The sequence below is a fragment of the Stegostoma tigrinum genome, chromosome 9, assembly GCF_030684315.1.
Source record: "Stegostoma tigrinum isolate sSteTig4 chromosome 9, sSteTig4.hap1, whole genome shotgun sequence".
Taxonomy (NCBI): Eukaryota; Metazoa; Chordata; class Chondrichthyes; order Orectolobiformes; family Stegostomatidae; genus Stegostoma; species Stegostoma tigrinum.
The window spans coordinates 65442401-65514489 of record NC_081362.1 but is presented as its reverse complement, the minus strand read 5'-3'; positions in this window follow the sequence as shown (position 1 = coordinate 65514489).

Genomic DNA, 72089 nt, shown 5'->3' with positions numbered 1-72089 from the left:
AGAGCCTTAAGCTCTGGAGTTTACTGCTTGAAATTGTCAGGATTGAGGTCACAGGGATCAGAGGACAAGAATCCAGGTTAATTAAAAGGTGAGAAGAAATTTATCCCTGAGGGGTGTGAAACACCCAGCAAGCAAACTTCAGATTCAGAGGTCAACACTTCTGGTTTAGAAATGGGACAGCATGGTGAGCTAAGAATCTTTTCAAGTGCTTTCATTATTATAAATTTGTAGAAAAACATAGGTGGATTCAGCTTAGTTCACTGATGATCTGCTGTATAATATGACAGAAGGTAAGTTAAGAACGGTTGATGTGATAATTCTGCATTGTGGATTGAGTCTTTGTGGCCCATCTGCTGACTGCAGGGAGAGCCAGCTGAATGTTAGAGTAACTGGGAGCCAATAATGAAAAAACATCACTGGGACTTAGGAACATGAGTGATTCATTTAGCTCCTCAAGTCAGTTTTGCTGCCATTCAACGAAATCATGACTAAACTCCTACCTCAATCTGCTTATTTATCTTCAGCCTTCATCCCTTAAAATCTTTGATTAACAAAAGTCTGTAAATCTAACATACCTCATGATTTTCTGGAGAGAATTCCAAACTTCTACCACTTTCTTCAAGTTTTAAAAAAATGACTTTTTCTCTGCAGCCCCATGTTCCATTGTTCACAACATAAATTTAAATGCTTAACCCAGTTACTGATATGGCTAATTATGTACTTTATATTTGATTTAGAGCAAAAAGATTCATTCATCAAAATTCTTAAGAAAATTATTGATTTATTACAAAAATAAGTCTTTTTACAAGAACACAAAGCTGGTGAACACAGTTTGAAATATGAATGTAAAAATATCTATCTTTCTAAATAAACATCGTAAGCACGCAGACACAGACACCAATTAGAAAAATAACTTCCACTGCGGAGCTAATAAAATGTGAGGCTGGACGAACACAGCAGGCCAAGCAGCATCTCAGGAGCACAAAAGCTGACGTTTCGGGCCTAGACCCTTCATCAGATTTTAACCTCCTTCCACTGCGGAGATTCGTTTTAAAACGAAAACACTTTGGCAAATAATTGTTCGTCCTGAAGGTAAAGAGCAATGAATTATAACATGCTTGAGATGACTGAATTGATATCCTGGTGTGTGTGTGTGTGTGTGTGTGTGTGTGTATGTGTGTCACTGAGCATTGACCATTTGAAACAACAGTTCTAAAGCTCATTTTGTCAGTGCATGGTATCCTGAGTAACTATGCTACATCCAGACTGTTCATAACTTTGTTAAAAATTGTAGACATAAAATTGGAATCTTTATTCAACTGGATCTCAATCAATAATTAGAGAACCAGGTCAATTTTTCTACCACTACCTGAGCAGAAATTATACTGAAAGGAATTGAGTCATGTCCATAATAGTGAGGAAATACTGGTGTCCTGCTGATACGATTTGCAAGGGTCTTCCAAGGTCTCCCAGCATCCTAGTCATTTCTTCCCCAAAACATTGGCATGAAATTTAAAGGTTCCAGTTTGAGGCCAGGTTCCGGTTTTCCCGCAATTTTGACATGTATGGCATGTTTTATAAAACTACATCACAATCATGTGATATCTTGGCAATAAAATATGTTGACTTCTATATTCCACCATAGGGATTTCATGGACTGTGCTTAATATCTCCTGAAAATACCACTGTAAGGTGAACCACTATCCAGTCTGTGTGTGCTGGTCTCTGAGGAAGTCTCCACTGCCTCATCAAATCCTGTTTCTAATATAAGATAACAAGGTGTCGAGTTGGATGAACACAGCAGGCAAGGCAGCATCAGAGGAGCAGGAAGGCTGGCATTTTGGGTCTGGACGCTTCTTTAGAAATGGGGAAGGGGACTCTGAAATAAATAGAGAAGGAGAGGATGCAATGATGGTAGGTGGATAAAGGAGCAGATAGGTGGAGAGAAGATGGGCAGGTCAAGGAAGCGGGTTTGGAGCCAGTAAAGGTGACTGTAGGTGGGGAGTTGGGATGGAGGTTGGTCAGTTGACAGAGGACAGCCAGGTCAAGGAGGCAGGGATGAAGTTGGTAGGTAGGAGGTGGGGGTGAGCTTTGGCCAGTGAGGTGGGAGGAGTGGATAGGTGGGAGAAAAGATGGACAGATCAAGGAGGCAGGGACGAGCTGGACTGGTTTTGGGATGAGGTCTGGGGTGGGGAGATTTTGAAACTTGTGAAGTCCACATTGATACCATTGAGCTGCAGGTTTCCCAAGCAAAGTATGAGGCGCTGTTCCTGCAACTTTCGGGTGGCTTCGTTGTGGTACCAGAGGCGGCCCAAGATGGACATGTCGTCCAAGGAGTGGGAGAGGGATTTAAAGTGGTTCGCAAATGGGAGGTGCAGTCGTTTGTCACAAACCGAACTTACGTGTTCCACAAAGCAGTCTCCAAGCCTTTGCTTTGTTACCCCGATGCAGCACAGACCACATCAGGAACAGCAAATACAGTACACCACATTAGCAGATGTGCAGGTGAATGTGGTTTAAGGTGGAAAGTTTTCTTGGGACCTGGGATATGGGTCAGGGGTGATGTGTAGGGGCAGTTGTAGCACTTCCTGCAGTTGCAGGGAAAAGTGCCAGGAGTGGTGGGCTGGTGGGGTGTGTAGAGCAGACGGGGGAGTCATGGAGAGAGCTGTCCCTCCTGAAGGCAGATAGGGTGGGGACGGAAAAATGTCCTTGATAGTGGGGTCAGATTGCAGATGACAGACGTGGCGGCGGATGATGCATGGGATCCAGAAGTTGATCATAGGTGAGGACGATGGGGATTCTGACCTTGTTGTTACTGCGGGAAGGGGGTTGTGGGAAATGCGAGAGATGTGGTCGAGGGCTTTGTTGACCATGGTGGAGGTGAAATTGAGGTCTTTGAAAAACAAGGACATCTGAGATGTACGGGAGTGGAATGCTTCATCTCGGGAGCAGAAGCGGCAGAGGCGAAGGATTTGGGAACAGGGGATGGCATTCTTGCAGGAGGGTGGGTGAGATGAGCTGTATTCGTGGTAGCTGTGGGAGTCGGTGGGCTTGAAATGGATATCGGTTTCCAGGGATGGAAACGAGAGGCCCAGAAAGGAGAGAGAGGTATCGGAGATGGTCCAGGTGAACTTAAGGTTGGGGTGGAAGGTGTAAGTGAAGTGGATGAACTGTTCCATGTATCCTATAAAGAGGCAGGCAGGCATAGCTTGGGCCCATGCGATGTAGAGGAGGCCTAATGTGGCCTCCTCTACATCAGGGAAACCAAGCGAGGCTTGGAGACCACAGGCCAAACAGCATCAGAGGAGCAGGAAAGCTGACGTTTCGGGCCTAGATCCTTCTTCACAAATGGGGAGGGGAAGGGCTCTACACCTTGTTACGTCAGCCTTCCTGCTCCTCTGATGCTGCTTGGCCTGCTGTGTTTATCCAGCTCTACACCTCGTTATCTCAGATTCTCCAACATCGGCAGTGCTTACTATCTCTATTTCTAACACAATAGTTTTCTGGAACTCATTCTGCTTCATTTCAGTTTCAGCAGCATGTGGTACTTTATTTAACAAGTGTTGAACTTGGTCAGACTTCATTGGAGAAGATTTGTTGAACATTTCCTTCAAAGTGTCCAAATCACCAATGACAGTTTCATATCTGTGTATGGCACAAATGTGATCTCCAACAATGGAACTCGTCAGCTATTGTTTGGGTTAATACATATGAAGTAAGAAAAAAATCTGGAACATTTTTCCATAACGGCTGTCTTTTTGATATCAATTAGACTTTCTGCGACTAGTTGAGAAGATATTACTTCATTCCCCAGGGGTAGGTCAACTCCATCTACAAGAATACAATGGACAACCCCCACCATTACCATTCCAGAATTTAGCTCTGAATCCAGGTGCATCTGATACAATTTTATGGTCAATACCAATACCACTATCACTGACTATAACTCTGATACTCAAATAAAAACCAAAAGAGCTGCAGATGCTGTGAATCAGATACAAAAAACAGGAGCTGCTGCAAATGCTCAGCAGCACCTGTGAAGAGAAATCACAGTTAACATTTTGGGTCTAGTGATCCTTCCTCAGAACTGATGGTAGCATTCAAATGTTTGCCAGGAAAGGTTGTGACTTTTCCTGTAACAGTCTAAGTGGCTTCTGTAACCCTAAGAGTAACAATAGATCTACCTGCCTCATCTGTGGGATGAGGAATTACATTTCCTTGCAACACAGTCTTTGTATCTCTCAAGTATTTTGTTCTGCATCTGCATCCACAATGATGTTTGTACTTGATCTCACAGTTACAATCAGAACTACAATTTAGCCAGTCATACTCTCAGTTATGGTTTCTCATTCTGCACTGATCTTGTGCAACCTGACACACAAGTCCCAAAGGTTTACTCCATAACTTCCAACAATCCACATGAGTGCATCCCACTTTGTGGCAATGGAAACATATAAAGTTATGGACAGCACTTTCTCAATCAGTGCCTTCTATTCTGGCCTGAGAAGGAGACATTTCCTGCTGTCTCTTTTTGTCCTTGACTTCTTGCCTTCGTCTCACCTACCCCATCTTTAATCCTTCCCAGAAATGAGGCAGTGACAACAGTGTATGGATTTGCAGACAAGCCTGTAGTAATCAATTATCTCAACTGCTGGTCTGGCTGTAAAAACACATTGATTCTCTTTGTAGATTCTTACTAATTGGGAGAATGTTTTTTTTTCCCCTCTAGAAAACTAATATCTCTAAGCATGGCCTCTACCTTTAGTGCCTGCTTCCAATAATCAAAGGTAATTTGATCAACTGTTTCAAATTCTGTGTGCTTCTGCAGCTTTGGAAATTTCTGCCTATAAGCATCAGAGATTAGCCCTTAAGAACTGGAAATTTTTGCCATTTCATAATTTGCATTTGGCTCCTCAGAAAACATGGCATAAAGTTTATGATCTCTGACAGTCAGTTTGCTTTGGATACAGTGTCCAATTTTCTTTTGGCTACCTCATTTGTTTAGCTAACTTTTCAAAACAAATGAAAAATGCCTCTTTCAACAAACTTTGGGAGGTCTTGCAAAAATTGAAACAACTCCCTATATGAAATTGGGCTGGAGTCAGAGCTTTCCTCACAGAATGTGTCTCAGAGTCAGAGCCAACATTTTTTCTTGTTTTAGCTTTTTAATTTGGGCCATCCTTTTTCAGGCCCTTTCTCCTCCTGGCCTCTCTTCACATTCTCTATGTTATTTTAGCTTTAACTTCTTAAATGCTCTTTCTTTTCCCCACTTCTTTCTTTGAAGCATTCTTTCCTCTTTCCTTTTTGCCCTCTAAAATTTTAGTTCTAACCTCCTTTTCTTCTAATACTATTCATCACTTTGGCTCTATTCTTCCAATCTTCAACTTTCTGGCCACTTGTATCTGAATTCCTTATTTCCTATCTTTTAGTCTATATCTAACTGCAAATGCAGAGGAAAATTCTGTCAAAAAATCATAGTCTATTCCAAGTTGCTACAACTTACTTGAATGTTAGATGTAACTATTTGGGCAATGTAAACTTTACTCATAGCATCATGGAGATATGTAAATGATTTGGAGGAAGGTATAGATGGTCTGATTAGCAAGTTTACAGATGACACGAAGATTTGTGGAGTAGCAGATAGTGAAGGGACTGTCAGAGATAACAGCAGAATACAGATGGATTGGAGAGTTGGGCAGATAAATGGCACATGGAGTTCAATCCGGGCAAATGCAAGGTGATGCATTTTGGAATATTTATTTCAAGAGCGAACTATTCAGTAAATGGAAAAGTCCTGGGGAAAATTGATGTACAGAAAGATCAGGGTGTTCAGGTCCATTGTTCCCTGAAGGTGGCAAAACAGGTCAATAGAGTGGTCAAGAAGGCATACGGCATGCTTTCCTTCATTGGGCGGGGTATTGAGTACAAGAGTTGGCAGGTCATGTTGCAGTTGTATAAGACTTTGGTTTGGCCACATTTGGAGTACTGTGTACAGTTCTGGTCACCACATTACCAAAAGGATGCAGATGCTTTAGAGAGGGTGCAGAGGAGGTTCACCAGGATATTGCCTGGCATGGAAGGCGCTAGCTATGAAGTAAGGTGGAGTAGATTAGAATTATTTTCATTAGAAAGACGGAGGTTGAGGGGGGACCTGATTGAGGTCTACAAAATCATGAGGGGTATAGACAAGGTGGATAGCAAGAAGCTTTTCCCCCCCAGAGTGGGGGACTCAATTACTAGGGGTTATGAGTTCAAAGTGAGAGGAGGACAGTTTATGGGAGATATGCATGGAAAGTTCTTTACACAGAGGGTGGTGGGCACCTGGAACGCGTTGCCAGTGGAGGTGGTAGACGCATTCACTACAGTTGTTGTTTAAGATGTATCGGATCAGGTACATGGATGGGCAGGGAGCAAAGAGATACAGACCCTTAGAAAATAGATGTTAGGTTTAGATAGAGGATTTGGATTGGCGCAGGCTTGAAGGGCCGAAGACCCTGTTCCTTTGCTGTAATTTTCTTTGTTCTTTGTAGACAGAGCACAGAAACAGACAATTCAGTCCACTTCAGTCCAACTCGTCCATGCCAATCAGATATCCTACATAAAGCTAGCCACATTTGGCAGCATTTGTCCCATATCCCTCTAAACCCTTCCTAATCATTTATTTATTCAGATGCCTTTTAAATGTTGTAATCATACCTGCCTCCACCACTTCCTCTGACAGATCATTCCATATATACACCACCCTCTGTGTGAAAAATTTGCCACTCAGGTCCCTTTTAAATCTTGCCCCTCTCACCTCAAACCTATGCCCTCTGGTTTTGGACTCACCCAGTCAGGTTAAATTCTTGCCTATTTACCGCATCCATGCCCCTCATGGTTTTAGAAATATCTGTAAGGCCACCCTCAGCCTCCAATGCTCCAGGGAAAACAACACAGCCTTTTCAGCCTCTCCCTATAGCTCAAACCCTCCAACCCTGACAACATTCTTGTAAGTCTTTCCTGAGCCCTTTCTAGTTTCAGAACACTCTTTCTATAAAAGGGTGACCAGAATTGCACACAGTATTCCAAAAGTGGCATAACCAATGTCCTGTACACCCACAACGTGACCTGCCAATTCCTATACTCAATGCACTGACCAATAAAGGCAAGTATACCAAACACCTTCTTCTATATCCTATCTTCCTGTGACTGCACTTTTAAGGACCTACAAACCTGCACTCCAAGGTCTCTTTGTTCAGCAATACTCCCGAGGATCTTACCATTAAGTGTATAAGTCCTCCCCTGACGACTTTCCAAAATGCAGCATCTCACATTTATCTAAGTTAAACTCCATCTCTATTAGGGTGGCACACTGGCACTGTAGTCAGCACTGCTGCCTCACAGCGCCAGGGACCTGGGCTCAATTCCCCCCTCAGGCGACTGTCTGTGTGGAGTTTGCACATTCTCCCTGTCTCTGTGTGGGTTTCCTCCCACAGTCCAAAGATGTGCAGGCTAGGTGGATTGGCCATGCTAAATTGTCCTGTTGTGTTCAGGAATGTGGAACTGAGGTGGGTTTATAGGGGATGGGTCTGTGTGGGAAGCTTTGAGGTTCGGTGTGGACTTGTTAGGTCAAAGGGCCTGTTTCCATGCTGTGGGGATTCTGTGTTACTCATTAGCCCATCTGAACAAAACCTCATTGTATTCTGACGTAACCTTCTTCACTGGCCACTATAAACTTTAATTTTAGTGTCATCTGATAACTTACTAACTATTCCTCCTATGCTCACATCCAAATCATTTATATAAATGACTCAAATACACAAGAAGCTTTCCCTTTATTCTTTTCAATTACCTCACTTCCAATTGCACATTTCCAACTTTGGGTGACCCCACAATCTGCTAATTCTGTGTTACGTATGTATGTTATGTGTTTAGTGCCAGAACCATGGAAATAGTCCTATATAGATAAGAGGCAAAATTGACACGAGGTCAGGTCTCATGACTTACAAAGTTCGGGTAGGGGTGATACAGTCCTGAACAAACAGGTGGATCACCTGAAAACTGTCACCTCACAAACAGGGCAGGAGCCAAACACACCTGGCTCCTAAGAACAGCCAGTAGGCCTGTCAGAAACCATAAGGTCTCCCGCCTCCGTTTAATGTTGAGGAAACCTCAGAGTTAGAAATGGATGCAGCCTCAATATTGCTACCGCCAGAAGAGGAGGAAGCTCTCCTGAGGCAATCCAGATATGAGACAAGCCACGGTCCGTTACACGCTGCCTGTGTCTGAGTCTAAGTCTGAGGAACTGGAACTGGAACTTGGGCAAAAAAGGTGTAAGAGAAGCTACAAGTGAAAGACTAGGCCTACATCCCCAGACTTGGCAGCGGTAGTTCCAGATGGTAGCGATTGGGACCGGGTGGACCTTGTTGACTTAAAGGTTCTTGATTGGCCCAGGTTAGCAACCCAAACAGGAAAGCCCCAGATGTCCAATACGAGGAGATTAGAATCTCTCAGCTGAAGACTGACTCTGAGCTGACTGGCCACAGCCAGTGTACTGTGCAGTAGTAAATAAAGGGTGACTAAGTGACAGGAACTGGCTTCTGTATAGTTATTTCACCAATATAGCGGTTACATACTTCCAACTAGTTATAGAATAAAAATATCTATTCTTTGACAAACGATATTATTAATTATAAAAATAAAAAACTTACTTGATGCAAGTAAAGCTAGCTAATATGCAGTTTAAAATTAAAATGCAACCACTTACCCTCCTAAATAAGCCTTCCCACATATGCACATTCACATAAATTAAAGAAAATGAAAATTCTTTCTCTGCAGAGATTAATTTTGAAGAACAAAATTTTGGTCCATGAGTGTTGCTTCTTGAAGGAAGAGTGGATAAACAAATTAATGTTTGATTGCTTTCAGTTGGTGTCCTGCCACACAGACTGCTGTCACTAAATCCAGGCAGTTGTCAATGAAATCTTTGTAGTCACATTTCATTCAGGAATCTTGATTCAGAACTCATTTTGGGGTTTTTGGGAGAACATCTGGATTAGTGTTTCTGTTGCCACAACAGACCTTCAAAGGGGCTTTTTAACAGAAAGGCAGAACATGAGCTGGGTAGCTGCTCACTCTGCAGACTGCACCCAAACAGAACTGCCAATGATATCAACTCTCCTGAAAAGATGTGCACGTCATGAAGTCATGACTGCCAATGCATCGATCAGTCTCTAACCTTGGCTGTTTACTTAGCTTAAACCATGTGATTTCTAATTAGTGGTTTTGAAAAATGTTTATCTCTATTCATTCAAGGGCCTATTTAAAATAAGAGCAATTGCTCAGCATCACAAATGAAACATTGTCCTCAATCTTTTAAACATGAATCTTTAAAAGAAAAGTAATGAAGCATCTTCAGGACATCATTTTTCCTCAGAAAAGATAAAATGGCTGGAAAAAGCAATAAGCTTGAGGACTGGAATTTTAGAATTCTGCAAAAGATAACCAAAAATTGATCAAGAAGGGATAAATCAAGAATGAGTGTAAAATGGCAGGGAACATAAAAACTGAACACAAAAACCTTAATAAATGAATAGAATATAATGTATTAATATATGAATAGAAAAAGACAAATATAGGCCCCTTACAGTAAGAAGCCAGGGAAATTATAATGGGGAACAAAGAAATGAAATAAGAATTGAATATTTTCTTTGATTCTGTCTTCATAAAGAGGGCACATATTACTGCCATGCAAATGTTAGGGAACCAAAGCTCTAGTGGGAGGGAAGAATTGAAGGAAGTTGTATTAGCTCAAAAATGGTGCTAGAGAAATAAATAAGGTTAAAGGCTAATAAATGACCATGGCGTGATAATTTGCATCCCAGCATACTAAAGTGGCTCTGGAAATATTGTGTGCACTAAGGGTCAAATGCCAATATTCTACAGGTCTGGAACAATCCCTACAGATTGGAGCGTGGCAAATGCAATTTCACTATTTAAAAAGAGTGGGGTGAAAAAAAAAACCTGAGAAGTTCAGACCAGTTGAGCTTAACATCAGTGGTGGGAAAGAGGTGACAGCAAAACACTCGGAAAGCATTAATGAAAATGGACAAAGACAGCACAGATTTATGAAATACAAAGCATGCTTAACAACTCTACTGGAGAATGTAACAAATAGACTAGATAAGGAATAAAAACAGTGAATGTGGTGTATTTGAGTTTTTAAAAGGCTTTTTGTAAGGTCCCACACAAGAGGTTGGTGGGCAACATTAAAGCACATGGGTGGGGGTAATAGATTGACAGGGACTGAGAATTGTTGCCTGACAGGAAACAGAAAATGGGAATAAATGGGACTACTTCTGGGTGGCAGACGGTGACTAATGGGGTACTGCAAGGATCATTGCTTAGACCGAATGTATTCACGATATATAAAAATGACCTGAATGTATGAAGCACATGAAACATTTCCAAGTTTGCTGATGGCAAGGTTTCAGCAAGTTCACATGATGTACCTGATAATGTTTTTTTCCTATCTGGGATCTTCACCAGATAAATCACCTGGCATAACTTGTTCTCAATCTGTTAGTGACCACTAAACATTGCTTTGAAGTGATCTTCTACCACTGGTAACAATACCAAAACTTTACGGCCATGGGCAAATGCATGAATTTTAGATTTCCTATCTGCTTTTGCTTCATTAGATGTTGTGCCACCTTCAGATGTTGCCTAGCTAATTCAGCTTATCTGTTTAATCTTTCTCTCAATTTAAATACATAATCCAACTGTGATATCTCTGACTTTTGGCCTATCAACTTTTCCTTAATTAATTTTAAAGGCACTTTTACTTCACGTCCAAATATCAATGCAAATAGAGTAAATTCATTTGGAACATCTCTAATAACAAATAATATAAGTGGGATGCCTTTATCCCAATCATTTTGGTAACCCGGGCATTAAGCCCTCAGCATGATCTTTAGGGTCTGATGCCACACTTCCAATGTTCCCTTGATATTCATGATTGGGATTCTTGATAGTATGCACTTGATTTAAAGTTTCAGATGCCTAAACTGTTCATGACCTCCTTAAGAAGCTTGGCAGTAAAATTGGACCCCTGGTCTGATTGAATCTCTTTGGGTAGTCCATAACCAGTAAAGTAACCGAGCAACACCTCCACTACCCTTTTTACTTTGATATTCTGCAATGGCATTGCCCCCGGAGTGGTGGATACATCCGTTATGGCTAGCAATACAAGGTTTCAGGGAGGGGACCTATGAAATCAATCATATCTCATGTGAAATGTTCTTCAAAATGCAGAAATTGGCATCAAAGATGCTGGTTTTATTACTGCCTGTGGCTTTCCTACCATCTGACACACATGGCAGGTATGACAAAATTCAACCACATCTTTATGTACTCCAAGACAATAGCAGTGCTTCTGTATCTTGGCCTGAGACTTCCTCACTCCTACATGACATCCTCCAGGCAATTTGTGTGCTAACCACAATCCTTACCGTCTGTATTCAAACAGCAGCACAATCCGGTTAACTCCCACCCATTCGTCCTCTGCACTAACCTGCCAAGGTCTTCCCTTCAGCCTTAGGATTCGATCCTTAAGGTAATACCACTCTGATTCCTTTTCTAAATAGGTTTTATGATATAAATCTTTTATCATCTCATCTTTCTGTTATAACTCCATTAGCCTTCTACAACTGAACACCTCTGCCTGATCCTTTACCTGCTCAGGCTTTTCCTCTACCATTTTATCAAACTGGGTGTCAGCTAACTCCTATGTCTTTCTTTGGTTTTCCCTTCCTGCTTTCACTTATGAAAGTGTGGTCTTGTCACCACGCAGTCCATTAAAAAAAAACTCCAGGACATTTTTCATTTAACTCTTCAGTTCCCTGGTTTTCTTTTGGCTTCTCCGTTACATTCGGCATCACTCCCACCTTTGTTCCAGCCATGTTGTTTCCAAGATCAAACTGTATTCCTGGAATATACACTCTTTCACTCCCACTGTCACTTCCCCAGTCTTGATTGGGCTTTCTAACTTTATCTTACATAGGGGAATGCTAAGTCTCCCTCTGTTTAGCCCACAGATTATCATTCTCTTGGGTAACTCTCAGCAAGGAGAGGCCAAGCCAAGTGCTCAGTCCATCAGGAGTTCTGAATTGCCCTTGATTTTTATTCCATCTCATCGGGACTATGGAGACCAATTATACAGGTTTCTTCCAAACTTTAGCATGAATACATGATTGCATATTGGGATCACTCTGTTCTCTTTAACTCACCTCCACATTGGACTGATTGCTGAACTGATGTGAATTTGTCAGTTCTCATTTTAACTACAGCTGGATTGGATTCACCATCATTATAACATTGATTAAAGCATGGACATCAAATTGAATGGTAGTTTATATATCCAGGTGGCCTTGATCAGTTCCTATTGTCAATAAAAAAGAGTAGGCAACACAGATTGTCTCTTTGTAATAAGGCCACTAACATAAATCTATACAAACCAAATTGTAAATCAGCCGCAATGTCAATTAATCAATAGAAGGTTTTATAATGCAAGAAAATTCTATTGTCCCGCTTGAAAAGTGGAGGAAAGATGGGTGTACAAATTTTGCTTGTCACTTTTCCATCCTCCTGGTCCTGCCCAAAATCCCTTGACACGATTATTGAAACACCCAGGGAAGATGTCCAGGTGTTAGTTGCACAACAGGAGCTCATGATCTGCCTGAAGATGTATAACTCAGAGTGGTACTATTATTTCAATAAAGGGCAGCTTCAAGGTGTGGGCATTGCTGGCAAGCACACTGTTTATGCCCATCATTAGTTACTCTTGAGAAGAAGGTCATTAGCCGCCTTCTTAGTGTGCATGCTAAAAATCACATCCACAATTAAAAATGTAGCTCTAGGAATCTGACTCAATAATTGTGAAAATTAGTGACATATATGTTAGAGTCAAAATGGGGTTTCATAGAATAAAGTTGGAGGCATGAACAAAATGGCAGAATATTTTGTTAGGAGATAGTAAGAGCTACAGATGCTGGAAGTCAGAGCTGATACATTGTGTAGATGGAGGAACACAGCAGGTCAGGCAGCATCAGAGGAGCAGAAAAGTTGACATTTCAGGTTGGGTCCCTTCATCAGGACTGGGCTTTTTCAAAGGGAGAAGGACAACTTAATCAAGGTGGACATTCTTGGAAGAGGCTTTGCTGTATGGTTTTTAGCAACGAGGGGTAGGTGTTGCTTTCACAGAGAAGAGAGGTCAAAGGTAAGTTATTTCTCTGCTATAATTGTTTTGGGGGGGGGGGGTGAGTCTGCTTACATTGGTGTCACTACATCTACTGTAGAATGTGTGTTTGCTTTTAGGGTGATTAGATTACAATGGATTATCAAAGGAGCAAAGCAGTACTCACATGGCAGTCTCGAGATGCTCACTCTGCCCAGATACCTCTTGTATAACATTGCAAAGTGGGCCTAAGAATATCCCAAGCTTGTCAAGTGTATGTTTAATAAGAAACCGTATGAAAGATTTAAGTTACAACATCTGAATCCCAACCTAAATTGTATTGCCTCACTAGAACCACATCTGTCTGACTGAATGTGAAATATCAAACCTCACACATCTTTAAGAAATATGATCATGGCACTGAAAATTGAAGCAACATTTACCATTTTAGGTGTTCCAAAATATATTGAAACTTAAGCTTGTCTCATGCCAACTGCAGCATGATATTGCTGCAGGAAATCCCATACAGTATTTTTAAAAAAAATCTTCATGTGATGGTTTGTTTAGAACTGTGGAAATAGACTGACTTCCATTTTGGCAAAAAGATTCTCTCTAATAGTTTTAATTACAGGCTTGTTATTAAATCTGATTTCTCATTAATGAAGCTATTGAACATGAAATTAATTGTAAAATTGAGATTGATTTTCCCCATATAAAACCAATCAAAGTTTCTAAATTGACCTCATTCAGATAGCTATAAATAACAGGAAGTGCTTGATGGATATAGCAGGCCTCTAAGCATTTGGATTAAAACCACTACCTTTTGTCAGATCTGTTCCAATAATCTTGCATTCAGAAATTGCTGTCAGAAGAAATTTTTCGCCACAGTGGTGTTGATAAGGTTGCAAAAATTCTGTGCAATGCACAGTGGTTTTGATGCCCATGCTTTTAGTGAGCAATAGAAAATCCTTGCCAGTCTTTTATTTTAAACCAAAAATCTCATGTGTATTAATTAAAATTTGAAACACTGCCAGAACAATAACTCGTGAATTTTAATTGCCATTTCAACTGACAATTACCCTTACTCTATTTATTGAAAAACATAACTTGCCGATAAAACAAGCTTTTAGGAATGATGTTAATATGATTTGTTCAGAAGTGAAAAGTATGCATGTTAAGGAATATTTTTAAAAAGTCTCCTTGGAGCAGATTCAGTTCAGATCTTTTTGAAACTTTCTGAAATTGGTTCCTTTGTTCTTTCACAATTGTTTGGCATAAAACTAGATAAGCTGCTGATGTAATAGCTTTAAAATATTTGAGGTTACAAAGTTGAAGGATTCAAAGCTGAAACATGGATTTGAAGATCGGACAACAAGGCGTTTCAAATCCAGAGTATGGATTTGTATTCCGTTTGTAGCATTTATTTGTTCAACTAGCTAACTGTAGCTTTAAAAAAAGTCAGTTTTGTAGGACTCCACAATATTCACAATTCAACCTTGTTCACAGTCATTTGTAAGTTTTTTTCTGTTGTCACTTGTAGTTAAGGTTTCTTGTGTATCATTGCCTGGAATCTTTGATCTAAAGTAGAGGTAAATGATCTTTGCATTTCTGGTTCTGTGAATGTGACATTTTTTAAAAGATCAGAAACTCATTCTTTTAGAACTAGGCCAGAACAGCATTTTTAAGAAATCATCTGATGTGAGTAAATTAACTAGGCAATCTACCTGGAGTGATAATTATTGAAGTGCTTACTAATTTGAAATTTACAAACCTGAGAAAGATAGAACAATATCCAGAAGCAGGTTCAGTTTAGAAGCAAAGATCCATGCTAGCATTTGGGCTGTGTAGCAGCCCAAAAGTTGTCATAGTAACTAAAACAACTCAGAGATTTTTAGAGATCGGTGAGAAATGTCAGTCAGTTAGTCTGTTTCTGCTTGTCTTTGGAAAAGATGGAGAAAGAGATATCTGGTGAATGTGCAAAAAGCGAAAAAAAAAATCAGCAAAAGGATGTACTTGTAATCTCATCAGATGCATAAGAATTGAAGTTTGAGTATTGTGGTTCTGGGGAAGAAATGGTTGAGTGTTTCTTTTTTGTATATATAGTGTGATAAATTTGTGCTTTTTTGTTTAAAGTACATTTGTAGCCTTTTATTAACATAAGTGGTAACTGACAACTAAGGTAACTGAATTGTTAAAATTAATCTTAATGGCCTATCAAGCCTCATTTCACTCTGAACTCTGACATGCTCAGTGTTGAGTTCCCCCGGGATCATAATCAAAGAAAAGGAAAAAGTGAAACATTAGAAAATTGCAGGTTTGATTCAAGAACGTTGGATGAATTTGAAACTACTTACACTATGTATTGCTTCTTTTTGCTGAGGACCAAGACAGGATCCAGGAATTGCTGAACAAAAAGACCTTGTGGTGTAGGTTCATAGTTCCTTAAAGGTGGATTTGCAGGTTCTCATGTGTGAAGAACTCATTTGGTACACTTGCTTTATTGAGTAATGCATTGAGTAGAGGAATTGGAAGGTCATGTTACAAGTATACAGGACATTAGTAACATTTAATTTTGGTCTCCCACCTACGGGAAAGATGTTGTGAAACCTGAAAGCGTTCATATAAGATTTACAAGGATATTGTCAGGATTGGAGGGTTTGAGCTATAGGGAGAGGTTGAATATGCTGGGCTATTTTCCCTGGAGTTTTGGAGGGTGAGTAGTGATGTTATAGTTTTATATGTTGTACTTATATATAGCATAAATAGGGTGAATAATGAAGGTCTTTTCCCCAGGGCAGGGGACCTCAAAGCTAGAGGGCATTGTTTAAGGTGTCAGAGGAGAGGTTTGAAAGGGACCTAAGGGGCAATATTTTCACACAGAGGGTGGTGCAGGTATGGAATCAACTGCAGATGGCGTGGTGGAGGCTGGTACAATTACAACTTAAAAAGCATCTGGATGGGTGTATGATTAGGAAGGGTTTAGACGGATATGGGCCAAATGCTGACAAATGGGACTAGATTAATGTAGGATATCTGGTTGTCTTGGATGAGTTGGACCAAAGGGCCTGTTTCTGTGCTGTACGTCTCTGATTGTCTGACTCAATGACAATGTAATGGTGCACCAATCTAAACTGGAGTCAGTGGTAATGATAATAACTCAATTGAAGTTGAAGGTCATTTTAAATGTACTAAATAACATGGAATACCAAACTACGTACTGGTTCTCATTTTCTACTCCACTCTTCAAAATTTTTATGGTCTTTAGGACTGGAGTGGCATAAGGAGTGACATTTTAATTTTTACAGCATCTCAAAACTGACAGCAATGGATCATCTATCAGTTACACTTGGATGGAAAGGTTCATTAGGGTAGTATATAATGCAGAGGTGATCTGCTACTGCTGATTTTCATGTTGTTGCCAATGCTGAATTTCAACCTCAGCTTTAATGTAAAGAATGACTTATATGTATATAGTAACTGTCATTATTCCAGGATTTCCTTTATTAATTTAAGGCAAGTAAGCACATTTGCAGTATAATGACAATGGTAATTTAGCAAACACATGAATGAATAAGCATAAGGCAAATTTGCACAAACAATGTCACAATGCTTAAAATATTGCATTTGTGATGTTGATTGAGATGTAAATACTGAATATTTCTGGAAAGGGATGCTGTTTGTTAAAGCTTTCTGTCTTTCGCTCATCAGAACATTTGAAAGAATACCAAAAAAAGGCATCTCTCTGGCTCAATGACTCTATGATAACATAATGGTACACGTATAATGGTGTTCTGGTCTTTTGGAGAAGGCTCACGGAGTCTTGACTGTTCAGAGTCAACTAGACTGGTTTATGTTTAAATAATACTTTGTGGTTACCTGGCAATCATAATCTAATCGATTCGCTCTTCATGGCAATCACAGCTGCAATCAGAATCTGAGATAGTAGGAACTGCAGATGCTGGAGAACCTGAGATAACAAGGCATAGAGCTGGAGGAATACAGCAGGCCAAGCAGCATCAGAGGAGCAGGAAAGTTAACATTTCAGGTCTGGACCCTTTTTCAGAGAAACGTCAGCTTTCCTGCTCCTGTGATGTTGCTTAGCCTGCTGTGTTGCTGCAGCTCTACGCCTTGTTATCTCAGCAATCAGAATCTGTTTGCCAACCAATCAGCCCACTCTTTCCATAAAGCATACAAAGAGAATTGTTGTTTCCCTTCCCATTAGTATCCTTGTGAATACCCTGACGAATGGAAGGCATTCAATTTTGGTAAGTCATCCTTTTTTCAGCAATTCTCAATTTTTGTACTACCAAATGTTTATTCGAAAACATTTTGACCAGGACACAAGGGCCAACTTTCCTTTTGGCTCTAGGCCAATATAGTGCTAGGGGATCTTTTGTGTTCATTTCAGGGAGAGGGTATGGTCTCAATCTAACTATCTCATTCAAAAAACATTGTATGTGACAGTGAGGTATCCTTTTATTTCTGAAATGGTTTGCTAGCATTGATTTTTTTTGTGCTTAAGGCCTGGAATGGGACTTAAATACACAAAATGCTGTTGACTCAGAAGTGACAGTGCCACCAACTGAGTCACAATTAACATGCACAATGAATGTAATCTGTAAGAATATGTGTCTAACAAAAGGCTTTAGGTCATGAATAATCCTTAATCTGCTGGTTGTACAATTCTTTGAAAAAAAAGTTTTAATTTTAATATTTTGCAATTTCACTGACTTGAAAAGTAGGTTTCTCCTTTGTGAATTCTAAATAACATTTATCAGAGCAGCACTGAGATGCTTTAGTTTCTGATTGCTTGCAGCATCTGATGTTTAACAATAGCTTTGTTACCAGTGCTTCTTTTCTGAGTTTTGAATCTGCCCTTTCTCCTCTGTCAGTGAGCTGACAGCCCCATACACCTCAATCACCTGCCTCTTTAAAAATACAATTCTGCAGCTACAGTTTGTGGCAGCCCAATTGAGACATTATTCAAAAGGTTGATCCCAATCTTAATGGAAGAAACAACTTCATCGAATAAGAACAATTATCTTTGGCTTTGTCTGTCCTTTTTGTTCTTACCTTGCTAGAAATGCAGGATTTTGTCTATAATTCTCACGAAAAAAGAATGCAGAATTCATGATGGAGCTACCCCATCTCCATGAAGAGCTGCTCATGATTTTCCTCCATACCATGCTCTTGTTGCACTGGCAAATTTACCAGTTATCGATCATCCAACAGATGACCTTGTTTCTGATCTTTGTTCTTAAAAGCCCTGAATTTTGGTACATTCAATCAAGTTTCAGGTCAGTGTAAGTCTAGCGTAGGCAATTACTCAGAATTCAGGCTTAATCTGGATGTCACTAAGAGTGACCACAGACTGTGGTGGATGAAGGCTTTCTTCTGAAATTCAGGTTAGGAGTATTGTTGGAGTGTGCTTTAACTGCAAAGAAAAGTAATCTGCTTCCCGTCAGTTGATGTTGCTCAAAAAGTACTTCATTCGATACTTCATTAATATCAGGCTTTCTCTCAGGCAGAAATATTACATTGGGGATGTAGTTGATTAATGAAGCATCCTTTTTGTATACAGGCCAGTGGATGCAAGGGCATCATTAGCTATGCCTACTTGATAGCTTGAATTTTTACTTGCGAATAGGCTAAGTAAAATCAATGTGTATAAAATGACACACAGGCTGAAAATTCAATGACATGCTGAAGAGCGAAGAACAAATTTCAAGTAATTTATTGAGCCAAGAACTAGCTGCTAATGTCAATCATTGCAAATGCAAAGAAGTGATTAGAAACTGCCATGTCAGAAATACAGTGCAAGTCAGAAATTCAGGGTCATTTTTGACTTGAAGAATTTTTGTTTGCAATGCTGGGAAATCAATGTAGGAGTTTGAAATTAATGGTCAAATGTGTTATTCGTATGCAACAGTTATTAAGGGTGATTGTAATGAAAAAAGAAATATCTGTTTAGAAGTAAAAAGGTATTAATTCCCTCTCACTCCAAATTTTTACCTTTTTGGTTTCTATTTGGGACATTGTCTTCAGTGCTCCAACAGTACGGCACTCAGGACAATAAGACCTGAGAAAACAGAGAAGGGTTGGCAGAAAGTACATTTTAACTAATTAAGATTGACAATGTGTGTCTCCTGTCCTGCAGACACTGCTAATGACAGTAAAATTGTGACTAAGGAGGTTTAGCTTTGGCAGGGACGTCAAGAATTCCAGAATTTTCTGTACAGCGAACAATACCCAAACGGGTGCTTCCAGTGACGATCATGGCTAATGTGGCTCTTGCTTTTATACACAGCTTATGGTTTCGGCTAATACCAGGAAAAATTTTCAAAGATGTGGATATCTAATGCTTTCTGCTCACCAGAATCAGGGAAGGTACAAATAAATTATGTAGGAGGACCAATAACTGCATTATTTTAACACTGACCAACAGACTGTGTGGGGAAGAGAATCGGAACGAGCTGTCAGAGGAAGTGGTAGAGGTGGGTACAATTACAACAAAAGTAGTTTGGACAGGTTGATGGTTAGAAAATGTTTAGAGGGATATGGGCCAAATGCAGACAAACAGGGCCAGTTGAGTTTTGGAAATTGGGTCAGCATGCACAAGTTGGGCCAAAGGCTCTGTTTTCATGCTGAATACTTCTATGACTCTATGACTTTAAATACAATGGCTTTTCACGCAGCAAATTTCCCACCACAGTCTCTGTAACAATGATGATAATATGTATATATCCTGTAGCTAGTTGTGAACATGAAGTGAACTACCTCTTGTTCAATACAAAAGCCCCTTCTGATAGACCAGTAAGTGGTTTTCCTCTATCACACCAGGCCAACCTGGCCCTGTAGATCCCTATACTTATGGGATGGTGGCAACAAACCTACCCACGGTGAGGGGCACACTCAGCTTAACTGCATTCTGTGTGGATGTCTCAGATCTTTGTTTCAGTACACCCTATCAGTTGTAGCTTCATTATAGCAGTCTTGCCTAGCTCAGAGAGAAGCCGACAGATCTTAATGCCATTCTAGAGATTTATCATTCACGCTGATACTTCAGAAATACTTCGGAGGTAATGCTGCACAGTTGGAGGTGGTGTTTTTCAACCAAGAGAAACAGTATCACTCTTTGAGTGCATAAAATCCCTCCCCGTAGGAAACAAACTGAAATCAGTTGGAGAAAACAATATAGATAACTGAAATAGCTGGCATATACTAGGGTTCAAGTCGAAAAACCATTGTCTCTGAGCAAATAACCAGCCACAGAACAAAAATCAGAGCTATCTGCTTTTTGTCTGGATTTCTAAGTTGTTAGATGGTACCTTTCAAGAGTATCATCAGACGATCACACTGTTTTGTGTCATTAATTGGCCATGTAAAGGCCTCAATAGACTGAAGGCAGGTGGCCTCGTGACCCACTTCTTACTCAAAATTCCTGTGGCACACAGGAGCAGGGGGCAGAGGGTGGATGGGAACGAGCTGGGAAGTTGTGAATGTCACGCTTTTTACAAGTCTCATGCTTTCAGATATGCCAGCAGGAGACTGTAAAATCACAATTCAATAGCTTAAAAGTGCTTTTGGGAGTCGTGAGGTCACAGAATATGGCAAATAAATGCAAATTCTATTTGTTATTTGTTTGAAACATGCATTGTTGAACTCTCTGGAGGTGCAGACACCAGCAAAGCAGTGAAAGTTTTTCTAAAAGTAAGAACATCTTTGTTCTTTCATTGCACTCCTTGTTTAATCTTATTATTGAGGAGTCAGCCAAAGAAAAATTATCCCTGGAAGAAGAATAATCAGGACTGAGAAAATTCATTTGGATTTACTCTATTCCTCTAATGAAATATCTGACTCATATTCTTATGCTCCAATAAGGAGTATTAATACATTGCTCGGACAATTATGAATATAGTACATATATTTTTAAACAAAGAATAAACTCTGTGGTGCTCAGGGATAAGATGTGAATGTGGACTACTAAAGCAAATAACAAATCAGCAACTTACATTTACAGAAAGGTGGAGATGACAACTGTAAAGGAAGCTTTGAAGAAATAGAGTGGGGCATCATCTTTGTTTTCCTTTTAGGAAGATGTACGTTTTTATAAGAGGACAGCATAAACAGAAGTATAGAAACAAGAGTAAACCCTCTTAAGTTTTTCTGCTATTTAACCAGATCAGTTGCCAGAGCTGAATCTAAACTCCATCTATCTGTTTTGGCCTGTACCTTCAGCTTAGAACGTTTATTTAAACCATGCTAAGAGAGAGAGAGAGAGGGAGAGAGAGAGAGATTTGATTTCTGCTATCCCTTGTACAAAATCTTACAAAAATTAAAACAAAGTTCTGGAGAAAGTCAACATGCCTGGTAGTATTTGTAGTGAGAGAAGAAAAGTCAACATTTCAAGTCTGATGTGGCTTTTCTTTGGAACTCAATCACCACTCAGTGACAGGCCCATATATATTTAATATGAGAGAGGATCAAACTGTTTGGCACTACTTTGAAAAACATAAGGCAGTGGCGTTTTAAAGCCAGGATACTGCACAGGCAGAGTTGTGTGGTATAATATTGCAAGAATGTTCAAAATGCCAGAAGGTGAGCAAAGTTCAGAAAACACCAACATTGTCTTACTTCATGTAATCCTTATTTTGTCTCTGATGCAGAAGCATAAGTTGTGCCAATTGAGTGATATAATTAATCAGAGTTGCTTCATATGTCTGATGAAATAAATCTGCTTAGAAGGCTAAATCAAACTTTTCCTCAAAAAAAAGAAATTGCAACTGGATTTGGAGAGAATCAGGAAGCCCACATGTTAACACAATTGTCCTGATCAGATTGAAGAGGGTGTTGTTACATCCACGAGTTCTGCTATGATGCAAAGTCAAAAGTCATTACACAAACTAGGAGCTCATGGAATTCAAGTTAATCTATGAGGAAGTTCCTGGAGAAAACAACTCGGCAGTCACTTTTGGGATGTTGATTTGAAAGATATGTATTGGCTTGGGACCAGTATTAGCACTACAGCTCTTCCTTGAAAACTTGGCAAAAAACATTTTACATCCACCTGAGGGCGCAGGCAGGGCCTCAATATAATAATGGCTGTCCATCTAAATTTCCAACATCACTCCAGTACTGCACGGGTCAAGAGCCTAGATATTTGTGCTCACATTGGGAAAGAGTCTTAAACCTAACTGAGTTTCAAGTGTCCTAGCCATTGTATCAAGGGAATGTCATCAGTTCTGAAAGGATTGATGTTGCAGATTTCAGTAAACTCCACCTAATCTGATGAAATAAGTCTTGCGTAACTTAAAGATAAGTCTAGCAAGATTCCAGTGGACATAGATATGCCATTATTGTTTGCTTATTGCCTCAGTTATTGTATCGAATGAGCTGGTGTAAGTACTTATTGCTATTGTACAATAAACTATATCTTTAAGAAAATTGCCTCTTCTCGTTAAGACTCACTAATAGTTCATGCTATATCACCATTAACCTCGTAAGTTCCACATGAAATCATAGAGACACTATAGTGTGGAAACAGGCCACTCAGCCCAACAAGTCCACACAGACCCTCTGAAGGGCATCACACACAGGCCCATCCCCAAACCAATATTTCCCATGCCTAACACATCCATCGCCACTATGGGCAATTTAGCATGGCCAACTCACCTAACTTGCACATCTTTGGGAGGAAATTAGAGCACCAGTGGAAACCATTCAGACACAGGAAGAATGTGCAAAGTCCACACAGACAGTTGCCCAAGGGTGGAATTGAACCCAAGTTCCTGGCACTGTGAGGCAGCAGTGCTAACCACTGAGTCACCGTGCTGCTCCATAGCATAAAAAGAAACATTTCCTTCAGGAGCCAGTGGTCACTGCTGAAGCTGGAGTCCATTATTACACCATGAGATAACATGGTAAACTAAATTTTGGAACTTTCTGTTACACTTCTGTAAGCTTTCCTTGCCTGTTTGATTTTTGATATCATGCCCTACTAGAGGCTGATTAGCTTGTAAGGTTTGTACACCAAAATAGAAAGTAGGATTGGTGACAGCACCCATTAGCCAGCGATGGTTACCTCCACGGCACTTACAACAAGGTGATGCACACTGAGACTGTTCCTTAAATAACACAAGGTAATAATGGAATAATTAATAGAATGTAATAAACAACTCCATTGGACAGAGAAGAAAAAACATCAGTAGACAAGTGGGTTTCCAGCTTTATTTACTTTACCATTAAGAATATTCAGACAGCTGAGTTAAAGGATGGGATTGAATGGGATGAAAATGCCTCGAACAACTTTTACTACTGTTGCATAATTGAGGTAATTATGAACCTTAAGTTGTTTTCTCAAGATATTCATTCAATCAGGTGTTCTGCTTCTGAAATCAAATTTTTGCAACATATTATTTCTTCTGCTATGACTTCTTGATGTAAATATATATTTTTCTTTCAATAGTCATTTTCAGTTCCCAACATCTAAATGTGGTGGTATTCCCTTTCTGCCAAGTAGATTTTAAATTCTGTACAGCAATGCTTTTTCACATCGTTGTGTTACAAATTTTTGAAGGGTTCAGGATATGAAATATGAAAGGTAATATTTTCTTCTAAAAAGCTCAATTCTATGAAATAACAATGCTGCATGTCTGCATTGTTACAGTAGGTTGTCCTGCCATTTTGCAGTCAAAATGGTAACTTCCCATCTTTTGAGTAAATTGGAGGTTTTCTTACCTCTGCAGCCAAAATAAAACTTTTCCACTTTAAGACCAAAACAGACACCATTCCACCTCTGCATTTTAAAATACTATTCATGCCCCTCTTCAAACATTTTCAAAGATTTTTAGCTGTATTTCTAATAAATCCTCCCACCAAAGCTGCAGTTTAAACAATTAATGTCTAATTCTTATTAAAGTTTTAAAAGCACTTCTATCTTCTCTTAGATAACAAGGCGTAGAGATGGATGAACACAGCAGGCCAAACAGCATCAGAGGAGCAGGAAAGCTAACGTTTCGGGTCTAGACCCTTCTTCAGAAATGGGGGAGGGGAAGGGGGTTCTGAAATAAATAGGGAGAGAGGGAGAGGCAGCTAGAAGATGGATAGAGAAGAAGATAGGTAGAGAGGAGACAGATTGGTCAAAGAGGCAGGGGTGGATCCAGTAGAGGTGACCGTAGGTGGGGAGATAGGGAGGATAGGTCAGTCCAGGGAGGACGGGCAGGTCAAGGGGACAGGATGAGGTTAATAGATAGGAGATGGGGGTGCGAGGTCCTTGACCTTGTTTTTCAAGACATCTCAGATGTCTTCACTTTAAGAACTGCAACTCCCCCTTCAATGGTCAAGAACACCCTCGACCATTTCTCCTGCATTTCCCGCAACCCATCCCTCATACTCCCTCCCTGCAATAACAACCGAAACAGAATCCCCCTTGTCCTCACATACCACCCCACCAACCTCCGGAACCAAAGCATCGTCGTCCAACGCTTCCACCATCTGCTGTGTGTTTTCCTCTGAATTATTGCCTCTAACTAAAGATAGGCATATCTCTCAGCAATGTTTTAATTTCTCACGAACTAGATCCTTTCAAATGAAGTGAAGCTTCCACTTACATTCTAGCACAGTAAACCATAGAAATTTTCAGCCTTCGGCTGTGTCTCTCCCTCACAGACCCTGGTTAACTAATTCTCTCTGATATTTCAGGAAAACCTTTAACCTGGTATCACAATGGCTTCCTCTTTAACTTTCCCATCTTAAAGTGCATCATCATCAATATGAGCAATGTACATCTCATGGGTCTTGCATCGAATTACTGATGCCATTTCAATATCCCCAAGACTCCGCTTTTCTTGTTAGAAAATTGATAGTTTGAAACATGCCTTTTGATATTTCAATACTTTCCTGGGAATTGGAGAGCCAGATTTTTTTGAACTGTGTTACAGCTGCATTTGCCATCATATGAAAGTATGGAATACCCTACACTTCATACAATTGTTTGCCAGTAAAATGATGTAGTCATTCTTTTTATTGTTAATATAGTCCCATCACTCGGAACTGTCAGGCAAACTTTAGCACGGTCACACGATTATCTTAATTTCACCCTAAATGTAAGACACAGAACCAGCATAAATGCAAACTTATGTTCGTATGATTTAGAGCAGGAATACGTCTCATGGACACTTGGTCTTGGTCTGCTATTCAGAAGGTAATTGCTAATCTGGTGAAATCATGTTCCTGCCCATTCCCAGTATCCCTTCACCCCACTGTCTTCAAAAATCTTTCCTTAAGCATTTGCCTCTACTTCCTATACCTTTTGAGGAAGCGTTCGAAAGACCTACAACTTTCCATGAACACACATTTCACTTCATCTGTTATAATTGTGTGCCCCTTTATGGAAACAGTGACCACTAGCTATAGATACTCCTACAAGGGGAAACTTCCTTTCCAAATGCAATCTTTCCAGACCCTTCAGCTTCAATTAAGTCACCTTCATCCTTTTTGAAACTCAAATGGATACAAGCCAAAGCTGTCCAACCTCCCTGTTTTTGCATTCAATTTCCCTCAAAATAAATGATAACATTCTATTAGCTTTGCTAATTACTTGTTGTTACTTCATACTAACCTTTTGTGATTCATGCATGAGGCTACACAGGCCTTTCTGCATCTCAAAGGCTCTGAAGTAGCTCACCATCTAGATAATAAGCTTCTTTTTTTTAGTGTTTGTACCAAAATGGACAATTTCCCTTTTCCCCCACATTGGATTTTATTTGCCAGATCTTTGCCCATTCACTTAGCCTATTTGTCACTTTTGAAGCCTCCTTACGCTCATTTTGTAACTTACTTTCTGACCCTATCATTGTGACATCAGCAAATTTAGCAATCATACCTCTGTCTCTTCTTTCAAGTCATTTACATTAATGGTAAAAAGTTGAGGACCCAGCATTGTTCCTTGTTGCACACCACTCATTGTGACTTGCCAATCAGAAAATGACCCATTTATATCTACTGTCTGTTTCCCGTTAACTAGCCAATCTATTCACTCCGACATGTTGCTTCCTATGCCATGAGCTTTCATTTTCTGCAATAACTTTTGAAATTCTAAGCATATCTAATATTCCCCTTTATCTACAATACGTGAAACTTCCTGAAAAAAACTCCAGTAAATTGGTTAAATAGGATTTCCTTTCACAAAATTATATGACACAGCTTGATTAACATTTTCTAAATGCCCTGCTGTAATGCCTTTAGTAAAAGCCTGTAATATCTTCCCAATTTTAGATGTTAAACTGATTGATCTGTAGCTTCCTGCTTTCCATCTCACTGTCTTCTGATATAAGGCAGTTACATGAACTTTTCTGAAGGAGGTTCCAGACCCGAAACGTCAACTTCCTGCTCCTCTGATGTTGCTTGGCCTACTGTGTTCATCCAGCTCTACACCTTGTTGTCTCAGATTCTCTAGCATCGGCAGTTCCTACTATCAGAGTTACATGATCAGTTTTCTGATCAAATGGAACCTTTCCCAAATCTAAGAAATTTTAGAAAATATCCCACTGGCTATTTTTTTTAAGATCTTGACGTGAAGTCCACCAGGATCCGAGGACCAGTCAACATGCAGCTCCAAGAGTTCGCTCAGTTCCTCTTCCCTGACCGTTGCAATTATCTTGAATTCTTCTCTTTCTTCCATTTTCTGATTTACAGTGATTGATAGGAAGTTACTTGTGCCTTTGACTGTGAACACCAATGCAAAATACTTGCTCAGTTCATCTTCCATTTCCTTATTAATGTTATTAGTTCTCTAGAAACACTTTGAGGAAGAATGCTCACTTTGTTTCATTATGTACATAAACTTTTATTATTTGTTTAAAATTTCTAGCTAACTTTCTCTTGTATTCTAATTTTTCCCTCTTCATTCATGTTTTAGTCACTCATTGCTATTTTTTCTATTCTCATCCAATTTTTCTCTCCTGCCACTCATCCTTGCTCAAGTATACCATGATGTTGATGATGGTTATGATGATGATAATAATAATAATAAATTTAAATTTGATATTATGTTTAACTATTTTAGTTAAAATGTAGATGATGGTTATTAAAATATAAAGATTGGCTAAATGTCAATTATAATAATTGCCTCAGAAAAATTGGAGAGTTTTGAGATGTGATGTTTCTCACTAAGCTCACATGGCGATTTCAATGAAAACAGTAATATCTCCTGATTGCAATTGCAAGCAAAACCGTAAATGCGTTTTTTTGGAATCAAGATTTTGCCAGAAGGACTAAAGGAAGGAATCTTCCTAAATTAATTTGCAGTATCACTAGCACATGAAGGGGTAATTATAAATGAGAAATAGAATGCTATATGATATAGTGTTTATTATCCCCAGATGTTAATATTCTAGTCAGGCTGAATGATGGTATTCAGTTTAAACTCCGTTACCGTAAAGAACCTATTAAAATTCTAATACGAATAACATTTTCAAGTCTGACAATCAGCAACACAAAAGGGCATAGGTTCACTATGCTTCGACAATTCTTCAAAATATCTGTGCTCATCTAATTATGCCTCTTCGGCATTAGCCTCTGTTAGAAGTGCCTTCAATTGCTGGACCCTGCGATTCCTTCCCAAAGCCTCTTTTTCTTCCTTTACAATACTCCTGAAAAACTGTCTAGATGATCAAGCTGTCATCATCTTCCCCAGCATCACCTGTGGCCTGATGTCAAATTTTGCTTTATAATGTCCTTGATGTGCCTTTAGATATTTTCTTCTGTTCAAGATGCCATACAAATATAAGTTGTTGTCAGCACTCTGCAGTAAGTTTAAATACATACCAGCCACATTCCTGCGCACAGTTTGGGTTAGGATCACCCCCAAAAGTTTGAACAACAATGTAAAACATAGTATTGTGTAATAGCTCTCACCAACAATGGGACAACATACTATCCAGTCTTGAAACCATATCACTGTTTCTTCATTACCACAGAGTCAAAATTCTGAAAATCATTTTGAAGCAACACTGTTTATACACCTACCCTAGATGAACAGCTGAGGTTTAAAAAGGCAGTTCACCACCAGCTCCTCAAGGACAAATAAGGTGGGTAAATAAAGTTAATCTAAACAACGTGTATCGTCAAGAAGTTTCTGAACCAGACATCATGTTGATTGGGATTTGGAAAGTATCTGTTGGGCTAGATTTTCACTTTATGAAAAGATAGGTAACAATTTGAGGGAGTAAATTCCATACTTGTTATAGAACCTACCCAAATTGTATTCTCTTAAAATGAATGGGAGAAATATCCTTCTGTTCTGTAACAGGTTAATGATCCATATGGCTAAATTACACCCGTGTAGTGAAGATGAAAACGCAGTGAAAATGAAAATGTAGCCCATTTATTTTTTACTTCTCCACTCAACACTCAGGAATAAATTAATTGCAGTGTTTGTACGATATAGAAGTTTATGACTAATTAGTTTCATAATCACTGCCAATGCAGAGGACTAATTTCTCTGTAAGTCAATTATTTCTTTTCAAACTTATAAACTATTTCTCTTCAATCCCTTAAGTTCACCTGTGAGATTGGAACAGGTTTCTTTATAGATATGATTAGTCAGTGGGCAGTTAAAATACTTCAGTGCACTTCATTAGCACAAAAGATCAGTTTTAATGAAGAAGGCCCTTTAGCTGATTATGTTATAACCCTCCAGAATACTAATCCTGTTGGCTTCCCTTCACAGGATTTGAGTGACACTAACTTTGGGAGTTTACCCTTGAATTACTCCTGCTCCTACCTGTTCTTGATTAGAAGTGATTAGAGATAGCCAGAGACAAGGCATGGAATGAGAATTCTGAAATTAAATCAATGCTTGACCCAAGGCCAATATAGACTTTATGTGCAAGGATGATGGATGAATAGGACTTGGTGTCAATAATCGAAACAAGTTTTAGATGACATCAAATTGATTAGTAGAATGTGTCAGGTCCATCAAATGTGCTTTGGAATAATCAGGACAAAAAAGTGAATAGCTTATTACTTTCTTCTGATTACATTTGCATTCACTCTGCAGGGATCTGGGCTCTAGTAGTCACCCTTAACAACATCTTTGGCACTGATTCATTCAGGAATTAACAACCGTGTATTCTATCTGCAATACACTACTATATTAAGCAGGCCATAATATGCTATGCACCTTTTCCCCATTGTCTTCACAAATGACTTTAGGGATTTGGAGCAATGTCTGGCTTACCTCATGTTCTTATCAGGTAGACTCTTCCCAGCCCTTGAACAATGTGAGCCACAGTGAGAAATTAGGGAAAATTAGATGACATGTCCAGCAAGGTTCTTCTTGATATCAAGACCAAAATGTCCCATTTTTCAATGAAGCATTTTTCATCAAGATTCTTGCTGGTGAGTGACAAGAGCTCTATTAGCCTGAATTATCATTCATTAACAGTCTCACTATTACTTAATCTTGCCTCATTAATGTGTAGTCTCCCTGCTGGATAGAAACTAGACACTAGCAAAAGCTGACATGAAGACAGAGTGGTCACCTGGTGACACCAACTTGTTATTTGTTCCTGGGAAACCTTCAACTTGGGCAGTCAGCATCAGAATCCCAGCACATGCTCTGGTGACTGCGTACACTCCCACATCTACAGAGAACTCATTGCATCTTCTAACTATGATCCAAATGTTAGGATGAAATTCTCTTTAAGCAGTGGCGTGTTGCCTATTGAGGGGAACTATTACCTGTTAAAAAGCTTGTCAACTGCACTTCCTGCCTCAGTAATATGCAACATTCTATCACAATCAGCAACCAAGATGCTGAGAATTCTTGACATGGACGTCAGGGGAGGAAAGTGGGGGTGGGGGGAGGTATCTGGTGACTCACCACAGGCTGCAAAGAGCCAACATGTTTGTCACCACACAACAGCACCCCAGGGTATGATCCATGGGCAAAAGCCACCTGCATCCCTCACCTGTGGACATTGACATCTAATAATTGCCAACCCCTCAGGGTCCAAATGGCACCTGTCCAATCAATTTGCAAGGCACTTAAGGTGTGCAGGCCTGCATTGCAGTGTGTACTGATAAATAGGTGAAGAAAAACACAGGGACAGGCACAAGCCTGCCCCTCAGAGCTGTCACATGGTCTCTTGAAGATTGCTCCCTTAGCGCCTTCCTGGGTGGACACAATATCCCTTCCTTGCCTATTGGCACAACCACATGAGCTTGCTGGTCTTTAATGAAGGGGATGTACATATATGGCATTTTGCAAAGTCAATCTCCTGCCTTCATGTTTCAGCAATTTGTGGTAAACACTTGGAATGTGCCACATGGAGGTAGCCATGTCTTAGTTTTATAGGAGCAGACCTCACCGAAGGGCATAGAGGCATCTGACAGTCATGGAATCTCAGCACAGTGCAGCAAGGGCAGTTCTGATCACAGTTCAGGGCATTGGCCACAGTTAGGCATCTAGTGCTGATGTTCTCGGTCAGAAGTTCATGCCTCTGCAACCTGGGGAGTGAGATATGATCACTCTTTTATAGCTCCATAACAGCCAGTCCAGAGGCTAGGGTTAATGCAGCAGGAAAATTTAGAGCCACAAATCAGGAGTTTGGGCATGACTTATCTATAGCTGCCCGGTTACGTCATTTATGGGTATTGCTCATGGTCTGTCCATTAGGTTTGTTCAGAGAAACTACAGGAATTTGGGTCACAGAGAGGGCTGTTGCTGTGGAAAGTGGAATCAGGAACTTATTCATGGGGATTGGATATTCCAAGCTGAGGAAAGGGAGGATAACAGTTTAGAATTGGGAGTGGAGTGTGTGAGCAACATAAGGCGAGGTGAAGGCTTGGTGGTATTATTGCTATACTATCAATCCAGAGTTCCACTTATTGGTAATATCAAAGCAGGGAAGTTGCAACAGTACAAGGCATTGGTGAGACCACATCTGGAATACTGTGTATAGTTTTGGTCACCCTATTTGAGGGAAGGTGTGATTGCTTTGGAAGCAGTTCATAGAAAATTCACTAGATTAATTTCAGGGAAGAAAAGCTTATCTACTGAGGAGAAATTGAGCAGTTTAAGCCCATACTTGAGGGATTTTAGAAGGATTAAAGGAGATCTAATTGAGGTACCATAGAGCAGATGTTTCCTTTGTAGGGCAATCTAGAATAAGAGGTCATAGTTTTAAGATAAGGGGAGGCAGGTTAAAACAGATGAGAAACAATGACTTCTCTCAAAGTGTCGTGAATCTGTGGAACTCACAACCTCAGACTGCAGTGGTTGCTCTGGGGACTGGGTTCGAATCCTGCTATGTGATTTTGAATTCAATAAAAATCTGGAACTGAGTCTCATGACAATCATGAAACGTTGCCCAGTGTCAACTGATGGAAAAACTAACTGGTTCACTAATGTCCTTTAGGGAAGGGAACAGCTATCTTTACCTAGCCTGGCCCAAACATGACGCCAAACCGACAGCAATGTGGTTGAATCTTAGCTGCCCTTGGGCAATAAATTCTGGCCTTTCATTCATAAAACAATATAAAACATTGGTTGCATTAGGATCTGGGTAAGACATTCAAATATATATTATGACCACTGGAGGTGCAAAACTAAAGAAAGGCAATATATTTCTTCAACCCATTTCTAACTAAAAACCTGTCTAACTCTTCCTTAATTTTGTGTCCTGGCATCCACTTCAGTCTGGGGCAGTGAATTCCACATATTCACAGCACTTTGAGTAAAGTAATTTCTCCTCATCTCTTAAATCTACCACCCCTTATCCTCAAAAGATTCTCTCTCATTCTAGATAGCCCTACAAAGGGAAACATCCTTTCCATGTGTACCTGTCCTGTTTCTACTTTACTTATTTACTTGCCCTGTTTCAGGAACCAGTATAGGCCAATTATTAATTGACAGCCCAATTTAGTACCCAAGCCACAGTAGCCCCACCCACAACTGAGGCCTGAAAAACCCTTAAATGTTTACCCTCAAGTTAACCCTGTTTACACATTTGATGTCACGAAGGAACAACGAGCAATTAGTACTGGATTTTAAGACAAGAGATTGGAAATGAACTCCCACCTTCACAAAACTCCCAGGTTCTACTCTTAGCATTTGCACTACTATCACAGGGTAACTTTTGTCCATATTGCCATTCTTCATAAGGATATTTGGCAGTTTTCAATATCCAGGGAAATGTGAGTTTTGCTATTGCCAGACAAATCAGGCCATGTGTATTTCTAATTTCAGCTCATGAGGGGAGATTGGTATTTAGTCTCCGTTTCATTTTGACAATGAAAAGGGGCTTTTATTTTGATCGAACCAGTTTTGATCTTGAGAGATGTTTGTCTGACTGAACTATTTGGAATAACATTTAAAACCTACTCAATGCGAGCATTCAGAATAATTCCTTGCAAAAATCAGTGAAGAATTATGAGCATTTCACGAGCGGGTCATCAGAAACAAACACATGCTACTGGGTATTACTTGATTAAAAGCTTTAGTAGATGTGACAACTGTGAAGTTCAATTAAATATTGCATTTAATGGCATTAATCTTGAATAAAGCCAAAGGGAAAGAGATGGAACCCTATAAAGGATTAAACGTGGGTGAAAAATCAATGCAATACTAAAACATTCCACGACTTTAAGTGAAGTAAAATAAAACTAGATAGTAAAGTAACATTGTAAGGAATTTCAAAAGAATGAAATCATGAAGGTAATCAATTTTGAGTCAGGAAATGTGAATTTTTTTGCAGCTTTGCAAAGCTGAATTCATATCAGGAATTTGGGTGAGAAGCATAAACCATAACTCTTAAGCCTTTGTTCTTAAATTTGTGAAAATTATGATGTGGGCAAATGTTTTCAGTGTGGACTATGTACTGCCATGAAATTGTAACTGTGCTCTTTATGTTTACACTTTCATTATGTAGAGCTCTCAGATGAGATCTTTTCCCCCTCTCATGTTTTGAGTAAAATAAACTCCTACTATATGTTGGGATACGTATATGGAAATTACATATCTCAATTTATGATTCTCTCTCCATTCAAATCATCAAATGAAAACCATGGACTACAACAAGTAATTTTGTGCAATTGGATCTCTGCCCATGGTAGTTCAATGGAGTGATGGGATGTAACTACATTTGGGATTGTTCATTTGAAAATTGATCTTGATGGGCTTATTGAAGATAGGAGGAGGGAAGACAACACTTTGTTTTCACACTCAGCAGTACTGTCCAAATTTAGAATTTGCCGTTAAGCTATACCTCTTCCCTCTGTCTGGATGCTGGTTGGAAGTGTTTCAGAACAGACACACAGAGGCAAAAAGGTCAATTGGCTGAGGAGAGGGCCCAGAGAAAAATAGAGGGCTGGTGAATTGTATACTTTCTCCATCTATTGTCTTCCAGTTCAGCAAATGCAAGAAAGGCCACCATTCCAGAGTGAGGTGCCTGAATTACAGACCTGATTCCAATGGCACAAGCCATCCTCAAACAAGATGGAGGACTGTTACCATCATCCTGAAGAGATTGAGTGAAACAGCCTAAAACAAAACATTGAAATCTGTGTAATTATCTTTATTTAAAACGAATTCCTCCTGCAATGGATTTGATCCTGTTCCTTGTCCTTACAATCTACAAGTTAATCTACTCACCTTGGAGACTGAATAAACTTTTGACTTTGTTGATTTAATTGAACACAAAATCTAGTTATCGGCACAGCTCCATAAAAGTAACTCTCCAACATCTTCAATACTTGTTCTGGAAATCCTCACAGACGTCCACAAAGTAAGATTACTTTTGGAAATCAAGGATAACTGATGATGTTCTATATGCTAATAATTTCTAAATCTCAACTTCCATTTGTTCAATGTCTCCCTGCTCTTTCATTTCCTACATTATCAACATGTTAGATTAATTTAGGTTGATCTTACAGCCAATTAGAATCTGATAAAATTCCCTAATTTCACATTGGCTTTAAATTGTAAATTGGTTCTTAATTATGTAGGAACTTAGCTTCAACATTAGTTTAAAAAATTGTTTCACTAAGGCTTACTTAAAATTTACTTCTGTTCACATTGAGTTTGATAGGTCCTTCCTTTTCTTCATTAATACTTGCACATGAGCCTATGTTTTTTCTTTGGTTAAGTAGAAACTGACAAAGGTCATGCTGCATGGACTTTTTCCTAGATATTTAGAAAGATAACGACAAGACAAACATACTATCAATAAATTAGATCACATTGTGAAGACCGAATGCACAATGAAGCAATTTGTCCCTGATTGTTTATTGGATACTTTCTTCCTGGTCATACCAAAAACTGATGTAGATCAGTTAATGGTTTTTTTTTGGAATGCTGCAAACCCATGCACAATCCAGTTCACGTGCTCCATACATACACTTAAGGCTAAGGTTGAAACGTGGCTTTAGAAGGCTTTTGCTAGCCATCAAATTATTGTCTTCAGATTGGATCTCATTCACAAATCATTCAAAGTCTCTGGAACTGATCCATTCCAATTATATGCATCTCTATGGAGCTGTTTAACTTTCAGGCTGACAGCTCAAATTGGATATTTGAAAATGCCCACTTATAACTTTCTGACCACTTGTAGACAGAGTTTAAGGAACACTGGATTTGTGCCATGAGTTGCTTTCTGACCCTGAAAAATACACATTTGTGTGGTTAAATTTTAACTCTGTCTTCCTGGTGGAAAGTGGGTACATGGGAAAAATTAAATCAGCTATGCCTTTTTATCCTCCCCCATTCTCTTCAGTTCCTTGTAATTCAAATATCTTGAAGAGGGGCTCTCATGTTACAGTGATAGCATCCCTAACTTTGAGCCAGTGAAATAACTGCATAGAAGCTGGTATCCCATCACCAAGTCACCCTTTAGTTACATGGGCAAAGTACACTGGCTGTAGCCAAGTCAGTCCACAAACTGAGGAGAGGCTGAATCTCCTGTTTATATTGATCAGCCAGGACTTTGATTGGCCCAGTTTAACAACCCCAGTAGAGGAACTTATAGTCGATGGATCCACCTGGTTTCAATTACTATAACCAGGAAGCCAGGATGTAAGACCTACCTGCTCCAGAGGTATATCATAACATCTCTGAGCAAGTTGATTCAGAAAACGTTTGGGTGTGGGATCCATTTGTAAAAGTTCAAAAGCCTTGATAGGGATTGTCCACCCACCTGCAGGCTGGTGAGGCCTTTCTGTACATGTTATGATGAAAGGTATGAGATTAATATCTAATATAGATTGGATTTCAAACTTCTGGTTATATTGGTTTTGGTTACTTTTGGCAAAGGGTTCTTTTAAAAAGTTCAGAGTATCCTTTTGAAACTGTGGCCATGTTTTAATTCACTATGTTCCAGAAAGCAGATGATTGCAATCCGTGTCTGCTCCATTACTCCAACCTGTGTGGTCAGCACCAATAGCCGAGTGTTTCAGGAATGAGGACCTTGAATTCACTTCCAGGTGCCTGTTCTGCACAAGGAAACCAGGCAATACCAGTGGCCACCAAATAAGGAGGAACCACATAGCACTGCCAAAAGCACACTGTCTCAATGGTCTGAAAGTCATTTTCTGCATTGTACAATTCTATGAAAACCTTCTGATGACACCTGGGTGGCATGGGTGAGACTTTGTGACTACATTATCACATTTCTAAACATATGTACACTGCCATCACTGTCCGTGCGAGTGACTGTCCGTCTTTCCAGTTTCAATGACAACATTGAAAGTACAGAACCTCACCATTCTTAGAAATCCATGGAGGTGCAAAGCATGAAGTAAATAGTTCCTAAACCATGTGCAGCTCCCCGGCTTATTTCCCATGATCCCAGAACTGGCTGCACATAGGCTGACTGTGACCCACTCCGTGGTCCATAGATGTACAGACCCTTCACTGTGGTGACTAACCAGGATCAAGCTCCTGAACTGATTTGGAAGCTTCCCTTGACTCACTGTGCCAGAAAGCCCTGACTGCTGGCTGTCTACCTTGACTTTATTGAGGAATACTCCCCAGAAACTTTTTCACCTGGCCCTTTGTTTGAAACAAATGGATTATATGTAAGTGTGAGATTGCTGGAATACAATGAAGTGCAACACCCAGAGACAAAAATGTTGAAGCGTTGATCAATTTTACATTTACTGCTAACATATTTGTACCAGGACCAGCAAGGGCCAAGGTTTTTCTTAGTAAGTTGCAGAAGTATACGACAACCTAGTATATTAAAGGAATCAAGGTGTCGAGCTGGATGAACGCAGCAGGCCAAGTGGCATCAGAGGAGCAGGAAAGCTGACATTTCGAGTCTGGACCCTTCTTCAGAAAACATCAGCCTTCCTGCTCCTCTGATGCTGCTTGGCCTGCTGTGTTCATCCAGCTCTACACCTTGTTATCTCAGATTCTCCAGCATTTGTACTATCTCTAGTATATCAAGAACCATTGCAGGAGATGTGTACATGCTTATTTAGAGCTATTAGGAAGACAACTGAAGATAATACACTTCCTTTCAGCAGAACAAGAAAACATATCTGTTGCACCAAATGATTTTTTCAGAATCTCAAGTTTTACTTTTCAAAATAAGGCATTGGAGTTTATGTTGGTCCATAACATGTGTTGTGGTTTCACACAGATTTACCTGGTATAGATTGGATGTGTAAGTCATTCTTGATACAATGGACCATTCACAGTGGTTACCCCCAACTACCACAAATTCAGTTTCAAATTTCCTTTTTGTCCAGGAGGTTAAAACATGTTGGCACCTAGTTTGGAAATCTTGCAGTTATTTTTTGTTCGGGTGTCCTTAAACAAAGAGATGTCTGAATTCCCAGATGTAAATGAATATGAATATTTGTTTGAGACTTGGTACTTTCTGTAACTCAAATCAGGACAAGTGGCATTCCGTGTTTAGCATTACCTAACTCTTATAGTCCCTTAAAGTTACTTGGAAGGGCCCTCCTTGTCAATCTGACCTCTCACCTGAGGCATGGTGACCCTCAGGTTAAACCACTAAAAGAGAGCAGCCTTAAGATCCTCTGAGACTATGACAACTTTTATATTTATGCCTTCATAAGGTTACTTCTCTGATACCTAGAGCTGCATGTTCATAGGAAATGAGGACAAAGCTAAATAAAGGATATGAGGAAGAGGGACTAGATGCCTACAATGGTAGATTTAGATAAAGAAAAGGTGGGAGAACAAAGCTCAGGTGGGTCACAAATACCTGCACAATCTAGTTGGGTCAAATGACATGATTCTGTGCCATTTAGCCTCTTATAATCCTACATTAGTCAGGGGAAATGACATCTACTTTTCTAGAATTTAGGTTCACATGTTGTTAGACAGCTGGTTTCTAATGGGGAAGGGGAAGATGTGATTAATCCTTGGAAATCTTTAAAAATGCAGGATAAAAACAGCTAAGGTATAGCCGATAGTCCTTTACTATGCAGCATTTGGAAGCTATTTAGCTTCAAATAATCTCGCAATGACCCCAGTTGCTCTTTAACTGCCTTCTTCTCCTCGCTGTAGACTGTGGAATTACCTTTGCATAACCTGCATTTACCAGTTGGTATTTCCATATAGGTGACAAACTGTTTAAGTGAGCAAATTTTTTCCCCCGATTCATTTTGTAGACAGGGAAAAGAAATCCAGTGTCCCATGGGCTCCGTTTACCATTTAAGGTTGAAGAATATTCCTGTGTTTACAGCAAACATCAACAATTGCATATATCTCTTGGCAAACTATAAAAGTAAATGGGTTCCTCTCTCTATGGCCCTTTCACAGATTCTATTTAATTTAGGCAATTATACATTGTTGTTTATTTATTTGTTGGTTTAGTTTCAGGTTTGATTTAATTAAGCTTTATTTCATTATGCATACACACCGCATCCTGTCATTTGTGAATGGTAATTGCTGTACATTGTTGCAATTTTAGCAAAGGAAAATAACCAGAATATTTTCACTTAACTGTTAAATCAATGTGAATCTGTAAACTTGGCCAGCAGTCAAATAGTAATGGTTCCCTTGGCTCATATCACAGACAACAGGAGGAGGCCAGGCTCTTTGGGTATGCAAACTACATGAAAATGAACATTCAGTATGGGAAGCTGAGTTAGTTAGAAAGGTGCCTTCAAATAACCCTTTAGATGTTATTTTCAATAGTTCCCTGGCATGCAATTAACATTACAAGCTCCCTAATGTTAATCTGCAAAAGTATAGTCCTCCTAGACCTAATGTTGATAATTATTTTAGTAACAATCAGTGAATAAAATGTACCATGCAATGTGTTACTTGTCCACACTGGCAGGAATGTCTTGCTTTTGATCCCTGGTTAATGTGGTGTTGGGTTATCCAGTCTGATGATGATAATACCAAATTACTTAATCATCTTGGAAATGCGACTTATTATCCAGCGGCCCCTACTTCAATGTGCACTCATGTGGCTTTCAGCCAAAGGCACAGCTGGGCTCATTATGATTTCCCAAGTACGCTGAGCACTCAACCCATCTAATCCTATATATTTGTATGTTTACTCATCAACAAAACTATTTCTTATTATAGTGGTCTACTTTTCATCTCCAGTCTTGTAATTTTCATTTAAAAGTTTGAAATATTCAACAAAACGTCCAAATTGCAAATGATTTTTCAGCCAGGAAATTTACAATTAATGACAAGCTTGGCCCGTCCAGGGAATTGACAAAAAACTGGTCAAATTAAAGATACTTGAAAATAGTTATTCTTGAGTCTGAAAACCAGGTGCTGTATTAAATAGCAGATTAAAGATTAAGAAATTATTGCCTGATCACTTTTACTGGTTTTGATTGCAAGATGGGATCACAATGATCCTGAGAATTGTAATTTCAGTATTACCAAATTATTTCAAAAGAGAAGATCATTGGCTTCAGAATAGATACAACCTGACCTTGAAGAGAAATGTCATATGGTCACTGATTAGCTTTCTTTGCTAATTCAGAAAACAATTGACTTGTTATTTTTCAGATCATCACTTAGAGTACTGTAGCCAGACCGTTCGTTACTGTGAAAAATGCACAGAAGCATTTTATAATTACTTTTGCAGGTTTTTTTTCCTCAATAGTTCAGTTTTCATTCCAATTGTAGAATATGAATCACTCAACTCTTATTGTGCTTTTTTATGCCCATATCCCATAAACTTGGGTTCAAGACACCATGGCTGAGGAGAAGGCAATGTCAATATCGGTCTTACAATTTGTGTTTCATAATGAATAGCATCTTACCTATTAAAGCTAAGTACAATAATGCATTATATGCAAAGATAAACCAGGCTCTAATCTTACTGCTACAAGTTTGAAAGACCATTCCATAAGCTCTACCACCAAATGTTAGTTGGTCTACTCCTCTTCTCTGCACATGTTCTAATGGTTACATGGCTAGACTTCGGCTCTCCCTGTATTTCCTGATTCCTCTCCTCTTAGCACCACTTACGTTGTATTATTTAAGCCCAGTGAGAAACTGCTTGGTGGCATCATAACAAGGTTTCTCCAGGATTTCTAAAGCCCTTACACAATATCCCTCTCCAAGTCCAGCCCTCCACCATTATAAGCATTGATTAACATTTATACATGTTCTCAAAGAGTTACCTTTTTTTTCCTCTTTAAAACATTTACCATTTTTGTTTTCTTTCCAACTCCAACTCCTCCTCAAGTCATCTGTGTTGGTAGGTCTGTCACAAAATTATATTTATGAAGTAAAAGCCAGTGAGTTTTTTTAATGTTTACTGGGTTCTGTTAAATCGGAGATCTGACAATGTTTAACCACACCCTCAAGACCAGTTGTATGAACCAAGGCAATTGATAAAAGGTGGTGATACTTTGTGGCACACCATTGGTGGTGCTTAATTTTGTTCAGGTTGAATGAATGATTTCTGAAAAAAAAGATGGTGCATGTGTAGGCTGGAACAATGAGATAAGGTGCTGGTGGTCATGACAGAAACACCTGAATTGTATCTAAAAGAGGGGATTGGTGTTATAATCAATTTGCGCAGTTCATACTCTATATAGGTAGTTAATGAAGCAATCCACAGAAACTCTAGGGGCTTGGTATATGCTCTTGAAGTATGAAATCAGTAGTGTCCAATTTGTTCTGAAAGTGAAAGAATAATCAAAAGATGTTAGGAAGTTGTCAAATATAGTTTGTTTCTCATCGATCTAATACTCAAATAACCCATGAACCAATGTTCCTCCTATATAATTGTGATGTAATTAGACAGATCTAATTTGATTAACTATCCATTCCTGAAGTTGTGTAAAATATTAGGAATTGTGATTTCCAAATTTGCTAATTTATTTAATTACAAAATAGATTTGATAGTTTGAGTATTTTCTGGCGGTAAGTTTGTTGCATTAGCTAATTACAGATAGGCATTTGAAATTTTCGATTATTTTCTTGATCTAGATGGCCCTTGTCAGGATCTTGATCTCCTTGTATCCCACTCAATTAGTTGCCTTGTTGCATTCTTCGTTGGTTAAAGTTGCTGAATTCTTGTCGTTGTAAAGATTGCTATCGTATAACTAAAACTGAACGCTATTAAAGTCTTTGCTATTCTAAACGCTGTTTTCAATGCTAAACTTGGCGTTCCTTTGCCAATATAGTGTCTACATAAAGATAAATGAAGATAATCCTTTTCAAAGATGACTTAGGGTTTCTAAATGATCTGCGGTTAGAGTTCTTCTCAAAATGTCATCATTGATAAGATGCAATGATTTATTAACCTTGTCAAAGATGGCTGTTATGATATCATTCATATTGATCTCTGAGGTATTCTCATACCAATTTTGACACTGCTTAATCAGATTATGCTGGTTTTCTTTATTTCTGATATTTTAAAAGCTATTAAAATTGATTTAAACTCCTTAATTGTTCAAAAAATCTTGCATTTCTCACTCAATCTGTCAAAATAGCAAAGATTTAACTAATCTTACAGTTAGATATCAGAAACGTTTGATTCCAGTAAAAGACTTTTCTTTTTGATCTTTTCAATTGATTTACTTTAAGTCTGTTATGGAAGATTTTTCTTAACATGCTGGTTGTTAACTTGGTCATCAAGTAAACACAGTTTAGTAATCATTAAATATTGTTTGAAGTCTTCACTCTGTTTCCCAGCCTAATTTCTCATTTGAAAACATTTTTTTCTTTAAATTGCCAATGGATCGTATCTATTTTGGGCATCAGTAATCAACCTCCTCGTGGATGCTGAATCTAGATTTATGTCCTTGGCTGCTTTTGGGCTTTTACTGATCTCACTGCTTTTACTAGCTACAAAGGCTTTTATTCATATTTACAATTATTCAGATGTATAGTTATTACAGGAGTTTTCTGTTTAGAGATATTATTTCCCTTCACTGCAGCTCTGTGGTTTTCCAGGCTGCTATCTAGCCTTAAAGCTGTCCCAATGATTTTTTTGGAAAGAAAATATGAGCTCTCGTCTTCTCCAGGCAAACTCGGGTGTACTTTATCTGTTGCTCCTTTCCTTTCTTTAAGTAGTGATGTAACACTTGCTTTCTTCCAATCTGCAGGAATTATTGCAGAATCTATGGAATTTGGAAGATGACTAGCAATGTGATGGCTGTCAGTATAGTCGCCTCCTTCAATACTTTACAATGTATACCAGCAGGTCTCAGGAACGTATCAATTTTCAACCCTATTAAATTCTCCAATACAACCGTCTTTCTAATATTAACTTCCCTCAATTCCTCATTAACTCTAGTGAGTCTAACTGTGAGAAGTTTATTATCTCTTCCTCAATGAAAACAGATACAAAACAATCATTTAGCTTCTCCGCCATTTCTCTATTCCCCATTATAAATTCTTCTGACCCTAATTTTTAATGGATCCACATTCATCTTAGCTGACTGTGTTCTTTTCATGGCCCTTTCCAGATGGAAACTTCTACAATACATTTTTAGTGTTTTTTTCGCCAGATTGCATATGTATTGTATTCTTCCTTTCCATTTTAGATTCTTGAATCTTTGTTTTTTTCTAAAATCATCCCAATCCTTTGATTTATTCCTATTTGTGGCCACTTTTTTGGCCTTTTCTTTTAACCTATATATTTGTTAATTTCCTTTGTCAGGCAATGGTTAGCAGACATTTTTTGAATAACTGCTCCCTGAAGGAGTGCACAGTTGCTATAAGCCATGTTATTGTTCTTTAAAGACTGTCTATTCCAATGTTCAGTCATCCATTTTAATGTATTTTCCCAACCCAGCTCAGCCAATTTATACTTAAACTTTCATAATTCCTCCTTTTCAAACTACTTTACTTTCAAGCATAATGAAAAATTCTATTATGTTATGGCCACTCATCCCTAAAGTTTATTTTACCCCAAGATTATTAATTATGAGATAACAAGGTGAGAACTAGATGAACACAGCAGGCCAAGCAGCATCAGAGGAGCAGGAAAGTTGACGTTTTGGGCCTAGTTCCGACTATCTCTGGAGATTATTAATTAGCCCTTTATCATTACATAATACGACATCCTACACTATATTCAGCTCTTCAAAATGCTGCTCTAGAAAACCACCCCCAAAGCAATCCAGAAACGAGTTCTCCATGGCTTAATGCTCAATTGGTGTACCTAGCCTATATTTAATCTACTGAGTTGCACAAGCTTCCCTCAGCTCCTAGTACCGGCAATGGTTTCTTCCTCATCTTCCCTTATACCATAACATACACTACAATTATTATTTAGTAACCTATATATAACTCCAACCAATATCTTCTACCCTTTTCTTTATCTTAGATTAGCTCAGAGGTTCCACACAATATTTTTCCTATCTGAGATCTTCCCTTTCTGATGTATCATTTGCATCTTTCTTTTAAAATCAGTTTAACTCCACTTTCTTTTCCTTCTTATCTGTCCTTCCCAAGTGTTACATATCCTTGAATATACCGTTCTCAATCTTGGATTTTTCTGTAATGGCAATCATACCATAACCCATTTCCACCTGTTCGTGATTTTACATCATCAATCAAGTGGTGAACTGTGTGCATTCAAATACTGAGTTCTTGGCTTTGAAATTTTGGTAACACTGCATATTCAAATCATACTCTATTCTCACCTTAGGATTGCCTGTTTTCTATTCTCCCTCATAGCTTTTCTATTTCCTGTTAGCAGCTTAATTCCCTTCCAATTTAGGTTACTGCTCAGGGCCCCATCCTGTTGGCATGTTTGTTTAAACAAACCCAAACAGAAAGAGCAAGTCTCCTTGCGAAGGGATCAGTCCCAGTGTTGTTAAGAAGTTACCTGTCTGGCTTGTATTGGTTTCACCTGGCCCTGAACTGGTCTGACTGCCTCAGAAATATGGTGCCCTTCGTCATATACCATTTCTACATCCATATGTTCAATCGATTGAATACTCCTGTTCTGATGGCCACTCACATGTGACACTGGGAGTCATCGTGACATTATTACTCTTGAAGTGTTGCTGTTTAACTTCCATCCTAACTCCCTGGATTCTGCTTTCAGAACCTCAACCATCTTCCAAATTAAGTTGTTGACACTGATGTGGACTATAATTTTTCATTGAACCCTTCCTCCCACAACAGCATCAGGGAGGCACCACCCTATCCTGGAGTCATGTTTCATGCCACAGAAATGCCTGCCAGATTTCCTGACTGTAGAATGCCCGAAGACTATTGCTTTTCCATTCTTCTTCCTTTACCTCTGCCCACCACGAAATTGCCCCCCCGTGCAAACTGCCCTAAACCCCCAACATACAGATGAGGTGCTCTTGATGCCATGGACTTCTCAAGAGGCACAGAATCCACTCCCCAAAGAAACATTGCCTTTCACTGGTTTCCAAAATGGAATTCTCGTTGGCAGGTTTAATAGTGTCAAGATTCCTGCACTACCTGTCTAGTTTTCATAGGCTGCCTGATAGCTAAACATTCCATTTGTGGCTGTTAGCTTCTAATCTGCAGTGTGACCATCTTTCTGCCTGTGCTACCACATAGTGCTCTGCTTTGTGGATGGACAACAGTGACTCCACCTGCTGCTCAACTTCTGAAGTTTGGAGTTCAAGCTTCCAGGTGGCACTTCCTGCAGCTGGGTTTGTCTGGGACTCATAGCATATCCATTTGGTACATCCACCTTGAAATGTATTTATTGCCTTTTAGTATTAATATAAACTGTCCATCCTCATAACTTAACATTACTTTGCTTATAATAACATTATTTTCCTTTTTTGGCTTATTTTGTTGTACTTTGATTTGATTTTACTTTTTTTTTTCTAGTGGTCCTTCCCAAAATCCTTGTATCTCTCTTCTTTATAAATGATAAATTTTCCTAGTTTCGAACTCACTCCAAAACAACAACTTCTTATCAATTAGACATTTTCTTTGATGTTACACTCACTGTCTCAGCACTCTGTTCAGACTCCCCACACACTGCACTCTTTTTTAAAGTTGTTGCTCCTTCCTCCTGTGCCAAATGAATCTACTCCGCACTCTTTGCAAACTTTATTCTTCCTTTCGCAGTGCTGTGTTCAGAATATAACCCCTTACTGTGCTCTGCCCTCATTTTAAATTTATTGACCTCTCTCTCAGCCCTGTGTTGCAAATGAAGCCACTTCCCACTCTGTGGCCTTATCTTCAGTCATTTGTTCACTTGTAACTGACAAGCGTGCTGACATTGAGAATTTTCTCATAATATCATAAAACATAGGAGTCAACATGGCCCATCAACATAACATGGATAACCTGTTGACCATCTTATATTTTCATTTACAGTTAGTCAAAAATATTTTGAGAGATTGCTAAACTGAAGGAAAAAGCAAACCTGAGAAAAAGGGGCTTCACGCCAAATTTATGAAAATTGAGCAATCTATGTATCTATGGCATAAATATCCCCACTACTAAAATGGATCAAAAAACTCCATTTTACCAAGGACACATTCCTACAATGCCCTGTTGTTAATGTCATCTCTGAACAAAGATTCAAGAGGAGTCAGACTTTGGCCTAGGTCTAAATACCAGGCTCTGCTTTCAAATAATTAAAAATGATGTTATACTGAGCCCCCATGCAGGTGGCCTATTCAGTCTGTTCTGAAGAAGAGTCATGCTGTGCTCGAAACTTTTACTTTGTTTGTCTCTCCACGGATGCTGCCACAGCTGCTGGGTTTCTTCAGAATTCTGTGTCTGGTTCAGATTTCCAACAACTGTAGTATTTTGCTTTTAGTCTGTTCAGTCTGCTTGCCGGCCAAAAAATGGCCATCTGATAATGGAGGAAACACAAACATTGATGGGTGTGAAATTCTACATTTCCTGTGAACATTCTTGAACAATTCTAGACAGCTGATGTGACTAGCTGTTTTCATTGAATTCAGAGCTGCATAAATGTTGGGGACTAATGTGGACATTAACTGGCACCTAAACCCTCAAAGCAACATTTGGACAAAAGCATTCAGAATACCAGTTAGAAATTTGTAACATGAAAAAAATTGTATTTACAAAAGGATGTTTTATAATATCTCGAACTGTTTTACAATCAATTATGTATTTTATAAGCCTGACCACTGTTTAATAAAGACAAGATAGTTATTACTTACATACTGCAAGATTCTACAGCATGAAGAAATGATTAGGTAACTGGTTTTAAAGGCCTGAAACTGCAGTGAACTGAACTGTTCTTGTTCAATGTAGTGGTTACCTTTACCTGAGTGTTGCTTTAAATCTTATCTGAAAGGAAACAGCTCTGACAACTGGAATGCCTTGGTACTTAATGAAGGAGATCTGGCATAATTGAATTCATCATATTTGAACACCACTATGCGCTGAATATGTCAATTTATCTGGATTAAATGAGACAACATTCCCACCTCATTGGAGGTTGTCTCTTGCTAGTTAGCTATAATATTCATGCCTTATTCTTTACTTTAGGCTATTTCTCAGAATTCCACCTATGCCTCCATTAGTTATCAACCTGTTGACTCCTTCAGTGAATGTTACTATGCCTGGTGCTTCCTTAGGCATTCAGTTCCTGTTTTCCAAAACCGGTGATTTGGTTGCATTTCAGTACAGCAGACAGTAGCAACACACCAAGGAGCCAAATTTGGAAAGCAAACTTTTCTCAATTGATCTTCAGTCAATATCCATAAAGGTTCCACTTACCACAGCACTATATGAAAGAACCTTGCAGATTTGTACCATTTAAATCATTAATTCACTGTTGAGAACATGAGGGATGACTATTGCATGGATGATGTGATTGTTTTAAATTCATCATTGATAATGAAATCATTTTCAGAAAGCAGATGCTTGAAATACTATGATTTTATTAATGGGCTATAAATTAAGATGAAATTGGAACTTCCATCCTAATGTTGCAATAAAGAAATAACCTGCATTTACAAAGACAAAATTCAGTCTGAACTGGGGTCTCAGTTAGCTCATTTGGCTGGTTTGTGATGCAAAGTGATTCGAACAGCGTGGGTTCGATAGCTGTCCTGGCTGAAAAATCATACCTTTGCTACCTTGTCCTTGAGCCGAGACATTGGGGATCCTCAGATTAAACCACCACTAGTTGTTTCTCTGTAATGAGGCAGCAAATAACCTGTGGTCCTCTGGGACTCTGGTGACCTTATTTAATAAATCCAATATGTAAAGTAATGGCCTTGTAGAGAAGGAATCCCTAGAGTAAAGTAGGCATAATATATTTTAATTTTGCATTCAGTTTGAGGGAGAGAAGGCTAGCACTTTAAATTTAAAGTAAGGGGTACTACAGTATAAACATTTCAGAATAGGTAGTGTTGATACATTCTAATGCAAAAGAAAAATGTCAAGGGCAGGACCACCATCAGTGTTAGTTTAAAAAAAATAAACATCATAAAGCATAAAGAAAAATAAGTGTGTCATCGTGTAAATATGGCTGGCAGGTCAAAAGATCAGACAGAACATTACAAGATGACTGAAAATGGGGGTAAAATTAGAGTGGGAAGGAAAACAGCTAGGCAGAGTAAGAGTAGTAAGTTAGTAAGAGTTTCCTTGTATATTTTAAGAGTTAAAATAACCATTGGTTGTATACAAAATGAGTCTTGAAATTAATAGTCAAAAATAAAGAGATGTCAGATCATTTGAACAGGAATTTTGCATTCAGCTTCCTTATACAGGATGCAAGTGGTATTTCAGAAATAGAAGGGAATCAAGAAGTAGAAAAGAATGAGAAACTCAAGAAAATTAACATTGCTGCCATCAGAGACTTGGTGATAAGCAACTTTTGGGAGCTACGAGCTGACCAGATGGAGTATATTGTGGTGAAGTACTAAGTTATTTACTTGGATACAATGAATAGAAACCTAAAATAATTTTTATACGGGTTATAACTTGTAAATGTTTTATGTTTTTAAAAACTTCTGCATACTTGTTAGAAGGAACACAAATGTTAGCATGCAGATACAGTAATTATAAAGGCAAATGATATGTTGGTCTTTATTACACAGATTGGAATGGAGGAATAAAATGTCTGATTATTATAAGGCTTTTGTAAAATCACACTTGGAATACTATGTGCAGTTTTCATCTCCATATTTAAGCATTTACATTTAAGGATATGCTTGTCTTAGTGGCAATAAGTGAAGTTTCACTAGATTGGTCCCTGCTATGAGGCGATTCTCCTATCTTCTTCATGTTATAGTCCATCCGCCACCTTGTTTCCCACTCATCAATGTCTTTGCACTCTCTCAACTGGTTACATTCCTGCTGAGTGATGTATCTTTAGCAAACTGAGATGCATTACTCACTCTCCTGTGGTTTAACTCAGAGTTATGTCATCTGTGGCTCCAGAGCCATTCACTGCTCTTTAAGATCTCATTTGTGCCACATAAAATGTTGGAGTTCAACAACGTTAACTCAAAATACCCAAAACTGGCTATGTCTGTTTATATCACATGTATACACTTATGAAATTTGCGCACACACATTGAAGGAGGTTAGGCTTTAAACCTGGAATTTAAATTTAATCACACAACCATCCCCCTTCCCATCCTCTCACTCTCCCTCCTTCTTCCCACATTATCACTTCCCCCTTTCATCACTCATCATTCCACCACCTTCACTCCACCCAACCCCCCACTGCACTCTGTTTCAATAATGGACTTGTTTGCCACGTGTAGGCAGTTCCTTCGCACATGACAATATCAGAATTCAATGTGATGATGTTACATCTTTGGAATTGCCTGTGTGCACCTTTGTAAGCGATGTCAGGTATCTGCAGACACCGGCTAAAAAGAAAAGCTGAGTAAATTGAGTCTAATATGCTCTAAAGTGTAGAAGAATGAAAGGTGATCTCATTGAAACATTCAAGATTAGGAATGGGTTTGATGGAGATATACTGTAAGATTTCTCCCCAGGCTGGGGAATCAAGCAAAATGGGGTACAGGTCAAGGGGCCCAATGAATTTTGACTATAGACAAATTTCTTCACTGAGAGAATATGAATCTTTGTAGTCTTTCCTGTAAATGGTTGTGGATGCACAATTATTGAATGTATTTAATGCTGTGGTAGGCAGATTTTTGGTGGCATATGGGATTAAAGGAAAGAGAGACTGGGCCACAAAGTGAAGCTGGATCCCAATATCAACCATGAACAATCTGAGTATGTAGCAAATTTGTTGGGTCACTTGGTCTTCACCTTCACTTATTTTGAACATAAGATGGTGTTAGACAGAAGAAGTACAGGTCAACTTTCTTCAAACTGCATTACAAGAAGAGATTATGTGGTCATTAGCAAATTGTTGTGGAAACTTACTGTGTTCAAATTGGCTGCCAGAATTCCTACATCATACTAGTGATTGCAATTTAAAAATACTGTTTTGGCTTTTAGTGGCAGAGGAGCAGTAATTAGGGAGCCTCTCTCTCTGGAAGAGTCTCTTAACCCAATATAGTTTATTGCATGCTAGCAACAAGTTACATTAACTAGTTTGACCATGTTACTAAAGACTATTGGGAGGCATCTGCCCCTTCCAAGATCTTGAGCTATCCTTACAACTTACCTTTCAAGATTTATGGCATCATCAGATTGGGTACACCTCAATACAATCTCTAGCAACAGCACTTTCAGAACCATTACCTTATACAACAAGAACTTATAACTCATCCTTAACATGGTAAGGTATTGCAAAGTGGTTTCTTGGGAACATGGGAGCCCTAACAAAACTAGAATCACAGTGAATTAAGGGAAAACTGTCTGCTAGGTTAGAGTCATATCTGGCAAATAGAAAGAAGAGGCTCTGGTTGTTACTGGTCGGTCATCTCGGCTCCAGAACATCTCTACAGGAATTCCTCAGGGTAGTGACCTAAGCCCAACCATCTTCAGCTGTTTCATCAATGACCTTCCCTTCATCATAAGGTCAGAATGGGGGTATTCACTGATGATTGTGCAATGTGCAGCACCAAAAGTAACTCCTAAGATACTGAAGCAGTCCATGCCTAAATGCAACAAGGCCTGGACAATATTCAGGCTTGGGCTGAAAAGGGCCCAGTAACAATCTGGATAGCATGAATGCCAAGCAATAACCAATTCCAATAAGAGACAATATAATCCTTACCTGTTTATACTCATTGGAAGCCAGTCACTCATGCTCACACAACTGATGTTCTGGGTCCACACATCCCATAGGAATGATGTTGGTGTCGGTGTCTCTCGCTCTCTCTCATGTTCGCTCGCGCTCTCTCTCTCTCTGCATGTAGCAACCAGCCCCTTCTCTTGTGGTGCATCGTCCTTTGTATCAACCAATCCCATTGGCCAGAGATGGCATCGATCAGAATGAGATGGACTAATAGCAAGGCAGGTTTGTTGAAATTACCATCATTGAATTCCCCACTATCAGTATCCTCAGGGTTACCATTGACTGGAAACTCAACTGGACTCACCTTATAAACACAATAACTATAACAGCAGGTCAGAGACTCGGAATACCGCAGTGAATAACTTACCTCCTGACTCCCCAGTGCCTGTCCATCATTACAAGCACAAATCAGGAGTGTGATGGAATACTTCCCACTTGCTTGGATGGGTGTGGCTCCAACAACACCCAAGAAACTTGACACCATCCAGGACAAAACAACCTGCTTAATTAACACCACATTCACAAGCATCCGCTCTCTCTACCACTGACACTCAATGGCAGCTGTGTGTAATATTTTCAAGATGCACTGCAGGAATTCACCAAAGTCTTTAGACAGCACCTACTGAACTCACAGCCACTTCCATCTAGAAGGATAAGGCTAGCAGATACATGGTAACACTACCACCTACAAGCTTCTCTCAAAGCCACTCACAACCCTGGCTTAGAAATATTTTGCCATTCCTTTGGTGTTGCTGGGTCACATTCCTAAAATTCCCTCCCTAGCAGTATCTTGGGTCTACCTACAGCACAAACACTACTGTGGTTCAAGAAGGCAGTTCACCATCACCTTCTCAAGGGAAACCAGGGCAGGGCAATAAAAACTGGCCCAGCCAGCAATGCCCACATCCCATGAATGAATAAATGAAATGTATTGAACAAAACTTCACATGAATCACAAAAAGAAACAACAGGGCAAAAACTTTGATTTTAAAAGACAGGTTGCCTGTTAGAAAAGACATATTACATGTCAGAAAAGAAAGGCTGAGAAACACTGAGTTAGAGGGTAATAATTGCAGAAATTAGAGTGTGGATGGCCAAAGGCATGGCTGTCAAAAATTGAAGATAAAGGAGAGGCCTGAATGGAAGTTCAGTAAAGCCTCAGAGGATTGGAGGCTAAAGTTGATTATAGAGGTAAGGCCATGAGCAGCTTAGGACACAGGGATTGGAACTTTAACTTTGAGAAATTGCTGGGCCAAACATCAATATGTTTCAGAGAGGCCAGAAAGAATGAAGCACAGGTCAGTTAGGATATTGGCATCGAGAGATTTTGTCCATGATGCCTTTCTGCATGGCTTTGTATGTCACCTGCATGTAATTGTTTTCTCCCCCCTGCACAAGTCTACGTCTGAAACTGCATTGCATGTTCTCTATTAGGATAACATTGCATGCAAAAGGCAACCTTCACTTGAGCTAAGTGTTACACTAGTTAACAACTACTCAGAGGTAAATTACAGCTGTATTGGAAAAGCTACCGACTTACTTTGAGTTTAATAAGTTATCAACATGGTCTGATCTGACACAGCACCAATTTCACCACATGTGATGCATTTACTTTCAGTTTTAACAATCTTTAAACTTGCTAAATTCCTCAAAACCCCAAAGAGCAGCTTCCGTATGATAGCCTATCAAAGAGTACTATCAATATTCCATTCCAAAGGGATTTTTTATTTGATCATGTAATTACATCCTGGAAGTGTTTGAGAGGGCTCTGGAAGCTGACATCTCTATTTTCTCTAAGAAATGGCAAATGTCTCTTTCTGCCAGAATAAATAATGTGTCACTGAAACTACAGCGAAATCTGAAACACAAGAATGTGACTCTATGTGTAGCAAGAGAGAAACTCAGACAGTCATGATGTGACTGCAGTAGTGATCCTATAACATTGCTCAACAGATAATAAGATACTGAACGACAAGAGACAAACTGTGTTAATGCAGGAATGGAGTGCCCAGCTGTGATAGAATACAGCTCGGTGAAGTATATCACATTTATTCTTAGCAATAAGTGAGAATGAGTTCTACAACGATAATGGGTACTTGTATAGCACCTGTAATGTAGCAGAGCAGCCTAGGGTGTTTCACAGGAGTGATTATCAGGCAAAATTTGTCACCGTATCACATTATAATGGGATACTGGGTTAGTACAGCTTGGTTGAAAATGTAAATTTTAAAGATTGCCTTAAAGGAGAACAGATTGTAAGGCAGAGATATTTGGTAAATAAATTACATGAGCTAAGGGGCTGGGCAACTGAATACAAATAGTGAATAAATCATTGGTGGGTCTAAGGAAGTTGAGCATGCACAAGACACTAGAATTGGAAAGGTGCAGAAACTTTGTAAACATTGATGCCTCAAAAGTTCAGCTGTCATAAATCTAATATGAACTTACACTGTCATATTTTCTGCCAACATTCTAACCTAATTTCAGCTTGTATCTCTGAGGAACGGAAAGAGTACCGCAAATATGATTTTAAGCTACAATTTTATCAAATATCAAAGTGGTAGACTCTATGCATGAAACTGGCAGGAAGCAGGTGGAATGCTTGCTCCTTCCTGCCGGTGGGGAGAGCTGAGTCGCATTACCATGCTGATGCAAACTTCTCACTCCATTCGACATCTGGCTGTAGTTTCCCATTTCTGGGATGGCACAGATTTTGGCAGAGTAGAGGATAAACAGGCTGGTAAATCTAGAGGGAGATGAAGTAATCCTGCACAGTTAAACCCACAGAAATAATAGAGATTATCATCACAAGCCTTTGCTACTTCAACATCCAGTACTTGCTCTACCCAGCTGTCCGTCAAAATTGCTTCAGGAGAATATGTAAGCCATAAAACCCTGATTTTCATACAATAATGAGATTCCTAATATATGTAGGTGCTTAGTCTGCCCAGTTTTATCCCTGGGAAATATAACAGTGAATGGAATCTAAACAGAAATGGGGACAGTAGTGCAACACATCTACATTTGAGCCAATGATTGTTCTCTTCTGTGTTTGGCGAACAAAATAAATTACATCACATCTTGGGAAAATAAATTTCATTATGATGCCATAATCCCAATTTCAAATAAGTATGTGAAGTGCATGAAGTGAAGTATGCATAATATTTCTGGAGGGGATGATCTCTACACTGAATTATCATTGGCTATCTGCTGTTTGACCAAAGTATTATGTATTTTCTGAAAGTTTATTACTCAGCTGCATTTCAAAACATACTCATCACTATACTTCAACATGCAGCATGACTGCAGTGTATAATGGCTTTATGTTAATGCCCAGCCCCCATTACAAATATTTAAATTACAAATTATAAAAGAGTGCATTGTATAATTACTGGCGTGTTTGCTGTTCCTCAATAGTTTATACGACATAGTGAGGCCTCAAATTCCTCTCACTAAAGACCCTGTACCCTGCTCCCAGTCAGATGTATGAATGTTCTCAGTGGCAATATATGGTGAATAATTTGTATTGCTGGGCCCACAGTGGCACATCACATTGAGATTGGACCTGGTTCCCTTAAAGATTAGGAAACTAAATTTATTTGATTACTAGCATAGAGAAGGTGAAACTCGGCATTCCCACAACGCTGACTTACATTTATGGTCTCTTTAGCTGCGGGTGTGCCAAGAGTCAGTAACCCCCACTTCCATGAATGTCAGCATAGGGACAATGGGATATGTGTCAAACTGTCCCCCTTTGGAATCTGAATTTAACCTATTTGGCCCTTCCACCTGACTGTCCCTGACCATTGTTGCTGAGAATCAACACCATCTCACCAGCGAGAGTGAGTGTCTGAGTGGCAGGAGATCACTCCAGGTCCAAAGGTACAGTACACAGAAGCAAATGGTGAGGGGCTTCCGAAGATATCATGGTCAGGGGAGGCCTCCCTGGAGACTGGGACAGAGAAAGACCAAAACATTCCACGCAAATGGTTCTTAATGGAGCCATAAAAATTCTTCACTTCATGGCCTCCTGGGTCTGTCCCTTCCTGTTACCAGCTATCACTGGAGGGTCTGGCACTTGTCATGACCATGGATTATAACCCCGAACCACCTATGAAGATGTCAAATTTTATTTACAACAGGTGTTTTTCTTAAAAGAAGATATAGAGCCGAAAGATGACAATAGTATAAACTCAGTGGCTGTCTGGGTAATGATTGTCATGCTTGATGAGGTTTCAAAGATAGTACAAATGGCTGGACTTAAAAGGAACAAAATGCACGGTAAACCGAACTCTAAAATTCTAGGTTATCCCTGTGAACATGATGAGAGAAAATACGGCAGCCTGGGCAGGACACGTGGCTTCTGTCTTCCCTATTCCAGACTACAGAAGAACAAGTTTTAAAAGTCAGTTTATTCCTGTTCTATGTGTAGTAGTGAAAGAAGGTATGCTAGCAAGCTGAGGTACTTGTGAATACCTGTTGTTTTTGAGCACTAGTGTGTTGTGAAAGTCACAGTTGACCAATCATACCCTGTCTTGCAGGTAAGTCACAATCTGTAGCTAACTTGGCTATCTTGAAGCCAGATAGCCGGCAAGCCAGTCAAAAGGACCAGGATAACAGAATTTAATTCAACCTGCAAAGCTAAGAATCTCAAACTCAACTGTTCAACTATCAACGTTCAAATAACTACTCTTCATGAATGAACCAGAGACTGATCCATACACTTGGACTTGTTGGGCTGAATGGCCTGTTTCCACACTGTAGGGATTCTACAATTCTACAATTCAAACATATCTGTATATGAATTGCATTATTCACTTTTGCATTTAGTAATTCATAAACTCTCTTTTGTTAACCTGAGGAAGTCTGGTTAAATTAGATCCTTTGAAAACACAAATTTATCTGGCCTGGGAGAAGGACATTCACAAGTTTCTTGCAACGAACCATAGAATGAAGAAGGGGACCAACTCATTACGTCCTCACTTAAGAGTTGATATTTGGGTTATCCCATCTGGAGTAAGCTTGAACAATTTCTTATTCACACTCACTGGAATTGCGCTGACTCTGTGACGCAAAATTCAGAAAAGAATAATCTGCCTGTCCCACATGGACTCCAAATCACCAGCACATGATAGTACAAACTTTGAAGTTATCAACTATGATAGGTAGCATCAGCAATGTCGAGAGAGTATTTCCTTTGTCAGATCTTTTTTTCATTTGTTGTATGTGGCTTGGATGTCATTACTAGTACAAAATACTTGTAACAGAAGAGAGCTAGTGCATGCTGAAAGGGATGGTGATCAAGTTTTGTTGACAGCTTTTGATTTGTTTCTCTCAGGCTGAAAGGACTACATTATTTGTCTGGATGCTATTAAATTCACTGTTTTTCAGCCTGCAGTGATTCAATTGCTGCTTGTCTTTCCAATGGAAATTTGATCATGGTGTAGAAGGTAATACAATCATCAAAAATGAAAGATTTGAGCACCACGGCTTTGATAAATACAAAGAAGAGAGTTCATTCAGCTCACCACGTTTTCAGGGGAATCATTGTATTGGCACCTTCTCGCAAAGGAACATTTGCTTTCTTTCAGACATGGATTCAAGGTGGTGATCAGCAACCAGAAACATATTTGTACCTCTTTCCAAATGTTGACTGGCCGTCTTAAAATATTGCAGATATTTTTAATCAACCTGCTCAGACCTGTTATAATACACCTCTGGAACAAGTGGGGCTTGATCCCATCCTTCTGAATCAAAGGTAATGACACTACTGCTCACCACAATTGCCACAAGAAGTATGTTTGCCTGTAAAACACCACCATGTGAAGATTGGGATGAGACATTAGCAGTCTCAAATTCTGTCTGACGCAATATTCAGGCAAATTGGTAAATAGGTAATTCCAGTGGGAGATTGCTTAAATATGGAAATCCAGGTCTCAAGTTCGAATTTGCGAATACAAATCCAAGATGGCGACAGAGTAGGATGCTTCAGGTAGACCTTGTGAACTCCATGCATTCCCTTTATTATTTTCTCTTTGTTTTTCTTTCCTTTTTTCTCTTTGTTTTTTCTCCTCCTGACCATGGACTCAGCGCAGACCCAGTGGGAAAGCTTCCTGACCTGGTGGGGTGATTTCCCAGTCTGGAGTGGCTTAGCATGGCGGCCTTCTGTCTTGAAGCGGTGACCTCGCAGCTCTAGTCCATTCCTCAACCACCAACACTTTCGCTCCTTCCCACAACACCTTCCCATGTAACCACAGAAATTGCAACCTGCCCTTCCATCTTCTCCCTGCTCACGATCCAAGCTCCTAAACAGTCTTTCCAGGTGAAGCAGCATTTCACCTGTACCACCTCCAATTTCATCTATTATGTTCGCTGTGCCCAATGAGGCCAACATTGGAGAGACCAAACGCAGGCTGGGTGACTGCTTTTCAGAACACCTCCGTCTGTGTGGAAGCATGACCCCAACCTTCCTGTAGCTAATCAATTTAACACAGCATCCTACTCACATGCCCACTTGTCTGTCCTTGGCATGCTGCAATGCTTCAGAGAATCACAGCAAAAACTAGAGGAGCGACATCTCTTCTTCAAACTAAGCAGTTCAAAACCTTCTGGGCTCATTACTTTTGGGAGCTCATTCCTTCCCTTTCTTTTAGCTTTGCTTGTTATATTCTCTGTCACTGTGTCTCTCTCCCCTCTCCCCAGCTTGCGGGCCTGTCTGTTCTTTCAAGTCTGGCATTTAGACACATCATTGTTCTGCCTTTCTCACATTCCAAGCACTTAATCTGAACTATCAACATCCTTTCTCCCCAGCACACCATCCCCGCTTCCCCACCTCCACAGCTATTGTGTAACTGCTGCCACCTCCATACTTGAATTCAGCTCTGATGAAGAGTTCTCTAGACTCAAAATGTTAGCTTGTTCTCTCTCCGTGGATACTGCCTGACCTGCTGGATCTCGGCATTCTTTTTCTAGTTTGAATTCCAGTATCTGCAGTAACGTGCTCCAACTTCTCAATTTAGCGTGGTGTCCTCCCGCCCTGGCATGGTGCCCTCCCGCCTATGGGGAGCCCTGCTGGTCTGGTATGGTGTCCTCCCGGCCTGGCGCAGTGATCTCTCAGCTCGACATGGTGGTCTTTCAGCATTACATGGTGGTTTCTTGGTCCGACATAGCCTCAGCTGTACTTCCATTCTGGAGATGATTCCTTGTAGTGCAGTCCCACTGTGGCTAAGTCCTTAAGAAAGGCTGTAATGTTTGAACTTTCTGCTTAATTTCTTTATTTTGTAGTTAAAACAAAGGAGGTCTCACTGTACCATAATCGCTGCAATTTTAACTTTTAACTTTGTTCTTTCTTTTCACTTTGTTCTTACGATCCTGTATCTAGATGATGCCTTGTGTGGTGACATTGTACACTTTTCACTGTGTACTCCTGTGCTTTTGTACTTGAGTCCACATGACAATAAAATCAAAAGCAAAATTCATGTTCATTCCACCCATTTGTATCAGGCATTTAGCAATGCAACCTGTGGTTCTTATACCTCAAGGCCAATCCCAAAACTGTCCAAAGTATTTTAAACGTGAAAATTTCCATCTGACACCAAAAAATTCCTCCAACCTGTGCTGATCCATGCAAGACCTCTCCCCTCAGGAACACCTTCATCGAAGCCCAAGGACTGCCTGTCAGCTCAGTACAGACATCCCAACTGTGTAGCTATCCCTCCAGCTGATGTCCCAACACCTCCACCACTTGCAGCAAGTCTGGCAGCATCTAAATAAAGTTGGAAGCCAAAGCTGAATCTCTACTTACATAAATAGGATGTAATTTACCAGGAAAGCAATAAAATTCTAATGTAAAATTGGCCAGAAGTTTATTTTGCAACAACCAGAGGTGATATATGGAAGCCTGCTGCAATGTCACAGTTGGATGATTAGGTGCTTGAAAACTGTAGTACTGCAAGACAGTTCAGACCACTTGATGATGATGATGATAATCCACACAAGGAAAGTAGTCACACTTTAATTATCCAAGCTATCTCCTGACAGAAGGTGAAGCCGTCTCCTGTGTGCTTTTACTTTTTGCTTCAATATAATTGTGGCAACAAATTAAAGGCAACACAGAAGCGGCAAAATCAGTTTAGTATTGCCATACTGAATCTGGTTGAAGTAAGAAAAGCTAATTAATAATTTAACAAATTTAATTATTCTGTAGACTGCAATTATTTTTAAAAGGATCCATCTGCAGTATGTATATGAGCATCCAAGCAGAATAGGATCTCCATAAAGCTTTTTGAGAACCATAAAATGAGTATTATTGTAAAAGAGATCTTTTAGAGAAGGCATTTCTTTTGGCTTCATATATAACAGATAATATTAGACAGTACTCACCAAACAATCATCAATTAAGATAAATACAAGCTACATCTCTTGCAAAAGAAAAAGTCGTATTCCCCCATACAGATGAAGTATTCATGTTGCTAAATTAGCTAGTGAAACATATATTACGTGAGAATGGAAGAGGTTTCCAATCTTAATGCCAAGATAATTAATTTTGGCTTTTAAATTGCTTTTATTGCCTTTGCATGTAATTTACTCATCGACAAGAATACAAATATATACTTGGTTGAATGAGAAACACAGAAAGTAAAATGTATTGAATTCTAGACAATTCAGAAGAACCAACGATCTTATCATTATAACTGGTTGAACTGGGGTGTCCAGACACAACACTTTGAGGAGAATTGGCCAGCTTTTAACATGTCATTTTTCTTAAATTGTCTAATCCCGATGAATTATGCCCAGGTGATCCTTTAATACTAGATGCAGGAATGTGAACTGCTGCCTCAGAAATTCTAGAGACATCGACCAATATGTCAGAAAATCTTATTGGCGCAGAAATTGCTGGATGGATGCATCTTGTGGTGAGTACTGCAAACTTCATCTTTTCCATCACCTTTAAATCAGTGACAACTTTAATGTAATAAAACATTCCAAGGTGTTTCACAGGAACATTATAAAAACAAGTAAGGGACTGAGTCAAATAAGGACATAATAAATAACCAATGGCTTGATTGAAGAGGTAAGTTTTGGAGAAGTTTTGTAAAAGTGGAAAGCCAAAAATACAGAGACAATAGAGAATAACATCATGAGTAGGTCATTTGGCCCATCATTCCCTCTCCATCATTCAATGAGATTACAGCTGACCTTTTTTGTTCTTCTTTCATGGGGAGTGGACATTGCTGGCAAGGGTAGCATTTGTTGCCCAGTGATAATTGCCTTTGAACTGAGTGGTTTGCTAGATCATTAAAGAGTGAAGTTAAGAGTCAATCACTGTACTGTAGGTCTGAAATCACATGTAGTCCAGACCAAGTATGGATGGCAGATTCTCTTCCTTAAAGGACATTTGTGAACCAGGTCAGCATTTAAAAGAATCAATGGCAGTCTTCATGATCACCGTTGTTAAAGCTAGCTTTTATTTTCCAGGTATTGTTAACTGAATTTAAATTCCACTAACTGATATGGTGGGATTTGAAACTCTTTACTGAGAGAATTAGTCTGGTTCCCTATGTTCAACAATACAGCCTCCAGTGCACGTCAGAAGACAATTCCAAAGACTAATGATGTTTTTTTGAGAAGAAATGCCCCTTCATTTTTATAATAAGAATAAAAAGGAAAGAAATTACAGAATCTTGTGGCACGGAGGTCCTGGTACTTGAATCACAAAAGGTTAGGTTGTAGTTTCAGCAAATGATTAGGTAGGCAAATGGGATATTGGCATTTATTGAGATATAAAGTTAAAAATATTTTATTTCAGCTGTACTAGGTCTTATGAAGCCATATCTGGAATACTGGTATAGTTTTAATCTCATTTAACAATGGGTATAGTTATTTTAGAATCAGTACTGAGAACGTTCATTCAATTGATTCTTGGGATGAAGGATTGACCTTTTTGTAAACATTGAGTGGATTGGTCTGATGTGCGTTGGAATTTAGCATAATGAGAGGTGATCACATCAATATTCATTAGATCCTGAGGGGACTTAACAGAATAGATAACTTCCTTGTGGGAGTGTAGAACTGGGGGTAGGGGGGGAAGCACAGTTTAAAAATTAGGGCTCTTACATTTATGACTGAGATGAGGAGAGATCTTTCCTCTCAGATGGTCATTAGTCTTGATAAGTCAATTTCCTAGTGAGGCAATTAGCTATTAACAAAAGCGTAAAAATGAGCTACTTTGACTTAACAGAAAAGGATTTTGGGTAAATTACAAATGAACAGCGAGGAATACTTTAAATAAAATGCTTCAAGAAAAGTTTGCAAAAGGTTGTCTTTTTTAAGCAGAAAAACTCTTGGTCTTAAAATCAAAGAAATTTCAGAACGATCTCAGAAACAACTCAGCCTTTGCTGGCGTTAGCTCAATATTATGGCACTTTATCCTAATTCTATTTCACTGTATTTTCTCCTGTGCTCTTTAATGTTTTTCTTTCTCAAGTGTTCATGTAATTTTCTTATAAATGTCATGATTGACTGTACTGCAATAGCTACTTGTGAAAATGTGTTTCATATTCTAATATATTTGCGTTATGGTTCAGCAAAATCAAATTGTGGTTTTTAAACTTATAACTTCATGGAGACTGTGTTTGGTGCACTGGGATAGAACATACTCATTTTCATTCTACAATTTGGGTGCAAATCAGATAGACTGACATGATGAAAATCTCTCTATCTCAAGAGAAGGATCCAACTTAAAAGTGAATTTGAAATAGTGTTAAGTATTCTTTGTGGGCATCAGAATTGCAACAATAAACTCAGTCTACAGAAACTTAGACAAACTGCATTGCAAAAGTGCTGGAGAAACATAGACCAGTTACAGCAAGTACTTTTTTTCTGAGTTTGGCATTAAAAACAGACTTAGAACAGAAAAGAGGTGAGATTTGGCAAAAAAATAGGAAGTAGCTGGAGCAACTCAACAAGTCTGGCAGAATCTGTGGGAAAGCACTTTGAATGTTTCAAGTCTGATTTAACTCTTCTTCAAAAGAAGGACATACATTTGGCTGTGTTGTATTCGACCTGAAAATGATTGATGCCACCAGTGTGTACAATGTTAAAAAAAACACTGTCGTCTCTCACCTTTTAAGTACATCACTCAGTTCAAAATCATTTTAAGATGTATAACAGCATAAAGTCAAAATTCCAAATTTCCTAGAAAATAGGAAAAGCCAGTTGTTTTTACTTTTGGTGAGATTACAAAAGTTGTGAACCGCATCATAAAAATTGTTGAACGTATTTATCAGAATGAGATTTGACTAGAAGCAGTAAAGAGACCTTGCATGTCTATTGTTTAATTCTTTGGATGTGGACATTGCTGGCTAGGCCAGTATTTATTGCCCATTCCTAAAAACCCAAAAGACAGTTAAGAGTCAGCTAAATTGATGCAGGTCTGGAGTCACATGAAGGCTAGATCAGGATATCAGATTAACTTCCCTAAAGGACCTTTGTGAAGCAGATGGGTTTTTAATAACAACTACAGAGTTCACTATTAAACTGCCATCGTATTCCAGATATTTGTTATCTAAATTTCATCAACTGTTATGATGGGATTTGAACCCATGCATTCAGAGCCCATTAAGCAGAAGTCACACAATACCAGGTTATAGTCCAAAAGGTTTATTCAAAATCACGCTTTCAAAGCGCTGCTCATTCATTAAGTGAAGTGAAGAGAAGCACACAGGCACAGAATATCATCATAGAATCCCTACAGTGTGGAAACAGGCCCTTCTGCCCAACAAGTCCACATTGACCCTCAGAGCTTCCCACCCAGACCCATTTCATTATAACCCACCTAATCTGCCCATGCTTGAGCATTAGTAATTTAGCATGGTCAATTCACCTAGCCTGCCATCTTTGGACTGTGGGAGGAAACCAGATCACATGGTGGAAACCACACAGACGTGGGAGAATGTGCAAACTCTACACTGGGAGTCACTTGAGGATGAAATAGAACTTGGGTCCCTGGCACTGTGAGACAGCGGTGCTAACCACTGAGCCACTGTGTAGGAGGAGAGATAATGGCAAGAAATTTTGGGTAATTAGGGATGTCAACAGATAAATACAAAAAAAGTGAGTGGGTGTCGACAAGCTGAATAACAAGTCTTTGTAGGTGATCAAAAGTGTCATCAAGAGAGTCAGACAGTGTGAGTAAAATGTTATCAAAAGTGTCAGATGCAGAGGTAAAGTGTCATCAAACGTTTTAGACAGTGTGGCTAACATATCATCAAAAGTGCCAGACAGTGTGAGTAAAGTGTCAAGCATTAGTCTGCTTCTATACTGCTAGTTCAGTGGCACCACCAAAGACAGCTCCACCTGTAACTGTGCTGAGGCAAACTAAGCCAGCATGAGAATATTAGGTCCTGACTGACTGGGGTGGGACGATGTCAACAGATGATGTTTGAAAGCACTTTGAGTGGAGTTTCACATCACTTCTCTCCATTTTGCATTGATCTATTCTCACTGGGCTGAGATGTGAAGAAATTTCCTCATCCAGACAATAGTGAGCCTGTGGAATTTTTTGCCACTTTTAATAACAACTGTTTGGCAAGTGAGGCCAAACCATTGAATGTTTTCAAGAAGGCGTTAAATGTAATTCTTTGGACTTGTGGGATTCTGGTTTGCAATCAGTTATTTTCTGATTTTAAAGTGATTTGAATAGCCACCAGATCCCTGGTTCTAGACACTGGACATATTTCAGAATGTGAAATGAAGAAGGCAATAAGCAGGTGTTTCAGGGCAAAAGAATCTCTGAGTTTATTTGCAATACATAGGGTAGAGATAATACAAGAAATATGCGGCAATGCATTAAACAAGAAAATTGACACAGTCAACTACAGAGGACAGTAATACTATTAAATACGTTATTAGCTAGATTAAACACTACAAGAACCTGAACATAACAGTTTTAATTATGGAAACTTTAATCAGACTTCCCACTCATGGGGTCCCAATGCACTGTCACACCTGCCTTCCCTCCCTGCTAGCTCTGTTGGAGCTTTGGGCTCTCGGGAGTTTCAGCTCACCACTGAGGAAAACACAGTTTTAGAATGTACCCAGTTGCTGTTTGTGCGGAAGCTTGGAGTTGAAAAGAAAAGGCTGTCTTCAGTGAGCTCAGGGCTAGCAGTTATATAGCCTGCGTGCTCCGTCAAATCTGTTGTCCATTGTGTTTCTGGTGTTTCCTCTGAGGTCAATTGGTTTCCTGATTTGTTAAGATTCTATGGAATGGATTTTGATTGAAGTTGAATGTCCAGTATCTCTGTAAGCCCTATATAGTCTGTGCTGGGTAGCTTGAAGTATAAAATTTAGTTCTAATTGACTATCTCTTAGAGTGGGGAGATATATTGGAATTCTAAGCTGTACAATGGCTCCAGGCAGCCGCCTCCATGTTTATTCAATTTCCCCGGAACTCAGCCCACCTGTGAGCTTTACTTTTAAAAGTTTTAAAAAGTCCAGGATCTTGTACAGTATTTTAGATCATGGGGATTTTTGCTCAATCCTACAGACTATAGTGTCAAATAGCATCGGTGGAAACAGGATCAAAAATCAATGTATGGAGCTCCTGGATTGTATTTGTCCAGATCGCAGATTGACTTCGACAAGTAGACAGTCGATATGGCCGACCAGTCCCCTGACCACTTGTGTTAGCAGCTACCCAAATGATATGTGATTCCCCTTGATTGTTTGCGATGGCCCTCCAGAACTAAGTGTCATACTCCCTGGCTTTATTTGGACAGATTCTTTGACCACACTCAGCCCGAGAGGACAAATGACTGTGGCAAAGTTCCTGAATTGTATGCAGACTGTATCCATACTACAGAGATCCCGTGACCAACAGCGCACCACCGATCTTCCCAATCTGCAAAATTAACAGAACTAATCTGCATGCACTTTCCAACTTGGCATTTGGGTTGAATAAACGTGTAGTGTGTTTGCGACCAGGGAGCTGGCACATGCTGTAGTTGTTAAATTGACATTTCAGTGTGCCATACAGCAGCCTGTCTGCCCGTCCCCAAGGCCTAGCTTTAATGGTAAGCAGCCTGTTCGAGTGTCTGTGCAAAAGAGCCCATCCATACAGCAGTACTGTGAGATTTTAGGGTCTGGCTGAGGTGCCAGTGCTCTAACAGACACAGTATGGCAAGGCATGTATTCTGTACTGGGCATTACTAGGTTCCAAAACAGAGTTAAAGAAAAAAATGCACTTGTCAATGTCTACAACGCAATAGGGAGGTTTCATTCCATAAATGCACACTCTGTGAAAATGCAAGATGCATGTGGAAAAGCTTACAAACCTGACTGATTCACCAGCAGTCAAGTGACTCACTTCTTAAAGCAACACTGTCCCAGCATAATACATACCAACTATAACACTCAAGAGAATGCTTGCTGCGAGTCTGAGGGTAAGCAGTAGGCGAGAGCAAATGAGTAGCCCTGAGATGGAGCCTGGTTCAATCCGTGAGCTTGGTGCTTGTCCATGCATACAAAGTGTCCTTGCAATGCTAGTTGCTAGTGTACTGAACTGAAGATACCACAAAGACATTCTGATTTCCGTGTTGAGAATTTCTGACATCTAGTTTGTTTGACATGTTGCATATTACATGTTGATAAAGGAGGGTTGCAGTGTTAATCAAGTGCTCACTCCCAACTTTGAGATAGATCTCGCTCGACTTCTTATGCAATTCTACCACAGGTCTTGCCATAGGCCAGGTTGTTCTGGCCCTTATAAGATTTAACTCTCTGTTTTCTGTCTGCAAACCAATGCTCAACCAAGGCCAATGTACTGTCTCCAATCTATGTGCCTCAATAAACACAATAACTTTTTAGGAGGGACTTTATTAAAAGCTTTACAAAAATCCAAAGACACCACATCCAATGGTTCTCCCTTATCTCTTCTTCTAATTACTTCCTCAAAAGCTCCAGCAATAGTAGAATTAGATTTGTTTTATTGTCACATGTACTCACTTGAGTACAGTGAAAAGTTTACAAGTCATCACCTACAGTGCCATGTTAGTACAAAGGCACCTAGATGCAGATTCTTAAGTACAGTAATAGGTGTATTTATTGTTAGGGGAACAGATATATGTTCCTGTATCTGCATGTGTGACACCACGATAGTATGTTTCATCCCCTGGTGCTTGTGTCAAGGATATCACTGAGTACCTGTAGAACATTCTGATGAGGATAGAATAGCAACTTTAGATTGTGGTCTATGTCAGAATCAACAACATTGGTGTTCTTCCTAAACAGTGAATATGCTTGGATATTCAGTTCCCAGTCATGCTTACCTTGTAGCCATGTCTCCATAATCACAATCATACTGTACCCACTTGCAAACATACACACTGATAAATGCCCATTTCATCAGAGGAATGAGATCCTAAAGCAGAATATAGGGGGCTTCAAAACAAATTAAAATTTAAAACAGCTCACCAAACAGAGTACTCTCAGGATTACTCCCTGCATACCCTCACATACTAGTTAGATCTAGAATAGGAGAAGAGACCAAATGAGTACATGATTGGAGAAAGAATGTCAGAGGGAGGGTTTTAAATTCTTGAAATATTTGGACTGATATTGCAGTAAATGGAACCTTCACTAAAACTGTGAGAGGGGCCTTGAACTAAATTAACAGGGAAATGCATGTCTGAGTGGGGAGATACAAGAAATGCAAACAAATTTAGAAACAAAAGGTAGAGAAGTAGAAATCAAAACCCAAAGGCAGAAGTAACAGATTGATGCAAATAGGGTCAGAGTGAAAAGAAAATGTGTAAAATGTCAAAAAGATAAACTTAAAGGTACCGTCGTTCTTGCTTTGAGTATTTCTAATAAGATAGTCAAACTAACAGTACAAATATTGTGGGATTGCAATTATGGAGACATGACAATAGAATGAACATCCAAGGGTATCCAATATTTAAGAAGAATAATCAAATTGAAAGGGGGAGATGGGATAAGTAGTAAAGGATGGAATTGGTTGCATAACGGGGAAGGATATCAACTTGGAAATCTAGATGTAGAATCAGTCTGGATGAAACAAAGAAGCAACAGGGGTTTGGAAATACTTGTGGGTGTTGTCTGTAAGCTTCCATTTTGTAATAGTGAGGTAGAAGATAGCATTAAAAAAATGATACAGGGACACTGTGGAAATCCATTGGGAAGTGATGCAACATTGATATTAAAGAATACGAAGACCTTTCTACCAATCATTCAAAATAGTAATGATTTATCCATCAAGCTGTACTATAATTTGTTAATGTCATACAATGCCCAAAAAAGGATAGAAATGAAGTAAATTCTGCTGCTGATATCCCATTACCTCATGGACGCCCTGACTTTTGTGCTCAAAGATCAGCAGGTCAAGAATCAGCCTATTCAGACACTTGTAAACTCTTGGCAGAAATTTGTGACCATGAGCAGATATCATTCTCGTGTAATGTTAGATTTAAACACATGGACTGCATGAAGATTATGAAGAGGGATTCCTTATTCCACTGGCAAAAAAGTCTTCACAACCATAAGAGAAATTTAAGTTGAGAAAATAGAGTATTACTCTGGATTGAGCCAATAGTTCACATCTTGATGAAGAAATCCATTGTATTTTTGTTTCTCTCTTTCTCTCAATAAAGCCTTTGCCTGAGAAAGGCACCTCTTCTTCCAAAGAGGGCCCATAAGTACCATCTGTCTCCACTGCATGGTGCCCTCTCTCAACATTGCCATCTGCTGATGGTGCCAATGGTACATAAGAATCGAGGGGCAGTCCAGAACATCCTGCAGCAAAGGTCACCACCAGATGCCCAAATGACATTACAAAAAGATACCAGTAAGCATCAAAAGTGGATGGATAAACAGGGAGTTGATGGTGGTTGGGTACTGCTGACTGGGTGTGAGGTGTTATGTGTGAAGACGGAACACTTTGCAAATCAGATGAAAACTGTGCAATGACATTAGGTTGAAAGCACAGGATGAATCAGCAAATGGGCTCACTTTTTCAAATTGGCAAGGACGCTAAATCACTGCCTACATAACGCCTTGTCATGTATCCACATTTCTACTGCTCTCCTCATCAGATTTCTCCAACAGTACCTAACAGATTTCTTCATGGATTTCAGAGATTTAAAGTGGTCTGCAAAAGAAGCAAGGAAAACATTTTTCTCTCAATGTGCAGTTGTGGTACAGAACACCTGGAACTGTGCTGGAGGTGGCTTCCACTGAGACATTCAAGAGGGCAGGAGATAATTATTTAGATTAAAAAAAATGCAAGAGTCTATGAAAAAGCAGGAGATTGACACTTAATGAGCTGGTGCAGACATGAATGGGCTCATATTCTATGCTGTGACACTTCTGTGATTCTGAGATTCTTAACTTTGCCGATTTAAAAAATGCACCTTTTCCCTCGATGAATGAACCCAAAAGTGGTTTAATTTTCATACTTCCACAGGATGTTGGTGTCCCTGATAAGGCCCAATATTTATTGCCCATCCTGAACTGCCACTGAATTGAAAGGCTCATTATGTGTTTAGAGGGAAAAATCATCCATATTACTGAGAGTTTGGACTTTATGTGTAGACCAAGTTAATAATGGGAGTTTTCTTTCCCTAAAGGAGATTAGTGAACCATATAGATTTTTAAGAACAATCAATGATAGTTTGATGGTAACCATTACCCTTTGGCACTGAAAGATCAGTGATAATTTCCATGATGGTGAGTGAGGATGATAAGTGGCTTGGAGGGGAACTTGCAGGTGGTGGTGTTCATATGTATCTGTTGTGTTTGTCCTTCTAAATCAAAATGATCTGGGTTTAGAAGCTGTTGTGCAAGGAGCCTTGCTTTTAAAACATATAGTGCATCTAGGAGATGGTACAAACTGCAGCTGCTCTACATTGGTGGTGGAGGGAGTTAATCTTTATGGTTGTGGTACCAATTAAAGCTGGTTTCTTTCAATGGATAGAGTTAAACTCCTTGAGTGTCATTGGAGCTACACTCATCCAGACAAGTGGGGAATATTCCATTACACTCCTGACACGTGCCTTGTGGATGGTGGATAGGCTTTGGAGAGACAGGAGTGTGTTATTTGCAGCAAGATTCTTAGCCTCTGACTTGATGTTGTAACCACAATGTTTCTATGGGTAGTCTAGTTCTGTTCCTAGTAATTAGTAATCCATGGAATGTTGATACTGGGGGAATTCAGTGATGGCAATACCATTAAATGTCAAAGGGCAATGGATAGATTATTTTTTAATGGAGCTGATCATCACCTGTCACTTGTGTGTCACATAAACTATTTACAACCTGTCAGCCAACATCTGGATATTGCCCAGTATCTGTTGCATAGGAACATCAGCTGCTTCAGTATCTAAGGAATTGCAAATAGTTTTGAACATTGTGCAATCCTCGGTGAACACCCCCACTTCTAACCTTATGAGGGAGAGAAAGTCACTGATGAAGTAGCTGAAGGTGGTTAATGCCCCTACTTGGTTCCACCCTTCTCTGCAGGAAAGCTGCTTTTAGATTAATATCAATGTATATTGCTCTGCAAAGGTCTCTGATTTTCTATACTTTTATCCCCTGTTCATATTTAGCGTCTCAGCTTTCTATTTCTGAATTCTCGTCTTTTTTCAGTTTAGATTCCCTACAATGTGGAAACAGGCCCTTCGGCCCAACAAGTCCACACTGCCCCTTGAAGCATCCCACCCAGACCCATCTGTCTATAATCCACACATCCCTGAACACTATGCGCAATTTAGCATGGTTGATCCACCTAGCCTGCACATCTTTGGACTGTGGGAGGAAACCGGAACACCCAGAGGAAACCCATGCAGACACTGGGAGAATGTGCAAACTCTGCACAGGCAGTCGCCCAAGGCTGGAATCGAACCCGGGTCCCTGGCGCTGTGAGGCTGCAGTGCTAACCACTGAGCCACTGTGCTGCTGTTTGCCATTTGCTGTACCTTTTCCCAATGCAAGCAGACTTATAATGATTTTGAACTATTTTTACTGCTTCACATACTGTATTATGGCACTGATCTCACTCACGCTTTCTGCTACTGCATTGCTGTAACATGGTTAAAACTCAGTTTACACATGTAAATGAGGCTGCATCACTTATTACAATAATCTGCCATTGGATGTTTTGCTCTTCCTTGTCTGCTTTACTGTTTTGTCACACCACTGTTCGGAAAATATATTTCTATAAAATCATCCGTAATTTGCCTTTCATGGAGTCAGACTTTCATCAGCTCATGTTAATAAATGTTCGTCTATTGAGACTTACGGCACAAATGTCATCAAGCTTTATCAGCGTTGACATAGTCCCTCATTAATTTGTGCTTTTAGTCCACTATTGGTAGGTATTTATCACTAAGCCGAATAACTCTGAAGGAATGGTTCATTGTACATAGTGATAACATCACCAAAATAAATTTTAACAATAGGGGTACTATTTATTTCTTTCAATAACTTTGTGCAATAATTTCTGATGCTCAGAAAATATGTCCTCTAGGAAAGATAATTAAGTCCTGGTTACATATTTAGGATGCAGCAAGCAAATTAAAACATTGTCATGCTTTTGTGAAAGTTAATTGACAGCCCCTTCTTGTTCTGATGAAAATAATTTTGGGGTATTATTTCTGTATTTAGGACTGATATTGCAGCGAAAAAATACCCCTGTTAATTGTGTCCTTACCTGTGATGATAAAAAAGGTGTCCCAGAAACCTGTGATCTCAATGAACCTGCCAACAGTCAATGCGTCATATTGGACATGATTTACAAAACACAATCTTCATTCAAGCTATTCTTACTGACAATTATTCAACCATAGAATAAAGCAAAAATGTTTTGTCCCTTGTTAAGGTAGTTGTAAGTGAACACATCTTGAGCGAAACACAGCCGGAGTGAATTTCTGGAAATTTGGAGCATAGTGGGAATTCAGTGCAGAGGGAAGAGATTTTTTTGCTTTTATTTTTGTTGTTTATAGGTTTTTAAGGGCTGTATTCTACATAATCGAGGACCAGGGAAGAAAGGCCCTGGGGTAATTGAATTTATTTGATATTAAGCAAGTTCCAAAAAGTTTAAAGGGGGTAAGTCATGGCAGGACAGCTCAAAACTATGTTGTGCTTTTCCTGTGGGAAGCCAGACACTGTTCCAGTACCTGGGGCCAGCAACTGTGCAGGAAGTGTCTCCAGCTGCTGCTCCTGGATGCCCGGTTTCGGTGCTAAAGGGGCAGCTGAGGTCATTGTGGAGCATCGGGGTGGCACAGTAGCTCAGTGATTAGCACTGCTGCTTCACAGTGCCAGGAACCCCGGTTCAATTCTATCTTCAGGTGACTGTATGGAGTTTGCACATTCTCCCTGTGTTGGCGTGGGTTTCTTCCCGGTGCTCCACTTTCCTTCCACAGTCCAAAGGTGTGCAGACTAGGTGATTGGCCATGCTAAATTGCCCAATGCGTTCAGGGATATGTAACTTAGATGGGTCATAGGGGAGTGGGTCTGGGTGGGATGGTCCAATAGTTGGCTCGGACTTGTTGGGCCAAAGGGCTCGTTTCCACATTGTAGGAATTCTATGATTCCATGATCTTGGAAAGTATCATGGATAGCATGATTAAGGAGGTGGTCACTGTACAAACTAAGACTCCACAGGCAAGAAGGGAATATGTGACATGCAGGCAGACAAGAGGACTAGGCAGGCAGTACAGGAGTCTCCTGTGGTTGTTCCCCTGTAAAACAGATAAACCACTTTGGATGCTGTTGAGGAAAACAGGCTCTGAAGAAAAAGCAGTAACAGACAAATGCATTGCACTACAGTTGGATCTGTCTCATAGGGAAGGAATAAAAAAATTACGGGAATGTAATAATTACAATGGATTTGATTGTAAGGGGATTAATGAGCATTTCTATGGCTGCAGATGAGACTCCAGGGTGGTATGTTGCCTCCCTGGTGTTAGGGTCAAGAATGCCACAGAGCCAGCAGCCTTGATACACTTCGATATAAGTGACAGAGGAGCTCACTCTATTCTGTTTTTATGTTAAAACAACATAGAGAATTAGTAAATAAGTTGAAAAGTAGGACCTCAAAGGTTGCGATCTCAGTATTACAACCAGTGCCACATGCTAGTCAGAGTAGAAATCAGAGGATATACCAACTGGATATGTTGATAAATATATGGTGCAAGGGAGAGGGCTTCAGATTCCTGGAGTATTGGGACTGGATCTAGGGGAGGTGAGACCAGTACAAAGTAGATGGATTGCACCTGAGCAGGACTGAGACTGATGACCAAGGGGTAGTAATGCTTGGGGAGGCTTTACACTAAAATAGTAGGGGTAAGGGAACCTACGCAAAGAGTCAGAGGAAGCAAAATCAAGGACAAGAACAGAAGACAGAAAGAGCAATAAGAAAAGTGGTAGGTAGAGAAATCAAGATTTAGGCTCAACAGGAACACCATAATAAAAGGGAAGGGGACAAATAACATTTAAAAAAATTATAAGTATGTCCTTACTGAGCAATTGCAATACAGTAATTACGTAAACAAATGAAGACAGAAATGACTAACTAGGATGACAAAGACATGACTGCAGGGTGACCAGGGATACAAACTAAATACTTGTATCTAGGGAAGGACAGACTAAAAAGGATGCAAGTACAAAATCAGGGATGTATTGCTGCAATTATATGGAGACTTGGTGTGACCACACCTGGAATATTGTGCACAATTTTGGTCTCCTTATCTTGCAAAGGATGTTCTTGCTATAGTTGGAGTGCAGCAAAGGTTTACCAGACGATTCCTGGGATGGCAGGACTGACGTCCGAGGAGAGGATTAATTGGTTAGGATTATAGAACATAGAACATAGAACAGTACAGCACAGAACAGGCCCTTCAGCCCACAATGTTGTGCCGACCATTGATCCTCATGGATGCACCCTCAAATTTCTGTGACCATATGCATGTCCAGCAGTCTCTTAAATGACCCCAATGACCTTGCTTCCACAACTGCTGCTGGCAACGCATTCCATGCTCTCACAACTCTCTGCGTAAAGAACCTGCCTCTGACATCCCCTCTATACTTTCCACCAACCAGCTTAAAACTATGACCCCTCGTGCTAGCCATTTCTGCCCTGGGAAATAGTCTCTGGCTATCGACTCTATCTATGCCTCTCATTATCTTGTATACCTCAATTAGGTCCCCTCTCCTCCTCCTTTTCTCCAATGAAAAGAGACCGAGCTCAGTCA